This window comes from Pipra filicauda, unplaced genomic scaffold, assembly GCF_003945595.2.
Source record: "Pipra filicauda isolate LSUMZ 115617 unplaced genomic scaffold, ASM394559v2 scaffold24_size8852520_pilon, whole genome shotgun sequence".
Classification (NCBI taxonomy): domain Eukaryota; kingdom Metazoa; phylum Chordata; class Aves; order Passeriformes; family Pipridae; genus Pipra; species Pipra filicauda.
Window position 1 is genome coordinate 8,637,769 of NW_024104365.1, and position 56,203 is coordinate 8,693,971.

Consider the following 56,203-nt stretch of genomic DNA (forward strand, 5'->3'; position numbering starts at 1 on the left):
GTTTAAAATGGGTTTTGTATAATTATAGCACATGTAATTTGTCTCTTGGGCACCATGAAGGAACTGGACCAAGCCTGATTAAATTAGTTTTAGGACTCACTAGCACTTTGTTCATGGGGTGCAGGTTGTGAAGATGGAGATCTTTTCCACAGCCCAGTGTTTCCCATCCAGCTCTAGTTTAGTCCTAGAGGGATGCAGGTCTCTCACAGACCCCTAGGTACCAGCCCTATGGAAAAATCCTGGACACACTAGGGTTTCTCTGCTAGATCTAGGATTTCTGAGGCTGAATTATCATCTCACTTAGTTCCCTTCTTCTGAGTCTAGGAGTCTTCTTTTCTGTGGGTCTGCAAAGGGGAGAAATAAATAGCATTTAAAGCCAGGCAAAATGTTGTTCATGCCAACACAAGCACCTTATCCCATGGGAATACACTTGGGAAGTGATGTTGGCATCAGGGAGAGGAATTTTGTCTCATTACAGGTGACAGATGGGGACATTATGGTGCTGAAGATCAAGGCCTTGGACTGATATTTGCTGCCCAGCTGTCCTTACAATTTGTGGGTAATTTTCCTACTCCTTTTCCTCCCGGGTTCTTTTGCAGCAGTGGTATGAACAAGTAATTCTGTGTCCTGTGTTGGGGATGGTCTGGTATTTTTTGCTGGCAGATGGGTCATAGAATCATGGAATGGTTTGATTTGGAAGGGACCTTAAAGATCATCCAGTTCCAACCCCCTGCCATGGGCAGGGACACCTTCCACTATCCCAGGTTGCTCCAAGCCCCGCCCAATCTGGCCTTGAACACCTTCAGGAACGGGGCAGCTACAGCTTCTCTGGGCAACCTGTGCCAGTGTTTTACCAGACTCATTGTAAAAAATTTCATCCTTTTAACTGTCCTAAATCCACCCTCTTTTAGCTTAAAACCATCACACCTTGTCCTATTCTACAGGTCCTGCCAAAAAGTCTGTCCCTACCTTTCTTATAAGTGCCCTTTGATGTTTATAAGGTCTCCATGGAGATTTCTCATTTCATCTCTGCTGTTTCTTTTTCGTTGCATCCCTGTTACACTGTGAAACGCATCCTCTGCAGCTGGACTCAAAATCTGCTTCATGGGGTGGAAAACAGCAGATGAAACAACCTGGGGAGATATTTCTCAACATTGTAACCTGAAGGAGAGTCCACCTGTGTCCCAACTTGGTGCTCACTCCTGTGGTCTTCACACCCCTTCCATGTGCTATCTGTGCCTTATTTCTTCATTCTCCACTCCCTAGCCCGGTAAAACTGACTGGAGACCACCCTGCAGCCTGTTGTGGTAATTCCCTCTGGAGCTGTGGGTCAGAGGTGCACCAGAAAGCAGAGAAATGGCATTTGAACCCTCCTGGTGCTGGGTACAGAGAGGGACTGGGGGCTGACGTGATGCTGCACCAGGAGCTTGTGCAGTGAAGGCTCAGACAAGAAGGAGGGGGTTTATTTCTGAGGTTTTTTTATTATGTATATTTTTGATTCCCAGGAGCCGGTCGGATTTGCTGGGAAGGAGGGACATCTCGTGGCCACATTACGAACGTCTCTCCTGCCTCCGGTGGGCTGCACAGCGGGAATCCTTCCCTTCACACCCCGGCTACCACCCCAGCACCACCCCGTGCTTCCAGGGAAGCCCTGCAGCCTCTCCCTTCTCCATGGGATGGAGGCGGGCGCGGGAAGCACAGGTGCTCACTCTCACCTTGATGTCCGCATGAAGAAATGTGAAATGGTGGTATCCACGTTTTTATTAATGACTTGGGAAAGAGTGGGGGCATCACCTGGAGAGATTTCTCCAGAGCTCGGAAGCCTGGTGTGGCCCAAGGAGGTGCAGACAGGACACGCTCCCACCCCTGCCCGTGGCACGGAGGGGGTTGTAGTATTGCCAGCAGTGGAATCAGAAATGGGGGGGAGATTCTGCACCTCCCACCCCCACCCCCACCCCGGCCATGGTCCCTTCTTCCCAGGGCTGCAGCTGCAGGGCTGAGGGGCTTTTCTGTATCCAAGTGGGCCACGAAGAAATCAGCTGTCCTTCCTGGCAGAGGAGATATCTGCAAAGTGGGTACAGACCTCCAGGGCGGATGAGGAAGGAGTTGTGACATCTCTCAGCCTCCTCTTTAGTCTCTGTGACAACCACAGAGCCGGCACCATCGTGTCCCTCCTCATTCCCTGTCTCCCAGCGCATCGTGGGCGGCACACAGGAGAAAAGGAAAGTACCACAGGGTGATGTCTTCCCTCCAGCCCCGTTGCCAGGTGCTGGTGAGTGGTGGCTTCACTGCTGAGGCTCTGGCTCGTACTGCTTCTCCGTGGCCGTGTAGAAGTCCTCGAGCACCGACTGCAGGTACTCGAAGGTCGGGCGCTCCTCGGGTTTGCTGCGCCAGCACTTCAGGATGACGCTGTAGAGCTCCGCGGGGCACAGCTCCGGGCAGGGCATGCGGTAGCCACGCTCCAGGTTGCGGATCACCTCGGGGTTGGTCATCCCTGGAGGGAAACACAGCCCAGCAGGAGTTATTCAGCGTCCTGGGGGTGAAGGTCCGTGCTCCCAGCAGCTCCCAGCCAGGCAGAGCTGGAGGGGCACAAGAGGCTGCAGAACAATCCCTTCTTCAGGGTTGTGATCCTTCCTCCATCCCTCTGTCCCCTCCCTGACTCCCCTCTGTAAGTTTAGCTTAGCACAGGTATAACCGAGGCTTGTGGGACGCTCAGAAAAGGAAACCCAGCACGAAGAGCTTCTCATCATAAGGAAGACATTGAGGGGCTGGAGCATGTCCAGAGAAGGGCAATATTGCTGGGGAAGGGGCTGGAGTACCAGGAGTAGCTGAGGGAGCTGGGGGGGCTCGGCCTGGAGAAAAGGAGGCTCGAGGGGGACCTTCTTGTTCTCTACAACTCCCTGACAGGAAGGTGGAGGCAAGTGGAGTTCGGTCTTTTCTCTCATGTAATAAGCAACAGGACAAGATAAAAGAGTCTCAAGTTGCACCAGCTGAGGTTTAAATTGGATATTGGAAGAATTTCTTCCCTGAAAGTGTTGTCCAGCACTGGTACAGGCTGCCCAGGGAAGTGGCTGAATCACCATCCCTGGAGGGATTTAAAAGATGCGAGGATGTGGCATTTGGGGACATGGGTTAGTGTTGGGCTGGGCAGTACTGGGTTAATGGTTAGGCTCAGTTTAGAGTTCTTTTCCAATTTAAACAGTTCTGTGATTCTAAGAGACACTTGTGTGTGTCTGGGCACATTTCAATAAGTGCCTCCAAGCCTAAAGCATCACCAGATGCTTGGAAGTCCATGGACACATCCTGTATTCCCTGTGCACGGTACCTGGATAAGGGATCCTGCCATAGGTTATGATCTCTGTCAGGAGGATCCCAAAGGACCACACGTCAGATTTGATGGTGAAAACTCCATAGTTAATGGCCTCTGGTGCCGTCCATTTGATTGGGAATTTCGCACCTGTCCGGAGGAAACAAAGGAAAATAGCACCTGGAGTTTGAGCATCTCCCTCATGTGCCACAGGCACAGCAATCAGCTCCCCAGAACTGATCTCTGGTTTCTGTTGGTTATGATTCTGTGATTCTTCATAGGAGAGGGGCTCCAGCCCTTGGATCATCGGCATGGCCTCCTCTGGACCTGCTCCAACAGCTCCATGTTCTTCTGATGTTGGAGATCCCAGAGCTGGATGGGGTACTCACAGACAATGTCTCTGTCAGCCTTACTAGAGGACAACAGCTGTAGGATTTTATTCTGTACAGATTTTCTTTGGCTTTTGCCAAGAAAAGTTGGATCAGATGATCTGTGAGGTTCCTTTCCAACCTGGTATCCTACGATTTTATGAGATCACTCACTGCAAGGGAGCTGTTTTTATCAAAAGTGCATAAATGATACAGCAAATACAAACTCTCCAGTTCTTAAAGCAGCATAGCCCACTGTGGACAGCAATGACCATAAGATTGCTGTTTCAGTTTAGCTAAGATCAAAAAAAAAACCAAAAAAACCCAGCTCAAACCAGCTTGATAAGTGGGAACTGATGTTGTTAGACTGTAGAGGAAACCACATTTTTATTTATATACATCCTTTCAGGACTGAAAATCCAACTGCAGGGTGTGAAAGAAGTGCTTTGGCTGCTGTACGTCACGCTCTGACTGATGAGGTTCAGAAATGCAATCTATGAAGTGAAAATTGCTCAAAGCAGACAGAGGGGCAGCTCTTATTTCAGAGTAATATTAGCTGGGAAAATGCTAATAGAAGCTGTTTTCCACTGGAAAAGTACCTCCTTTGGTTATTAACATAATTATACTGATTTCATCAAAGCTTCTCTTAAGGATAAAAACTGCCTTAAAAAATTGCAGCAAAGTCACAGTTCCCTTTCATGACATTTTGCAAATTATATTTGGGAGCTTTTACTACTTTGAAATAGTTTTGCATGTTGAAATGGGCATAATTGTTATCATTAAGTGTTTTGGGACAGGAAATTGAAAGAAAAGTTTCCTATCTCACACAAAAAAAAATCTATTCAATTTTCTTTCCCCAGAATATTTTCTGGGGAATTTTCACTTCATCCCAACTCTAGAGGAGGAATCTTCCAGCAAGTCCCACTTATGCCAGACTTAATTGCTTTATTTCAATCCCTTCTGCTTGTTTCCCTGATCTCTTTGCAATATGAATAATTTAATCTCATATCTGACCTCAGAGCTCATTGATCTTAGAGGTCTTTTCCAGCCTTAACTGGAAAAGTTAATAATTCCATAATTCTGTCTTTTCTAAGCTGTCTCTCTCTTATAGAAGGGACCTGATCTGGTCTGGGCTTGCTTTGCCTGGGACACCTGGAAACTGCTGCTGGGTCCAGTTTCATGGCTCCAGCTCCCCTCTGCAGGCCAATGACAAAGTTCTCCTCCTATTTCCTTCCCTTTGGACTTGACTCCATCTGAGCATGTGGACACAGCTGATTTCATCATCAGAGGTCACGTTTCTCCAGGAAGCCAACCTGAGATTCTGCAGGATTCCTCCAAACAGTGCCAAAAGATTTCTTCCCATTTCCCTCTGCAAGCCTCATTTGTTCTTTATTCTCCCCAAGTGCCACTGCCTTGCCGAGGAGCCAATTTTTGACTCTTTCTTTCTCTGTGCCCTGCCTGGGTGCTGACAGCAGCAGCAATGTGGGCTCAGGTCTCACACCATCAGTGCCCAGTGCCTGATCCCAGCCCAGGATCTTGGAATGTCTGCATGGCACAGGGGTGGGAGATAAGGGCAATGTGCTGGTGGGGCAATTCTGGGAACAACACCCACCTTCCTGTGCCAGGTATTCGTTCTCAATGATCCTGGCCAGCCCGAAATCAGCGATTTTGCAGCAGAGGGTCTCTGAGACGAGGATGTTGGCGGCTCTCAGGTCGCGGTGGATGAAGTTCATGCGCTCGATGTAGGCCATCCCCTCTGCCACCTGGAGAGGAGGAAGAGTCCACCTTCATCATCACCTCCCCACGAAACTCTTGGCTGCCTTTTACCCACCTTTACAAAGCACAGGGTTGCTCATGTGCTTCCACGTGCATGGACATGAATAAGTGCTCCATGGATGGATGGACGGGCAGGTGGATCAACAGACAGACAGATACATTAATGAATAGATATTTCCCATGTACATGTGCTTTGTACGTTCCAGCTGTACATTCTCACGTACATTCAGCTTTGCCAGCACAGACAGGGCCTGAAAGCTTTGAGCAGACAAGTCAAGCAGAACAAAAGCACTGCTCTCTGTTTTGCTCCGGAGTTACAGCCGTGAGCTGTGTCTTGTCTGCAGCAAGAGGCAGAAAGCTGAAGTGAAGCTGAAACCACATCACTGGATTCCCAGTTTCTGCCACAAGTCTCTCCTCTCTGGTGGGGATTTTAATCATAAACACTCCAGAATAAATATGTGAATTAAGAAAAGAAAAAGCCTAATAATAGAATCAGAGATTAGTTTGGCTTGGAAGGGACTTTTAAAGATCATCTACTTACAAACCCCTGCCTTGGGCAGGGATACCTTCCACTACCCCAGGTTGCTCCAAGTCCTGTTCAACTTGGCCTTGAACACTTCCAGGGATGGGGCAGCCACAACTTCTCTGGGTAACCTGTGCCAGGGCCTCACCACCCTCACAGCCAACAATTCCTTCCCAATATCCCATCTAACCCTGTCCTCTCTCAGTGGGAAGCCATTACCTCTTGTCCTGTCTCTCCAGACCCTTGTCCAAAGTCCCTCTCCAGCTCTCCTGGAGCCCCTTTAGACACTGGAGGGGGCTTTGAAGTCTCCTTGGAGCCTTCTCCAGGTGAACACTCCCAGCTCCCTACAGCACAGTTTTCCCCTCTGATACCTACAGGATGTGTAAGATCAGAAGACACAGATATCCATAGAAATATGACCTGAATAGAGAGTATATGTCTAGAAAAATCCTTTTCCTGGGCATGTGCTACCCTCTTCAACCATCTCCAAATTATACTTTGGGAGGTTCTTGCTCCCAAGACCATCTTGCAATATTTATCTCCTTGTAGCAGGGTGGTCATCAAGGAATCATAGAATCACAAGGTGGTTTGGATTGGAAGGGACCTTAAAGGTCATCTAGTTCCAACCTCTCTGATGCAGGCAGAGGGACACCTTCTACTAACCCAGGTTGCTCCAGGTTGCCAGAAGTGCCCAGGTTGCTGGCCTTAGACGCTTCCAGGGATGAGGCAGCCACAGCTTCTCTGTGCCAGGGCCTCCCCACCCTCACGGGGAAGAATTTCTTCCTAATATCCAGTCGAGGTGCCTGGTGTGTGATGAGCCTCTATAAATGACAGCAGCAATCTTTGATTGATGAGTGCTGGGAGCTTGAAAAGAGAGATTGATAAAAAAAGAGATTGCAAGTTTGAGTTTTGGGTTGGGCATTTACTGGGGAGTTGGATTCATGCAGTCCCTGCTAGCAATGGTTAGCATATATTAGAGCTTTGATGTGCCTGTGGGTGAGGGCAGAGCAATTTTCCACTCCATTCAGATTCACATCATCATCTCAGCTTACATGTGGTTTCAAACAGGATACTCACATGTACTTTCCAATGCTGCATTTCTAACCTGTGTCAACACCCCTCCAGCGTGAGTGCTGTTTGCTGCAGTGGAAAATGGAAGAATTGATGTAATTTCCTGTCCTGATGTTAATGAGATAGTACCTGGTGATAGGCCTGCTCCAGCCCAGAATGTTTTCAAGCTTTTACCCTCAAGACTGACCACAGGATCAAGTTCCTCAGCTCCGAGATTTCTAATGTTAGCTCTGACGGACGTCACTGGGTCAAATATTGCGCCTGAGAGGGTTTGGTGCCTTTTGGGCTGTGATGCCAGTCCAGCACCACAGATAAACACATTGCACAATAGCTCAGAACACTGCCTTTTCCTCCTCCTCCTCCTGAAGATACCCTGTGAATGTTTGAATCCATGCCCTGGGGAGGTGGTGCTGGGGTGGGAGGGGGAAGGAGGAAAGCTGTCCTTCCAATTGATGCCCATTCCTCAGGGATGGGCAAAATCCTTCCTACCCCCATGCTGGGGGTTACTTCTGTGGGTTATTACATCTTTGGGGTGGGGGGGTTTGGTCTGTGTTCAATTCTCCTGGTCCTGGTGTGTGGTGCAGTTTGCCCAGAGAGAGAGTGGATGTCCCATCCCTGGAAGTGTCCAAGAACAGGTTGGATGGGGCTTGGAGCAACCTGGCATAGTGGGAGGTGGCCCTGTCCATGGCAGGGGATTGGAATGAGATGAGCTTTCAGCTCCCTTCCAACCCAAACCATTCTGTGATTCTGTGATTCTATAACACTGCTCTGGGTCACCTCTGTACAGACTGTTCTGGCCCCACTGCACTTTCTTCTGGCATAGAAAAGCATCAAACCAATTTCTAGGGAATACTCCCACTAATCCCAAGGGCTCTGTAATATGAATTTGGGTCATTTTCCTTATCATCAGGAACTTAAAACACACCTCAGGGTGCAAATTTCAAGAAAGGGAATGAAAGAATGAAAAAAGTAGGGAGGGACGTGAGGAGGTAAAGAGAGAAGGAGGGGAGAAATTAAGAGAAATTAAGAAATTAATTTCTTAATTAATTTAAGGGAGGGTGTAGTTGGCCCCATAACCTCCCCCAATCAACAATGATAAAGCTGCAGATATGGAAGATTTATTAGTAGTGAAGAAGGAAGGAACAGAAACGTGTTCCTCTCCACCACTTTGAATGGTGCAAAGCAAAAATGATAGAAAGTGGTACTGCTTAAGAGTATTTAAATTTTTGCTGTCATAAAACATTTGCTCAAATATTAAGATCCTCCAGTTTTTAATTAATTAAAAAAAATAACAACTCTGTATAATGGCTGGAAGCAATCAACCAGCCTTTACACATTGTTTCCTCAGGCTCACTCTGACCCACAGAGTTTCATGATTTTATGGGTAAATCCCAGTCCTTTATTCAGTTGTACTCACCCTGATGCTTCATGTTTTTTTCCCAATACTTCCTAATTAGCCTAACTTTGCTCTGGGCGAGCCAAACTCTGTCAGCTTCTGGCTAGGATCAAAGTGGAGTGATTTTACCATTCTCATCCTTCATATGGTTTCCCTACTTTGACCTATTTGTGTTTAGAGTCACTTCTGGACTAAAATGTTACTGTGCAGCTGCAAATATTAAGATTTACAGCCTGGGGATGTTTTACCCTACGAAGGTAAAGGTTTGTTCTTATAAGGAACAACATTCCCAGATTTGAGGGTCAGAACATCCTTTATGCTTCATCATCAGAAGGGAAAAACTGCTGAAAACCAGTGTGTGTCTACATTAAAAATCTGTTTGTTGTGCTTTCTCTCCTTTTTGTTAAAAGAAAAACAAACTTGTTCCCTGCTCAGCAAGCCAGAAAGCAAAACAAATAAAAACAGACCAAAACAAACCCAACTCTCCTAAAATCCCCCAAACTCTAGATCTCTAGCACTGCACAAAGCTCCCCGGGGCTGTCCTGAGGACAGCTGAGCTTTGCTGAGCTCACATGCACATCGATACGAGAGGGCTGGAGAGAAATCCTAAGAGGACACACCAGGAGGAGCTGTTTTCCTCCATGAAATCCACACTCTGACAGACTTCAGACTTGGAAGAATTTCACTGAGGCCATAACAAACCTTGAGCCCGTTTCCCAGTGGCTGCTCACTAACCTGAGCAGCTATGTCGATGAGTTTGGGGAGACTCAGCTGGCTTCCTTCTTCCGTCTTCAAGTAATCCAGCAAACACCCTGCAAAAGAGGAGACGCTGCTGAAACTCTTCTATAAATCTAATGAATCATGAATAATAAATCTAATTAATAAATCTTAACATTTGTTTTCCCTGGTCCTTCTCAGAATATAGGCAACACATCTGCCTGCATCCCAGAGAAAGTCTGAGGAACCAGAATGGGTGCCTGCTGGAGCATCTGCCCATTAGAAAAGTCCCCAAACTCAGCTCCATTTCTCCTCTATTTTGCACAGACCTGTTGCAAACTGCTGGGCATTCATCACTCAAATCCTTATAGACAAGAGGGGAAAAAGAAAAGACAATTTCACCACGAGGGGAGTAAAAATCTGACACAAACTTGCAGTAGGAACAGTGGAGATGAGAACTTCAAATGCTTTTCAAATAGAGCATCACCGTGACGTGAAGCAGCTTTTTTTCATCACCCAAAAAGTCCCTTTGTGTAGTAGAAACAAACTTTTGGGTTTCTTAGTCCTTCTGCTTACAGGTTTGGTACAAAACCCTCCTCCACAAACCTCAGTGAGGGTTTTTACCATTGGCCATGTACTCTGTCACGATGTAGATGGGCTGCTTGGTGACCACTGCATATAACCGGACCAGCTTGTTGTGCTGCAGCTTCTTCATCAAGTTTGCCTCTGCCAAGAAGGCATCAGGATCCATGCTGCCCTCCTTCATGGTCTTCACAGCCACCTTGATGTTGCTCTTGTAATAGCCTGCAGAAAGAGAACAATGCTTTGAGGAATTTTGGGTTCTCTGTGGGCTCTATCAGGCTAGGCAATAAGGAGAAAAGCTCATGGATCAAGGAGCAGAAAACCACAGCAACAGCTTGGATCTCTCATAAAGAAACACTTGGTAAATCCCAGTGCCAGCAGCTGTGAGAGGAGAAGGGAGACACAACTGTCAATCCATGCAGCTGCAGCAGGGATCATCCCTGCCCATGGAATGAGTCCATCCTCACACAGTCCTCCCAGCCCTGCAAGACTCTTTCTGGGTGAAACCCCTGGGGCCTCCCACCAGCTGGGTTCTCAAATGATCTAAATGCCATGAAAAAAGCCAGGACTCTACACTCAGGACATGAACTCACCCTGGTCCTGTCCGCAAATCTCAATTGCCAAGGCAACCAGTAACCACAGAGAGGACAGCAAAGGAAGCTGAGCTCACTCCACTTCCTCTCCCACTGATTAGCAGTGGGCAGGAAGGCATCAGGGATTCAGATCTGGGTTAAAAAGTGGAACAGGGAAGCAGAAAAAGTGGGAAAATATCACCCATCTACTCTGCTGTGTGTAACCTACAACCGTGCCCAGGGTTTATAGGAAGAATAAGAGCATTTCTCAGGAGATGAGTATGCAGTCACTTCAACACCCATCACGTCTCCAGCTTGTGAAATCCTTGCTCAGCCACTAATCTGTGCAAACACAAGCTGTCCAGTCCTTCCCAGGAATATGGCATCTCCTACTCTGTGTGTCCCCATAAATAAGTGTCCATACTTAAGAATTCCCACTCCCAGAATAGCCTTAGGGAAAGAGGATTTTCCATCTCCTCTCTTTATATATTTCTTCCCTGAAATTGGAGGAATTATACTCACCCATCCACACTTCTCCAAACTGCCCACTACCAAGCTTCTTCACAAGCTTCAGAGACTCCCGTGGGATCTCCCACTCATCCTGTGCCCAGGGTCTCTGGGGAACCAGGGATATGCAGGGAGCTGTGAGGCGCTGGCACAGGCCATCCCCTCTCTCTGTGTGAGGATGAAGCACAGAACAGTTCAATGGGATGGCAGACCTAAACTCCTCCTCCTCCTCCATTTACACATGCCAGGAATAATGAGCCCATAGGAAAATCTCCACAGCCACACAGGGCAGTGGTGGAATCACTGTTCCTGAAAGATTTAAAAGTTGTGGCACTTGGGAACATGGGTTAGACTAATGGTTGGACGTGATCTTAGAGGGTTTTTCCAACCTTAATAATTTGATGATTCCATGAAATGTTTCAGCCACAGGGATCAAGGCACCCAAAACGGATCCAATGAAAGGAAAAAGCTCAAAGGGAGCCACAGAGGAGCAAATTGTCCTGCCCAGTTAGGCCAAACCCTGCTTCCCAAGCATCCCTCCTGCATTTCCCAACAGCATTCATGTCTTTCCTTTCCTTATGGGAGACACTCCCTGATTTTAGGACTATGGGCAGAGCTCACCCTTGCAGTTTCTCAGAATGAAAACCAGGACATGGGTGTCCAAGCTCTGCTTGTAGGAGCACACCTGGTCCATGACAGTGGGTGGAGCAGAAGTGATGTCTCGACAGACTCTCCTCCACCCTCTGTCCCCAGTTTCTTCTGGGACACAAAGCCATCAGGGAAGGCAGACAACTTACGGCAGTAATGCTGGATGAGCTCTGGGAGGCTGGAAAATGTCATCCTGGGGGAGATGTAATATCCCCCCCCATCATCCAAGGAGCGGATCCGGTAGTGTTTGATGATGTCCCCCTGGGCAGAGTTGCTGTCTCTCACAGACAGGGAATAGGCACCTGGAGAATGAGCAAAAGGAATTGTGAGGGCAATCAGCACCTTCATCAGGGACCAGCTCCCTCCTCTTTCCTCAGCTGCAGACACCTCTCCCAGCCCTTGCTGATGCCTTGTCAGGGCTGCAAAGACTTCCCTGTCTCCAAGGCAAGTGGAGAGGATAAAGGTTCATCAGAGCTTGTCTGGTTCTGTCAAGGCTTTGTTTAGTAAGACCTGCCTATGCCATGGCCAGCAACCCCATGGAAGCACTGTTGGAATCAATAACACATCTCCAGACAGAGCAATCAGATGCTCCCTAGCTCATAATGGTCTTTCCACAGTTCTGTATCTCCCATCTGAGCTCTGTTAACCCCAGCACCTCACAGAATCATGAAATCGCAGAATGTGTTGGGTTGGAAGGGACCTTAAAGACCATCTCATTCCAAGCCCCTGCCAGGGGCAGGGATACCTTCCACTAACCCAGGTTGCTCCAAGCCCCATCCAACCTGGCCTTGAACACTTCCAGGGATGGGGCAGCCACAGCTTCTCTGGGCAACCTGTGCCAGGGTCTCACCACCCTCACAGCCAAAAATTCTTTCCCAGTATCCCATCTCACCCTGCCCTCTTTCAGTTTAAAGCCATATAAAGCCATTTTCATCTGCATGAAATAGGTAACTGCAGTCTCACCAGTCTGTAGAAACGCAGGACTGACAAGGGGCTGAACCACCCCACCAGCACAACCAGAATTTTGGTGGGAGAAATAAGGCCAAGAAATATGTGTCCCTTCTCAGCCTTATCCAAGGTCCCTGTGTCCCTGTTATCCCTTATAAACTGTGTGCCAAGCTCAGCTGGGAGGTACAGAAAGGAGGTTCAGTGGAATTATCTTGTTCAGCCAAGAACTTGTGACTGTGGCTAAACCACATCCAGAGATTCCCATCTGGAATCATGTGCCTTTTAACCTCAAGGGAGCTGCTCATCAGTCCACCCCTCCAACCCTCTCTACATGAGAATCTAAGCCATGGGGTCGGTTTTTAGTGCACAAACGCGTCACTAGATGTTGCTACTGAGCAGCACTTCCAGCTCGTGCCAGTGTGATTGGATACAGCCTGAGCAGTGGGTTTTTCCCTGAGTCTGGATCAGATTTCCGGAGTAAGTTGCTGCAAGTTGTTACAAGTCTAATACGTCACCCCGGGTTGACAGACTGCCTGTTTTAATGTCTGCAAAGGCAAGGCTATATATATTTAAAAGTAAGGATCTGTCATGCAGGATCCTAAGCAGAAGCAGGGCTGTCCACAGTGACTCTGAAACTCTAATCCTGCACGGGAGGGGAAAGTTTACTAACATAAAACCTTCACTGGCTGCTGTTTCCCCATCCCAGCACCAGCAGTTCCCTGCACTGCGCCTGGAAACCGTCTGCATTTATAAAAAGCAGCAAAAGAAAACCTGCTCTGTGGACATTTGCTCTGTTGCAGTGATTATAAAGGTTTATGAGCAGAGTTTGGGACAGCCTAAAATTTTTCCAATTGCCAGGAATCATTTTGAGGGGACTCCCTTCCTGCAGAGACCTGACTAAAAGATCTGGCGACATAAAGCTCCAGGAAAAACCTGCTGGTTTAAATGCAGAGCAAGAGAAGCACAAATTGGAAGGTAATTCTGAATATTTTCTTCACCATGTGGAAAGATTCAGAAGAGCAGAAGATTCTTCTTCATCAGGCAGAAGACAGACTGAGAAGCCCTTTAGGTTCTATCAGTGCTGCAGCTGAACAACTGAGGAACAGCCCTGAAATGTCTTCAATGGGGCAATAAAACCTCCAGGGAAGGGCAAAGGAATGGCTCATTTTTGCAGGACATGTCTTAGTCACCATACTTCACTGCACAGCTCAGGATATTTTCCCAAGGAGTGATTTTTGGTCCCTGGTGGGTGCAGGGAGGTGTTGCTGGGAATTGTGTCTGCAATGCAGACCAGCACAAGTCCTGCTGGAGTTTGAGAGCCACATTCACATTCCTTAGTACTTGGGCCCAGATCTCCTTTGGCTTCTCTGTGGTATCCATGTGACTCTAAGTTCCAAAATAATAAATAATAAACGTAATAGATAATAAACATTAAGGACAAAGGTTGGATTTGATGATTTTTGAGGTCCTTCCCAATCTAAATGATTCTATGATTCTATGAAGAATGAAACAATGACAACACATATATCATTACTATTACTACTACTATTATGATTATTATCATTGTTATTATTATTTCTACAACTATTATTACTATTATTAACTGTTATTTCTGCTGTTGAGGATGATGATGATGTTGTTTTAATTTCAAAGACTTTGGAATACTGTGCAGGCCAGGCTGCAGCTCTTCAGAGCTGGGCTAATATGGCACAAGTCCAAGACGGTGCTTTGCATGCCTTGGACATGGCTTAGGGTTTGTGTGGGATTTTTACAGCACAAGGACTGCTCAGGGAAGGAGCCAAACGTGGTGTGAGCGCAGCTGCACTGAGGACAGACAATCCTGCAGAAGGAAGTCCGGGAATTAATGACTAACATATCTGCCAGTGGGTGCCTGGGGGCCAGGAGTCAGCAGAGATGAGGAGACCTAATCTTTTTACTACTGTGGCTGCACCCAAAATACTTTCTGTTCTGCAGGACCTCCTTTCCAGACCTCATCGACCCTTTAAACTCTCCTGCATCTTTCAAACACTGACAGGGTCGATCTCTCAGCTTCCTGCTACCAGTGTTAATCCTTACCCTGTCATTAGAGTCAATGCTGTATTTCACCCCAAGTCACAATTCAGTTTGCTGGAGTGAGTGTGGCAGAGCTTCCCTGTCACTCTCCTTGACTGGTTACTGTTCCCTTGGAGCTGCTGAGCAAAGCGAAGCACTAAGGCTGGAAAGATTTAATTTGCTCTTCCCAGAATCACGGAATGGTTTGGGTTGGAAGGGACCTTAGAGCTCATCTCGTTCCAACCCCTGCCATGGGCAGGGACACCTTCCTCTAGACCAGGTTGCTCAGAGTCCCATGAGCACAACTGTACCTTGCCCTGGGAAGCTCTGGGTGTTAGACCCTCCTGTTCCAAGTCTGGGATCCCCAAACCATCCTGCAAGGGTGCTCAGGTCCTTTCTGTTCACAGCTTTGTATGGAAAGGAGCAGCAAAAAATGTAAAGGGTGAGTTTCAACTTCACATCACACATGGGCTGATTCACCCAAACATGGGTGTTTGGTACCACTTCAGATGCTCTGGTACATCAAGGGTGGTGAGACCCTGGAAAAGGCTGCCCAGAGAATCTGTGGCTGCCCCATCCCTAGAAGTGTTCCAGGCCACGTTGGACAGGGTTTGGAGCAACCTGGTCTAGTGGAAGATGACCCTGCTTGCTGCAGGAGGGTTGGACTAGATGATTTTTAAAGATCCCTTCCAACCCAACCCATTCCATGATTCTGTGATTCTGTGATCTGCATGGGTTTGGCAGACAAGGTGCAAAACCCCACCTCCTTCTGGAGCACCTGGAGATGGCTCTAAGATGCTCAGGATTTGACAGCCAAGTCAAGGCTACAGCGGGAGCTCAGGCTGTTGTATCTGCATTTTGATGCTGCCTCAGACTGAGTCCCACAACACGTGGCATCTCCTCCTCCTATGGCTCTCATCAGCCTCTTAACTCCTTCGCCAGGGGAATCCAGGAGCTCAGCTGGATGCAGTGGCTGAGCTCAGCGAGGTCCCTCCTGCCGGGAGCACAGACCCAACATTCCTGCTGGGAGCCAGGAGCTTGTGACTCGCCACAGCTGTGGGAATGTGCTCCTGCAGGCTTTGGAATGGTTATTACTTCAAGGGGACATTGGTTTATTTGCAGCAGCTTCAGCAAGGCTGGTGCCCCACCGATGATTTCACAGTTCCCAGATTTTGGAAGTCACTTGGTCTGTTCAGCTGGAGGAGACTGAGGGGAGACCTCACTGCAGTTACAACTTCCTCAGGAGGAGAAGAGGAGAGGCAGGCACTGATCTCTGGTCTGTGGGGACCAGTGACAGGACTCAGGGAATGGACTGGAGTTGTGTCAGGGCAGGTTTAGGTTGGATCTCAGGAAAAGGTTCTTCTCCCAGAGGGCAGTTGGGCACTGAACAGGCTCCCCAGGGCAGTGGTCATGGCACCAAGGCTGCCAGAGTCAAAGAAGTGTTTGAATGATACTCTCAGGCACAGGGTGTGACTCTTGGGGATGGTCCTGTGCAGAGCTAAGTGTTGGACTCAATGATCCTGTGGATCCCTTCCAACTCAGCATATTCTGTGATTCTGTGATGAGTGGTGTGTTTCCCACACTGTCTCCATCTTCCCCTCTTCCCAGGATGCTGAATGTGCCTTGCAGGGACTCTGCAAAATGTTGACAGAAAGCGAAGCCCCCGGGCTTGCAGAGTTTCTGTGTCTGAAACCACGAGCAAAATGAAACTCTGCTTAGGATGGGCTGGGAATAGGTGCTGATCCTAGGCAGGATGCAAAATCCATCCAGTGTGGCTGAGACAGCCCAGTATGAGACAATCACCTTCCAGTTTGAGCAGCTCAACCCAGTGCTCAGTGCTGAAGGTCAGATTTTGCTGGTGATGTGAAAAGTGAATGAAAATACAAGTCATGGGGAAGGAAAACAGAAGGACCCTGTGAGGCTCAAAGGGCCAAGTTAATTCCATGGCATTGCTCTGGACATCTCTTGGTGGGTCACAGGATATTTTACATTAGGAAACTCGGCTTCATGGCACATTTGGAGATGCAGGGCTTTTTTTTTTTCACTTCTCTTTAGAGAGGAGGAAGATGTGGTTAAGAAGGATCAAATGGTGTCATCGTGGCCATTCAGGCAGCCTAAAGCTCAGGGTGCTCAGGTAGAAGCTGAGAACACAGGATGATTCAGAGGATGAGGTGTTTGAAGGACTAACAGCCATATTTTACACTAAATATCAGGAAGGGCACAAGTGAGAGTCACATTTCAGGGCAGAAGGTGATCTCTGAGCATTTGGGACTAATATGGGGCTTCCATGGAGTGGAACCCACCACATCTGCTAATGCAGAATATCACACATTTTCTAGACAGCGGATACAGGGCTTTAAGGATCTGGTTATTTCTCCTTGAATCTCAGGACTGCAACTCCTCTATCTGAGCCCTGTGTGACCCAGACCTACCCACACCCCGGAGAATTGCAGGGTATTATTCCATCCTGTGTGTGCAGCTCATGGCAAGCAGAGATCTGGGCCAATTGTCCTGAGCAAGAGTAGGGAAAGGAATGATCCCATCCACGTATGGTGTCTAGAGATGCCACAAAGACCAGGATCATGTGTGAACAGAGCATCTCACTTCTTCCCAAACCTTCGGATACAACACACAAGTGTTTGTTGGGCTTGTGAAGAGCACGTGTTGCTCCCTACCCTTCCTGGGTGAAATGCCAACTTCCCAAATACCCCGGCAAACAAAGGGAGAGTGGGAAGGGGACAAACAGGAGACCAGCACATGGTGACTAATCCAAGCCTGACCTTTGCAAAGGCACCACAAAGGGAGCAGGGAAACCAAGATACAGCAGAACAAGTGACTTGCAAATGAAACGCTTAAAAACAAGTCTCTTCAATGTTTCCTGACCTGAGCCTTCCTTAAAAATTCTGAAAACCACAAATCCTCATGGAAAGCAGCCCTCCTGCTTGGCATCAGCTCAGCAGGGATGTGTGGAGGTGGGCCCAGGCACGGGGCAGAGGGGGACATTCCAAGTAGGATGCCACATTGCTGACACTGCCTGATGGCTTAGGGAGACAGATACAGGAAGATGAGATTGCAGCTGCCACATCCAGACTCTGGCACTATTTAATTCGCTGGTAATGATGTATCCATGGTGGAGGGAACAGATCCTGCCTTAGAGAAGTCCCATATGAATAGGGAAAAACAGAGACAAAAGGAGGAAGGAGAAGGTACAGTAGGCAAGAACCAGTTGTAAGATGGATGATTGTTCCCACTCTTACTGTTTGGTCTTGTAGAACTGTTTGGAAGCGAGTCAAAGAAAAGAAGGACACGTATTACTTTGGGTAGGTGCTCCAACTCTACTGATTGAGTCGTGGTTGGACTCGATGGTCTTAGAGGTTTTTCCAGCCTAAACAGTTTTATTTTTCTAAATAGTAAGGGAAGACAAAAACCCACCTTTTTCTACATGTCAAGGACAGACTCCTGTATCCATTTCACAGCAAAGAAACCAAATCACAGTTAGACTGAAATACTTTCCTGAACTACTGGATCTGGTTCAGAGTAGAACCATGAGATCATCATGAGCATCGTTTCCTCCGAGCTGTAAACACACAGGCTGGCCCAGGGGAAGCAAGGAGGAAAAAAAGTAGGAAAGAAATAACATGAAATTCCCATGGGACAACCCAAACTAACTCCCAGGCTCTACAAATTAACAGCACAGAATATGGAAATTGCAATTACATGATTAAGTATTATGGTTAGTAACTGTATCCACTGCCCAAGAGAGGTGACTACAATGCTCTGCCCTTTCCATCCTCATTGGATCGTGTCTTCAAAAGTCAAACATGTTCATATGGAAGGAAAGTGGATGAATCCACCTTCCCTGCTCCAGTCAATCTCCTCCAAAAAGTTCTGTTTTGTATGTATTTCCCCTGTTATACATTATCAGGAAAAACATGTTTTCCCTGGGAAAATGTTCCACCAAAAGATTTTTTCCAAAATTCTGCGAGTTGCTGTTGCAAACAGGAGAAACACTTTTTCAAGAGTGCACAGAAGTACCTCCTTTTACCAAAAAAAAATGTAACATTTCCCTGGGAAGAGAAGGAAAAGAAAACCCCTACACACTGTTTTGGAAAATCTTTCTTGCTTATTTGTGTTTCTGCGCCTCTGCCATGAACTGTGGTGGCAAAAGCCACTCTTCCCACAGCCAAAACTACACACATAAATAACATCCTGAGCAAATCTTTGCCAGATCCAAGAAACTCTGGCACACCTGGAGTTTGCAGCTCAGGTGTGGAAGGTTTTCCAAGCCCTGGCAATAACAGGAGTTACCTTTGCTCTGTGGGTCTCACCTTGGCTTGTTTCGCTCTCTCGGACAAGGAAAGAGCCAGCTTTGTTACCAGAGGACAGGAGCAGCCTTTCAGCATCTTTTCTGCTCAGAGTTCTAAAATACCACCTGGGAGAGACAAAAGGTAAAATCATCATTGAAAAGGAAAAGCTCGGGGGGGGGGGGGGGGGGGGGGGAGATAAAAAAAAGGAATTATTTCCAGTTAGTTCTTTTTTGGTTTTGGTTTTGGTGGGTTTTTGTTTGTATATTTGGTTGGGTTTGGGGCGGAGTTTGTTTATTTGGGTTTATTTGGTTTGGTTTAGTTTGGGGTTTTTTTGCCATTACATTGTGAAACTGAGGGTTATTTTTATCAGCAACTGGTCTGTTATCTGCTGGAAAGTGCCAGCAATGGACTGGTTTTGGTAGATTACCACCAGATTTTGGTCTCCCTGGGCTTGTTTCACAGCCTGGCAATTCAGACAGAGCAGGAAGTAGATGGGATGTGCAGGATCCCCTATACAGGAGAAGTGGAAGTTTAGATACAAAGAACTTTTATGTCTCAATGACATTTCTGTGTGTTGCTAAATATTTGCTGAATTCAATGACGGTTGGGTCCCTCCAAGAGGAGATTGCAGGTAGGACTGATCACTTATAGCTGAATGCCATAAAAGAGGATAAGTCACAGAAGAAAAATTCTTCTGCTGCATGTATTAGAGACATTATAAACTTTTTTGACTCAAGTCTTCCTTTCCATCTTCCTTGCAGGGAGGCTGCATCTGAGCTAATGAAACCAACAGCACCAGGCTGTGGGTCTGGGTACTGGTACTGGCACAACTTGGTGTTGTCCCTGACACATCCAAGACCTGGATCAATGTACCCTATCCAGAGAGATTCTCAGTTTACATATGGATACCCTCTTGAAGGCTGAGGAGGTTTAACACTGTGTGTGGGTGGATTGGCCCAGTGGGAGCAGAACGTGATCCCTGGCACTGCTGATTTACCAGTGCAAACACATCCTTTATGTTCTCTCCCCCAGATCCTTGTTTTTCACCATGGGTGTAATTAATGGGACAGGAGTCTTTGCCCACTTTCCCTATAACGACATCACCCCTTCTCCTCATCCTTTCTTCACACCCATACAGTGCTTAAAACTTCTCCTGGACTTTTGGGCAGCGTTGTTTGGGATGATGAAAGAACTCTTGCCACCCAGCCATGACATCTTCCTGCCAGCAAGTGAAGCCCTTTCCATAGCTTGTTGAGAGACAGGGCACTGCATCAGGGTTCATAAGCTTTCACACTTACTTTTCCTCTTCCAAACTGTCCACTTGTGCAACGAAGTTGCTGGGGATGTAGCCTTTCCTGCCACTGCTGAGGGACTTTGCCAGCCACCAGTCCCCATCACTGCAAAGTGAGTAGAGGAAAGAGTGTGAGTGCCTGGAGGAAGCTTAAGGACAAGGCTTGAGGCTGTGAGGACATGGATGGTAGGGTTTAGGGCACTGCAAATAGACTAGGGCTCCTTAATCCACTCTACAGTTTCCTCTAGATTCTCTAGGATCACCACAAGGCTGAAGGCTGGTGGTCTCTCAGGGACTTCTAGAGGTGACAGACTCTTCCTACAGAATGACCACAGGCCCAAACCTTTGCTATGGGCCTCAAGTGAGAGGAGGGAAGTCTGGGTCACTGTGGGTTTATTTTTCTTCTTGCACAGAGGCACTGGGGCCCTTTTTGCTCCTTCCTTCACCTGCCAGACACTTCACTTTGTTCTCCCACTGCTGGCTCAGCCACAGTGACCAAAGGCCGTCCCACATCATGGGCTCTCCATCTCCCTGGCCTTGGATGCCAGCCCACGGTGTCTGGGTGAGAAATGTCACCTCTGGAGGCCACCAGGGATGGAGCAGCCCTACAAGGTCTGGGGGACCCAAGCCCACCTCTGCCTTGTTATGGGGTGGGCTCCCTCTGTATGAGTTTGAGAAGAAATTGAAATGAAACCACACATCTGTCTGGCTCGATTCTGTCCTTTCCTCTGACTACACCCAACCCACATCCTTTGCAAAAAGCACCATCAGCACAAAATATGAAACAGGACAGGAGCTATTTTTTTTGTTGTTGTTATTTATGCTGCTTCTGCACCTCCAGCGTTTTAGGTCCCAGTACTATCCAGACAGGGACATTATGCAATACCAGAGTGTCTGTGACCCATGGAAGTGTCAACTTGCAGAGACACACCACCTTGAACGTTCACACTCTGGAGCAAAGCTCAGCTCTGATGAGCTGCAAATTGGTGTCTGACCCCAAAGTTCCCCCTCTCCCAGTCTCACCATGCTCATCTTTGAGCTTCCTTCTGGCAGAAGGTCACTTACTTGGAGAGGACTTGCAGTTTCTCCCCTTTGACCAGCTCCAGGTCACGGTCACTCGAGGCAGGAAAGTCGTACAGTGCAACCACAACCAAGTTATCTGAAAGAAGGATTAACACCATTGGATCCAGTCTGTTCCCGGCTGGGGGGGTGATATCTTGTTGGATATATGGTGGGGCATTTCACCCCCCCAAACATGGGGGTCTGTCACCCCCACTGTACCCCCAATCCAACCTCTGCACCAACCCAGCTTTCCTGCTCACCACAGCCTCTGCTCAGGCATTAACACCGATCCACCAAAGAGTTCCCTGTGGATGTGTTTTTAAAGCACTCCAGACTCCCCCATTCACAAAACACAGTGTGTCAACAAGAAAAAAGGGTTTGTGTGGAATAAGAAGGGTCATAAATAACCTGTCAGTGTTTGGCCTGAGTTTCACACGACAGTAAATGAAAACTGCTGGAGCAACATTTCCCAGCGTGGCTCTGGAATTTGACTCAAAACAATGAGGCTTTCTTGATTGAAAAAGGTATAAAAGCGTTTCTGTTTCTGTCATTTGAGCCCATTTCTAGGATTTAATTCTCCCTCCAGATGCTCTGGGCTCTACCACTGTCTTACCATCCCTCCTGCACATTATTCCTTGCAGATCATAGAATGAATTAGAGAATCACAGATTGGTTTGGGTTAGAAGGGACTTTAAAGATCATCTCGTTTCAATCCCCCTGCCATGGGCAGGGACACCTTCCACTATCCCAGGTTGTTCCAAGCCCCGTCCAACCTGGCCTTGGACACTTCCAGGGATGTGGCAACCACAGCTTCTCTGGGCAACCTGTGCCAGGGCCTCACCACCCTCACAGGGAAGAATTTCTCCATAATATCTAGTATCTAACCCAAATATACCTTCTTTCAGTTTAAAACTGTTGTTCCTTCTCCTGTTACATCTGCCTCTATAAAAAGTCTCTCTCCCTCCTTTTTATAAGCCCCTTTGGGCACTGGAAGGTGCTCTAAGGTCTCCCTGGAGCCTTCTCTTCTCCAGGATGAACCACCCACCTCTCTCAGCCTGTCTCCAGAGCAGAGGTGCTCTAGATGTGCCACCACAGTCAGGTCACTCTGCTGCTTTCAGCCCAGCACCTCTGTAGCACCTGCCTGCTCCACCCAGCTGCAATTCCCACAGGGGTGGTGGATGCTCCAGGACCCCCTTCCCTCTGCCTGGCCCCGATGCACTTGAGGTGCTCCAGAGCACAAAACCCGTGCTCTGCGTCCCTCATTTTGCTTAAAACCCATCTGGATTGAGGCCTAAATTTTGGCACCTTGTGCATGTGCCAGGATGTTCTGAGCCACCCTGGGGCAGAGCTCTGTGGGGTAGGGCTGAGGGGCTCGGTTTGCATGCCCAGGTTGTGCAACTGTTCACGTTGCTGCACTCGCAGCTACTGAAGCAGAAATGAGCAGCTATTTTGGGGAAGAGCAAAGTTTATAAAGATGAGCAGCACATACAGAGGAACAAAAAAGTCAAACCTAAACACCTTGGTGAGAAAGGAAGGGGAAGAAGAAGGAGAAGGGGAAGAGGAAGGAGAAGGGGAAGAGGAAGGAGAAGGGGAAGGAGAAGGAGAAGGAGAAGGAGGAAAATGAGGAGAAGGGGAAGGAGAAGGAGAAGGAGAAGGAGGAAAATGAGAAGAAAAAGAACAAAATGGAGAAGAAGGAGAAAAGGAAAAAATAGAATAAAAATATAGGGGAAAAGAAAAGATAAAAGAAAATAGAGAAAAACGATAAAAGAAAAAAGGTAAAGAAGAAGAGAAGAAAAGATAAAGGAGAAGAGAAGAAAAGATAAAGGAGAAGAGAAGAAAAGATAAAGGAGAAGAGAAGAGAAGAGAAGAGAAGAGAAGAGAAGAGAAGAGAAGAGAAGAGAAGAGAAGAGAAGAGAAGAGAAGAGAAGAGAAGAGAAAAGAAAAAGAAAAAGAAAAAGAAAAAGAAAAAGAAAAAGAAAAAGAAAAAGAAAAAGAAAAAGAAAAAGAAAAAGAAAAAGAAAAAGAAGAAAAATAAAAAGAACAGAGATTGTTTGCTGCAGGAAGGCTTTAGCTTGTACTCAGCCTAATTAATGCACCCAGAGCCATGGCCAGCCTATTATTAGCATTTTTCAAAACAGCCTGTCAAGCCACAGTCTCTGTGTGACCTTTTCAAATAATACCACCAGCAAGAGAGCCAGACTGGCCCTTTGTCATCACAAGATAACGTGTCTCTGGGGCAACTTGGGGTTTGTGCCTGTGCAAGGTTGGCTGCTGCTCTGCGGGACATTTGTTAGGGAGGAGAGAGGGTCAGTGTGGGGGGAAATGCAGCTTTGTAAACCAAAGCCCTGAACTCTTCCCTTCAGGCTTTCCAGAAGGAACTTGGAGATCCATGAGGGTTTTCAGCAGAGCCTCATTCACTCCTAGTACAGGAAAAGGATGATCAGTCATGAGGGAGAATGCTTTGAAGTCTTAAAATAACTCACACAGTTGGGGGCTTCCCCTTGAGGGATCTTGAATTAGCAATGCACCCAAATTCCTGCTGCCTCCTTGAGAAAATTGTTATCACACAGCTTCTCTGACATGAAAGTTTTTGGGACATGTGCCTACTGAGAGGTGTCCACAGCAGGCCTGGTGATCCACACACACCATCCTGGTCCTCTTGAAAGGAAAACAACACAGTGGGTCACACTTGTGCTTTGAAAAATAGAAGCAAATGTGTAAATATCTTCAAGCACAGAGTGGCTGTGTGTTCCAGAAGGTGAAAACGTGGCTGTGAAGCAACTGACATAAGTGCAAATAAGTGAAATTTAAAAAATTAAAAAAAAAAATAAGAAAAAAAGAAAGAGAGGAAAGAAAAAAGCAAATTCAGCAAGGACAAAAAGGTTTAATATGCTGAAAAAATACTGTAATCACCTCTTATCTCCTTCTCAAAATAGGATTTGAGAAACACTGAAAGTGAGCCAGAAGAAAAGGTCTCTCTGCCTGAGCCGGCAAGACTTGACATCTCATGATGAAAGCGACCCTTCCTGTCTCTGAGTCGTCACCCCACCGAAAAATAGGGTTGATAGCACTTTCTTGGCCTATTTGATCAAGTCAGGTCCTGAGTGACTCCACGGCAGAGAAGCTGTCAGGGCTGCGAGGAGAGACTGCTTTGCAGACAGTGCTCTCAGCCCCCAGACTTTGATTGGGAGCCAAATCCATCCTGGCTCAGAGCTGCTGCCAGGAGAGTTTGATACCAGCTCTGTTTGCACAGCCTGAGGGCCTATTTGGTGGTTTAATAGGAATAATTCAACCAGTCTTCCTGCTGCTTCCCTGTCACGAATGGAAGGTCTTTGCAACCGTATCACGGCCACGGAGCGGGGCTGAGATCCAGGGTCTTCCAGAGGATCATCCATTGGTTTAGAGCCATTCTAGGATGGTCATGGCATAAGTGACAACTCACAGCACGTGTGTTAGCCAGCTGGGTGCACTGAGTTGTGAGTTACTGCTGCTAAAAATGGGTTCAGCTTTCTGCTTCAGCACAACATGGGCTGGTTGGAATTGTGGTATCATTAAAGTTGGAAAAGACCTCTAAGATCATCAAGTCCAACTATTCCTTCAGCACTGCCAAGCCCACCACTAAACCGTGTCTCCAAGTGCCACATCTACATGGCTTTTAAATACCCCCCCGGGATGGGGACTCCAGTGATTAATAACACATTTTTGTGAAGAAATTTTTCCTGATATGCAATTTAAACCTCTCCTGGTGCAAATTGAGGCCATTTCCTCTTGTCCTGTCCCTTGTTCCCTGGGAGCAGAGCCTGACCTCCACCTGGCTCCCCTGTCCTGTCAGGGAGTTGCAGAGAGTGAGAAGGTCCCTCCTGAGCCTCCTTTTCTCCAGGCTGAGCCCCCTCAGCTCCCTCAGCTGCTCCTTATCAGACTTGTGCTCCAGACCACGGTAAAGCTGTGCTAGAAAAGGATGCCTTCAAAACACACACCTGCTGCTGTCACTGAGAGAAACACCATCAGATCCCACCGGAGAAGATGCAGAAAACTATGGGCTGGGACTGTTGCATCTTCCAAATGATCAGCAAGCCCATCTGTGACAGCATGGGAGGTGTTTCCTGGGATATCCAGACCTGCACTGCCAGAGTGCTCTCTGTCAAATGCCTTCCTGCCTTGTGTTTTGTCACAGTGAATGTTTCTGCAGATAATTCCTGCTTTCCTCATAAAATCATATCAGACCTAAACTCGTGGGTTTTTTTCATCAGGAAATCTGAACATTTGGGGCAGTTCCCTCTCATGTTCATTTCTCCTCTTGCTTATGATTGGCAATGCTCATTTTTGATGAGAAGTTTTAACTTCTCATTGAAAAATCAGCCTTTTCCCAATTACACTCAAACCTGTGGTTCTGACAACATTCCTTTCAAACTCAGAACCATATTCAAGGAACAACAGTAGAAACAACTAAAGTTTCTCTATTAACCTTGAGATGCCTCAAAAGACCTTAATTTCCAGAGCATACCAAGCTCCCACCCCCTGCAAATCAGTCCTGTTAGTATTATGGTTTGCAAAAAGCAAGTGAAGAGGTGGAAGAAGTTGCAGTTCCTCATCAGAAGAAATGACCTCGCAGAGACCAAGTCCTTGTGCAGTCACAGGTTATTGTAATGCCTGAGGACAAGCACCCCAAAATGACCATCTCTCTCCATCAGTAGGGCTTAAATCCAGCTGTGAGCAGGTGGAAGGGCAAGGGCAGGGATTATTCTACCTATTTTTTATGTCTTATCCAAGCAGCAGCTGTAGCCATGGCACTGTGGTGTTTGAGGTCCATCATCATAGGCCAGGACTTTGCTGGACTGGGGGCTTTAGAGGTGCAGAATTGAAGTTTTGACTCCATGGGGACCTAGAACCAGCCTTAAAAACATTGGGATTGCTTAGGGAACCATCTTAAAATGAATGAGAGACTCGCATGATGGAAGAACTTCCTCAGGTGAAAAGTGGATTGGTGATGCCACACCCTCCCATTGAATCCAGAGTTATGCACCCCTTGCCTGCCTTTGTGTTGCTTCCATTAAGATAGATAAAGTCAGGAAGAATTAGGCTTTTGTGAAGAATAAATAAATAAATTATCTCCGAGATAGTGGTGTGAAAGCTGGAAAGTGTGAAAGAAATTCAACATCAAGATCAGAAAAAAAAAAAACCATAAAAAAACCCACCAAAAAACCCACCCCCAAAACAATCAAAATGCAAGGAAAGCGCAAAAAAAAAAAAAAAAAAAAAAAAGAAATTAAAAAACCCAAGGAAAAAAGTGGGTTTGATTTTACATTTCATGCCATGCTTCCATAGTCAATAATTTTGCCACAGGATATAATTCAGCTCTTTGATTTTTTTTTTAAAATATATATATATTTATATGGTGTGATTGCCTGCATTTTGTGCTTTCTCTATCGATTCACTTGAATTGCTTTCTTTCAGGAGGCTATCTCTGATATCTCAAATATCTGGTATGGTTCCTACCAGCCCATTTTGCCCCATAGGACAGAGTCAGATGTCGCATCATTTCGGGAAACTCAGACACCAGTAGAGAAAAATAGGAAGTTTCCCAGACTATCAGTGTGAATATTCCTCCAGAACCAGAACTGAATCTAACAAACCAAAATATTTTTGAGAGCTGAAAATGGCTAACACGGTACTTAATCCATTTTTTTAGCATCTTTCCACTTCTGCCTTCTGGCATGAAGCAGAAGTAAAAGCTGCCTCCCTGAAAATAACTTGTGTTGTGCTTCTGACCAGCTTGAGGAGGTTGATAAAAACTGTGAAAGACTGTCAAAGTCTGCTCAGTTTGAGAGGTAGGAGACCATGGACACTTGGAAATGTGACACAAAAATGATTTTGCAAAAGAAAGTGTGGTTTATTCACATGGTGTAGGAGCTTCACCTTCCACAACTTTTATTTCCATAACAAATGCCAAATCTGAAGGGTTTGATGTTGCAGGAGTCCCCATGTTTGGCCTATGGCAGGGACTCTCCATCATCATCCACAAGACCTAAGAAGACCTACCTCTGTCATTCCACCAATCCCATTTATTCATGACACCCCTTTTTCCTATCCTCATGCCCTGTCTCCCCTAATCCTACACTTCCGTCCATGTGAAGAACTTTTAGGTGTTGCTAACAGCTTTCTTCCAAGCTTCCTCTTTTTTTTTTTCCTCTTCTAATTATCTCTCTCTCTGTGTCCTTAATCTGCAAAACTTCTTTGACAGAAATACACACAAGCTGCTTTTGGGGGGCTGGGCAGAGGTAGCAAAGGGCTCCCTGCTGAAAGACAATAATCTCCAAACACCATCTGTGACCTGCAGGTGGATGAAGCCAACAGACAGTCCCCAAGCAGGGGCTCTGTGTATCCTTATTTTAAACTCTTTCCTTTCTTCTCCTTCTCTTTGTAGTCTCCCTGGGCTCTCTGATGCCTGCTATTTCCTCTGGAATTTTCAGCTGGTTGGATACAGCATCCATGAGTTGTCAGGCTGCAGACAGGACAGCAGACAGGGAAATCTCACACAGCTGAAGTCTCAGATCTCCCTTTTCCCCACCAATCACAGAATCAGAGAATGGTTTGGGTTGGAAGGGGCCTCAGGGATCATCTTGCTCCAACGAAGAATTGGTGCTTTGCCCTCTTAATTTCTTTGATAAGCAGGAAAAAATTGGCAGCTACAGACACTCAGTGATGTAAAGTGAATTTTCAGAAGCACACTGATAAACTCCCTGCTTGGCAGTGCTGAAGATACAGAAACCACACGCCTGTGACGTGACAGCTTGTTCTCAAGACCTGCCATTTGGGGACCACCACCTTGCAAAACCCCACGGGAAGGCACAGAAAACAGAATCTTACCTTGTGCAGAGGCTTGGTTTAGATGAGGGGTTTTGATAAATTGTCTGCCCTTGGGTAGAAATAGGAAAAAAAAAGAAAAAAAAAGATATTTATTACTTTGCTTTGTGTTCAGGAAGACCTGCTCTCAGCTTCACAGACAAGTGGGAGTCAGTCAACAGCCCCTGTGTCTGGCTCTGGGCATGTCCTGATGGTTTTAGCATGTTTTGCCATGATTTGTTCATGGTTGTCTTAACAGTCAGCTTGAATAACCCTTGGCTTCCCTCTGAATTTAAGCACAAATCTGCCACCCACTCATTTGGACCCTGGTCTATCTAACCCTTGTTCACTGGTGCCAGATTTGGGATCCATGGGGGTTGAGACGTGAATGGCCCCGTCGAGAAATGGCGATTGGAATATTATTTGAAGCAGAAAACTGGAGATACTTTTTGCCAAAATTGTCCCAAGGCTTATGGGATATGCTGTGTTCAGGGATATGTTCAAAAAGCAAAGGCAGTGACTGTATTAGCAAATTAATTGTAGAATCATAGAAATCATAGAAATCACAGAATATTTGATGATCCTTGTGAGTCCCTTCCAACTCAGGATATTCTATCGTTCTATGATTCTACGATTCCTGAGTTGGAAAGGACTCACAAGGATCACAGAGTCCAACTCCTGGTGCTGCACAGGACACCCCAATAATCCCACTCTGTCCCTGAGAATGTTGTCCAAATACTTCTTGAGCTCTGGCAGCCTTGGTGCTGTGACTGCTTCCCTGGGGAGCCTGTTCAGTGACCGATCATTGTCCCTCGGGAAACCTTTTCCCAATATCCAACCTAAACCTGCCCTGACAGAGCTTCATGCCATTCCTTTGAGTCTATCACTGGTCACCAGAGAGAAGAGATCAGTGCCTGCCCCTCCACTTTCCCTCGTGGGGCAATTGCAGACTGTGCCATTAAAGAGCAACAAGGTCCTGCAAGTCCTCTGGACACACTTTTAAAATGTTGACATGGTCTCTCGTTTGGACCAGCTGCTGAAAGTGGCAAACTGGCCATAGATAATTCCAGATCAGCTGGGATGGAACCACCTTGTTTTCAGGGCTAAGAGTTTGAAAGTGGCCTCCACCCAACTTCAAACACCAGTCCTGTGATCAGCCCAAGGTACTAGACCCAGTGACTGTAGTGGGTGTTCCACCACCACCAGGTATTTTTATGCACGTGAAAAAGGAATGAAATGCAGACACTGAATTAAAAACATCCAGTGTTTTCTGTCCATGCCACCCTTTGACCCATACCTAGGAGCAGTGAGGGGTGGGAGAGCTGCTCATCCACTGCCATTTCCAATGTAACTGAAAGAAAGATGGACTTCCCCTGACACGTGAGAGCTGAGTGCCTGTGGCAAAAAATAATGAGTGACAGAAGGTGATCGATGATTCTATATTTATACTGATAGCAGCTCCTCTCCAGTGAGCTGGCGAGAAGGAAATTTAGGAAAATAGCACCTTCTTGGTCAATCTGATGTCTGCTGTCATGAAAACTGGGCTGTATAACCATGGGAGAACTCAGAAATGAAGCTAAAGGAGTGAAAAACATCTCCACCTGTCATAAAAAGCAACAACAGGCAATTCCTCCCCTCTCACAGGCCCTCAAGACCCGAGGTGGTTTTCAGAGGACAGTTGCACCAGAGTTTCTCTTGTGCTGGCTGATTGATGCAGAGCTTTCAGGGGCAAGGAAGGAGAAAACAAGCTCACGCCCTCTGTACAGCACCAGACAGACAAAGCGATTGGCAAAGTTCAAACAAGGATTTTGCCGTTTGAGGTCTCCTAAATCCTGACCCAGTGCCTTGTGTCCATGCAAGCAGAGGCTGTGTGAATTCAAAGGGAGCAGCAGCTGCCCAGCATTTCTGATTCTCAGCTCACCCCAACCCACATCGGTCATGGACCCTCCCTGGTGAACCCGCTGCCCTCAGGATGGTGAAGTTTCCATTGCGGTTTTGCAGCTCTGAATCTTCAGCCTGAATCTGACCCATCTTTGTGCCTTTTGCAAGTCAGCAACATCAGCTTGGGTTGCAAAGTACTGATCAGGAGATATTTCAAAGTCCCCATACACTGGATTTTAATTTATTTTCTTTTTTAATATGCAGAGGCTCCTCAGAACCCTTCCCACCCCTGTCTAAAAGATACAGGAATCATCTGGGAGGACCAGCTCAGAGGACTTGTGTCCAGGCAGTGCCAGGCACATGTTCTGAGAGGCTGTGGCTGCCCCATCCCTGGAATTGTTCAAGGCCAGGTTGGATGGGGCTTGGAGAAACATGGTCTAGAGGAAGATCTCCCTGCCCATGGCAGGGGGTTGGACTAAATGCCCTTCCAATCCAAACCCTTCTATGATTCTATGATTCCAAGTATTGCCTACATCACTTCAAACACTAACTGAGCCGTGGAGGATCCCAAAAGGACACAAAACTGCAGGCTTACCTTGGGGGGAGCAGGAGGAGGTTTACTCCTGGGTTTTGGGTTGCCTCCAGAAGTGTGTTTCTCATTGGGCATCAGCTGATTTTTGCTCCCGAGCAACCCCATCCTGGAAGGAAGAGCAGAAGTTCCTTTTTAATGAGACTGTTCCTGGGGAAAGGTGCAGGCACTGAGGGGCAAAACAATCTTAAATAACAAGCTGGAGAAGATGAGAATGCAGGATGATGGGACAGTGGAGAGAGGAGTCTAAAACCATTCTGTCTACAACCTCTTGCTACCTCGGACCTTGTGAACCCATGGTTTCTCTTCCCACGTGACTGGTGTTTCACACTTTGCAAATGAGGCTCAGACAGACACTAGAAGTCATCAGAAAAAAACAAACAAAACAAACAAAAACCCCAGACTTTGGATATATCCCCTCTCCAGTGCAGAGATCCCAGCTGACAAGATACTGGTCCTCACAAGGTGTGGGTCTCCCATAAATCATGGATTATGTTTGCCAAGACCACATGTATACCTCAGACCTCCTGGATACCGCAAGGATCACCAGACACAAATGAATCAAACTCTTTCCATGGATCATCTGCTGGTCCACATTAGGGTTCCAAACTTGGGCTTGAGGGCTGTTTAACTGTGATCCTATAAATGTAATTCCAGCTCTGGTCAATAACTTAACGATAATAGTGGTTCTGGGTAGCCAAGATGGTCAAACTATGGCAAACTCAGTCTGCTCAGAGCCCTCAAAAATTAAGGGACAGATGAAGTGTTGCTTCCACAAATACACAAGGTATCTACAACATCCAGTGCCAAAATCTGCCCCAGCCCCTACTTTGAGCCAAAGGCATAGGAAGGTGTGGACTAAATGCTCAAAAAAACCCCAAAACCCCAAACCCAAATACTCATAGCTGAGCAAAGACATATTGACTCCTCTTCTTGACAAATTACCTCAGAGTCTGCCATGAGAGGATCAGGGACTGCAGGTCCAGAGACCTCTCCAAATGTCAGCCTGACACTGTGTCATGACAGTCAGACTCCAAAAGAGATGTCCAAAAAACTCCCAGCAAACCAGACTTGCAGAAAAAAATATTCCAGCAAAAGAATGGGTTTTTTTGCTTTTTTGTATCCAGTATTTAAAAAACTGGGGCTCTGAAATGAGGCTTCTAACAGAGATATCCCAACATTTTAAGATGTTATTTTTTAAAACGTCTTCTCCTTTCTGCCTCATTTTTATTATCACTGATAAAGTGAGCAAAATGGAAGGAATTGGTGGAATATTTCAGGATTGTCTAACACACATTTTTCACCCCCCCATCAAAACTTTTTCAGCATCTCAACTTCTCTGAGCTTTTCTCTGACCTGAGTTTACAGATGGCCCATCCATCTGTCCCCAGGTCTCAGCACTGCTCCAGGCATTGCCAACACAGTCAGAGGGGAAGTTTCACCTACTAAATCAACCACAGCATTTCCTGCAGCAATTTCATTTTAATTTGGCAGCCTCCCTTCCAGGTTGCAACCAGGGTTTGCTTTGCTTAGAAGATCTGGTTGTCATGCAACGACACATGATTTATTAGGTGAAGTTTTCCCTCTCTTCCACTTGTGGAAGGATTTGTGACAGGATTTCTGATTCAGAATGGTGTTATTTGTCATGAGAGTAGCTGAAATTCCCTTTTTTTACAGAGGGAACAGCAAGGTATCATTTTAAGTCCAGGCTGGATGATAGATAAGTTTTAGGTATCAGTTGTTAGCAACCATGAAAGACAGAAAAATCCACCTACATGTGGGACATAGATCTACAGTCCTTGTTACTGGCTCACTGGAGCATCTTGGGGTCTTTGATATCTGCTCCCAAATGGGAGATACAGATGTGGCAGTTGCCATTTTTTCAGCAGATTTAGGGGACGTGAGATAGAGCAAAAGTCAGCAATATGCTTTGACTGCCAGTCATGTCACCAAGATGATCTTATGAGAGGATTGATGGACCGTATGAAGGATTATGGAGGCATCTTTTGGGGGTTTTGAGTTGCTCTCAGTGCATGATGGCAACGAAAGATCTTCAAGTGTGTCCTCCTCCCACACACATCCTCCCTCTCCCTTTCCGCTGTCTCTGGTGGGAAATAAAGTTTGTCCTCACATGAGGACAGCAGGTGCTCACATAATTAACGGAATACATAATTAATAACAATAATGAGATGTTTGCAATTGATTTTGGTGCCTGCAAAAGGAAATAAAATGCTGTTGGATATTGGGCCAACTGGACCAACTGGTCTCCCAAGGTGGGAGGCAGCTTCTGGACGGATCTTCACCCTGGCAGGGAAGCCTGCAGGGTACATCCAACTCAAAAATGGGGAACACTAGCTTTTGGATGGGTGAGTAAAAGCACTAAGATCCCATCAAATACAGAGCTAAAATCCTAAAGTAGCTCCACAGGTGCTCTGTAACTTGAATTCTGCAAGGCCAAAGGCTGTAAACCTGTACATTTCTAGCTAATTGTGCATACATCATGATCCTTTAGTCACAAACTGTTGGCCAAATTTAAGACTAAGTGGACTAAGCCACATTTGGACTTCTGTGAGCAGTTTAGAAAGCCAGAGGGTCTCACTGAAGCTTGTGGCTCAACGGGAGGGACCACGACCTGATGGCTGTTCTTTGGATACTGAATTGTCGATATTTAGAAACTGTATTAGCAATAAATCTGGTCATAATCACCCACATCATCTCTGTCTCCTACTTCTTCACACCAGGCCAAGAATCTTCTTTCAGCTGCTTTACTACACAGTGATGGCCCTGGTGGAGCAGAGTGGGAACATCAACCTCAGCAAGTCCCATCATGGCCTTGGGGCAATCCCAACTCCTCTGACAGGGTTTGAGAGGAGTGGGGAGCAGGACCTGACCTGTGCAACTCTCCACAGTGGTCCTGTGTCTGAGGGGACACTGCAACCCTTCCTGCACCATGCAGAGCCTGGAAACACCTCTCTGCACTCTGGCACAAACTCAGCTTTCTCCCCACGCACACGTGTCAAGGACGCACTGAGAGGGGAACAGCACGACCCACCTCCGATGAGAAATGGAACCAGAAAGGCCTCCCACAAAGGTCACTCAGTCCCACCCACACAGAGAAGGCATTAGCACAGCTCTGGGTGCTCACAGTCCCCCCCAAAATCCACCAGTCACACTCTTCAAGTCACCTCCGCAACCTTCGGCAGCCAAAGCAACCCATCCTTCAAAATCTCAAAGCAGAACTGCAGACAAATGTTGTTGGGCACAAAAAGCTGCTGGTGAGCTCCCAGTCCACTGCAGCTGGGGGACTCTTCATTTTTTTAAACACTAATTTTTTTTCCAAAAAAACAGCAGCTGAGTTGAATGTACGTTGTTCCGCGGTGTTTTCAGCTTCTAATGTTTTTTAAAATTAGCTTCGCAAGAAAAAGTTATGAGAAAAGTAACTGATAGTAGTTCTCCCAGCCTTTTTTTTATTCTTTTTTTCCAGTGGCAAAGAGAGCTGGGGAGAAATCAGTGACACAGAAAAGCGTGAAAATTTCCTTTTGTGAATTTATAGTTTTTCGCACCTAAAAATATTGGTTTATATCTAATACAGACAGTGGGGAAATTTGTTTCCTCAACTTTACTCAAGTTCAAAAAACTCAATATTTATAAAATTGGTTCTTTGTAAAGTAACCAGAAAACAAAGCAGAACAAAAAATTTGAAGGTAACAAAATTTTTTCATATTTCTCTTCATCAGGAACTGTAGTGATAGGACAAGGAATAATGGATTTGAACTGAAAGAGGGGAAATTTAGGTTAGATATTACAGAGAAATTCTTCCCTGTGAGGATGGTGAGGTCCTGGCACAGGTTACCCAGAGAAGCTGTGGCTGCCCCATCCCTGGAAGTGTCCAAGGTCAGGTTGGACAGGGCTTGGAGCAACCTGGGCTAGTGGGAGGTGTCCCTGCCCATGGCAGGGGGTTGGAACAAGATGAGCTTTAAGGTCCTTTCCAACCCAAACATTCTGTGATTCCATATGCATGAAACAATTAAGCAAAAAACAATTTTAGAAGAAAAAGTATAGGATTCTTAGGGTTGTCCTGTGCAGAGCCAGGAGTTGGACCCGATGATCCTTATGGATCCCTTCCAACTCAGAACATCCTATGATTGTATGAGTCCAACTTAGCTGCTGACGAGTTTTGAGTAAAAATATTTGATGCAGACCTGTTCCTGGAACAGGTCTGAGGAAATCAATGGAGACGAGGCCAATGAGCTCTGTGGAGCACCCAGCTCTGAATGCCTGTGGGACAGACATGCAGGTCACGGGAACACTGGATGCTCGGGCAGGATCTCTAAAATCTCCTGTGTGACCATGTTGTGGGATTAAAGAAGGTGATTTCAGTAACCTTCAGAAGGGCAGTTGAGGTGACATTTTTGCTACAAGGAGATGGATGCAGGTACAAGTGTTCCTGCAGGAATGGGCCAAGGGAGGACTTCTGAAGATAGAACCACAGAATCATAGAATATCCTGAGTTGGAAAAGACCCACAAGGATCATGAGGTCAGCTCCTGGCCCTGCACAGGACAACTCCAACAATCCCACCATGTCCCTGAGAGGATTGTCCAAACACTCCTTGAGCTCTGGCAGCCTTGGGGCCATGACCACTGCCCTGGGGAGCCTGTTCAGTGTTTTGAGTGCCCAGGGTGGGCTAAAACAAACAGGACAGTGTTGAGTTGGATCTGCTGGGTGCACAGAGGGTAAGATGGGGGTATCTGGGCTAAGCCAAGCCCTGGAAACATCTGCCCACCTCATCTTTACGGGGAGCAGCCCTGCACCATCTCTGCGGTCGGATGGTTTCCGCTACCAGAGCAAGAGAGCTCAAAAGTTTCTGCTGTGAATGCAGCGCTTTCTGCCCCAGAGATGTGGATGACACCAAAAAACAATCTTGGGATTGCATGGGCGGGTGTGGGGAAAAAACAAGACCGAATCTGGCAGAAAAGCAGAAGTCTTGGCTCCCCATTTGCCTCAACCCCATGAAACTGCCCTGGAAAAATAAGTTAAGACCCAAGCAAGGCAATAGAGTTTCACTGTGAAGGCGGCTCCAAAAAAATCCCCAAGCCCACTGAAATCACCAAATGAGCCCCCTTTCCATCCAGATTCTAGGGTGGGTGCAGCAAAGTGTTTTCATATTTCACCCAGATTACATATTTTACTTAATTTTAAAACTTAAATTTTTTTTTTTTTTTTTTAAGAAAGTATGTTTTAAAAGGGTACAGCATTAAAAATCCTAAAAAATTTACTTTGAACATACAGATCTGGACAATTATGAAAGGCTTAAAATGCTGAATTTCTCTTTGCAAGTCCTCCCCCATCCAGAAAGAATTGCTGAAATCAACTCACTTTGGATGCAACAATTTAAGCGTTCCAGATTTGCATTTTTGCATCAGTGAGGAGTGAAAGAGTTCAGTTAAAAAAAAAGATTTCCTCCAGTTCTCGGCACATCATAGATGTATAAAATTCTTTAACAATTTTCCTTAATAAAATAGCTCTTCAATACGTTTCCTGATCTGGCATCCTTGGATTGCTTTGCAAGACACAAAATTGGAGAATTACTGAAGATCTTGGTGGATCAGCTGCTTAAATAAGAATGAAGATTTGCTGCTGAAGTTGTTTTTCGCTGTGACTGTTTTCTACTTTTGCTGGGTTTCAGTCAAGCTCTTTTTAGCTTACATTTCAAAAGATTTGCAGCTTTGTTGCTCGGAAGGGGTTTGAAGACAACAGCAAACCAAAGCATTGGGCGATAAACAGCACCGACCACGCACAAAGTCTCGTACAGAGGCAGAAGGTGGAGGCTCTGGCCACCATCCTCTGTGGCACAGTGGCCAAAGTCTTGCTGACGTCCTTTCCCCGCGAGGGGGAGGGCAGCAAGAGCTCCTGTGATGATACAGTTCTGGGTCTCCAGCTAAAATCAGCGGGAATTTCGTATCCAAAGGCCGCTGACCAGTAGGACCCAGCTGTAAGGAATAGATTTAGTTATCAGGAAAAATTCTCCCCGGTGGGGGTGATGAGGCCCTGGCACAGGTTGCCCAGAGAAGCTGTGGCTGCCCCATCCCTGGAAGACAGGGCTTGGAGCAATCTGGGATAGTGGAAGGTGTCCCTGTCCATGGCAGGAATGAAGTGATCTTTAAGGTCCCTTCCAACCCAAACATCCTGTGATCCTGTGATTACAGCAATGCAGAAAGTCCCTATGAAGAACTGCAGAGCCCAGACCAAGAAGCATCGTGGTTCTTTCTGAGAAATGAAACAGATGTCAAATTTCCCTGTTTCATCCCTGCTGGGAAACTGGGAACATCCTACTGGCAATGTTCAGATCCCTTCCAGTCCTGGTCTCTGACGGATAAACATACCAAGTTTTATTTGTGCACTGAGGACTCTCTCAAACACTCTGGTCCATGTAAAAGAAGGTCCTTGAGGGAATATGAAGGACAACCCCCAGGCTCTCCACCTAACACCGGTGAGGTGTTGATGTTGGTGCTGTTTTGTCATAAAACCCCTCACACCTGAAGAATCTCAGTGTAGCAGCAGGTGCCTCCTTCTCCTGGCCACATCCTCCTCCTTCCCCACTCCAATGCGTCCCACCTCCTTGTCTTGGACCCTGTCCCAGTCCCAGTCTTGAGCAGTGTGGCCAAACTGGTGTTGGAAATACCTGTTCCCTGCCATCCCAGGGCAGAGGGATGACAAATCCAGGAGCTTTGTGGACGTGATCCACCCCTCAGTGGGGGGGACACATTTCAGGAATAAGATTGAAGCCCGTTTGCTTATTTTAGGATCTTTTCCTGCAATCCAAGCCAGTTCTCCATTTCAGTTAAAACTTACATCTGCCCTAAATCTACCATTTTTCCTAGGCCATTATCTTTGGGCAGGTGAGCCTGGTCCAAGCAAATGAACCAAGCAGTAAATCCATCTGCTTCAGGCCTTCCTGAAAAGCTGGGACTCTTCATGGGAGCAGGCTGTGTGTGAGGCTGGGGTTTGGGAGCACACAGGCTTCCAGGCCCTTGAGTTTGAGCAGACACAAAAAATTTCTTTGACAGGACAGGAAAAAAAAAAGAAAATGAGAAGAAGAAGATAATAAAAGCTTCTTTCTCACTCCAAAAGTAGAAAATAGCTGCCTGCTGCCAGAGTGGTCGTTTGCTAATCAAAACATCTGTCTGGAGGAGAAATGGCTGCTTACATTGAACACTGCACCCCACTGGAACCTGGCAGATGCTCAGAGGCTGCGGGCCAGGAAGCAGAGCCAGGGATCAGGGTCTTGGAGCAGGGAAAACCAGGAGGGCAGACTGTTAATCCCACCTCCCTTAAACGTGCTTCCCTCATGAGCTCACCCCTGGCATTGCATCAGCCAGGTGGAATTTCTGCTGGGAGTGTCTTTGCAGGATTTCAGGGTGCTGGGATGCACTGGAGCAAGCAAGGAGGAGGAGACAAAGTACATCTTTTGGGTACTTGCAGCTACTCTGGTGTTCTTCAGGTGTGACGGGTTTTATGACAAAACTGCACTGCTCGACAGCAATTTCTGATGTGGCCAGAATTGCCACCCAAATTTCAACTCAAATTTGTCTTCTGCCCAACACAGGTGTGGGCCAGACTTGTGAGTGGGCTGTGGGGGAGTTGGACACACTAGGGAGAAATTCTCTCTGTAGGCCACACCTATCTGACATCCAAATCCTATGGAAGTAGGCACAGGTCATGCTCCTTTGCCCAGAATCCCTGATGCTCTGTTTCCCAGCACTTGGAGGGCACATCCCGGTGATCTGTAGGCATATGGGGAGGTCCTGGCCCTCCCAGCCTTGGGAGCACGAGGAGATGGATGGAGTGTTCCTCCACACCTCTACGTGCGGCCACCCAAATTTCTGCCCTGGGAAGGGCCCTTCCTGAAGGCCCTGCATCCCAGAAATTTCCTAGCAAGAGGAGGACAGCATTTTGTAGGACCTGTTAGCCATGTCCCACAAGGAGCAATGAAGCTGGTGCTCAGGAGTTCAATTCCTCAATGTCTCAGAGGGAACGTCGCTCCCTCCCACCACCCTCAGATGAGGTGAAGGGCTGTAGGGAAATATGTACATCTCCAATTCCCCACTTGAACGCCTCCTACTGCATTTCAGGAATAGCTATGAAATGGCAGAGCACTCCCCTACTCATCACAGTTGCATCCAGCTCCGGCCAGCCTTCCCTACATATATCCTCTCTTCCCCTCCAAGTCCTGGGGGCAGGGGAGGATGGCAGTGCCAGGGTGTGCACATTTGGCACTTATTTGTCCTCCTCTCCTTTTGCAGTAATCCAAGGGAACAGAATCCCTGCAGACCACCACTAATACCGGATCTGGGTAGTGCCCCCATCATCTCTTTAACCCACAGATTTCATGGAAGGGAAACAGGGCAGGGGCGGAATCACGTGAAGGAGGGATGGGAGAGAGGATGAGGATAGAGAAAAATCTGCTAGACTTCTTCCCACCCTCAGGGAAATGTGGATGGGGGTGGAATGTTCCCTACTTGCCTGCTTCCCACGCTGCTGCTCCTGGGGACACGATCCGAGGACGTACGAGCCACGGGTCGGACCCATGTCAGATGCTCCATGGGGCTGAGGGCCCCGGCCAAATCTCTGTTAGAGGCCTCAGGCTCCCACCACGTCCACACCATCCATGGGACCAACCCCTTGGAATGTTACACCCCCTGGATTGCAGGAGCAGCCTGATTTTGGAAATGCTTTTAATGGGCTTTCTTTTTTTAATCAGGTCTTTGTGTCAGAACTGACTCTTTTCTCCCCCCCCAAGGATTCCTTGCTCTATTTTGAATATAAAAATGATCATCTGGGAGGGGGGTGGGAGTTGCACTTCCCAGACAACCTGGCCAATGAAAACAGCAATGAGGAAGGCGAGAAACCCAAAGAGAATTCAGACACAAATCCCAGACAAAACCCACAGGCCGTTAACAGCTGTCATTAAAAACAGTGACAACGACTGTGAATGGATTGTGCCTCCACTATGCAAACCACCAAATTTTAGGCAACAACCCAAAAAACCCGGCTTTGCAATGATCTTTCCTTTCTGTGATTAAAAAAAGAACTTTTTTCTGATAAAACACATCTTGTTCCAGTGAGCCCTGACCCTCTATGAACCTACTCAACCGTAGCAGCATGGTCTAACGAATGGAGACCTGACCAGGGACTTGTGGGTGACTCTGAGGAAGTGACTTTCTCATTCTACCTCAGCATGTTCAAGAAGGAGACTGAAACCCCTCTATCTTGGGAGACAAATGTTATATAAGAAGCAGGATTTGTTTCTACAGACTCACGAGGCTTCCCATGGGGGGCTGTACAATGACCTGGCTTCTCTGGGGTGTTTTCAGTGTATTTTCTTAAGCTGTTGCAGAGATGAGGCCCCCAAAAACCACTGTGTGAACCTCTGTGGGTAATTTCATGACATCATTTTTGTGTTCTGTGTGGCAGCAGGAGGGAAGGGACTCTTGGTCTCGTCCAGCTCAGGGCTGGAGTGACCTCACATAGTTTACACTTCAGCTGCCCCCGCTGAGCAGGACAAACACGAGACGACATCTGCCCAGTGTGATGCACAACCTAAAGGTCACCCGCATGCTGGTGATGTTGTTTACAGGAGGAAAAGCTTCACGGAGTAGATCTAAGCCGAGGTCATGGCAGAGGACCTTTACCAGCCGTGAGACACAAGGACAAGACGAGGCTGGCTGAGGACACAATGCTGAGTGAGATGGGAGCAGCTGCTCCAGGATGCACACACCTGATGCTCACGTGGGATGAGAATCAGCCTTGGCTCTGGAACTCTGCTCCTGATAAGGGAAGACAACCCCATGGAAAGCTGCAAGGCTGTCTGAGCCATACAGAGAGGTCTCCAAGTCTTCAGGGGTCACACTGATCCCCTTACTCAAAAGGGTCAGCACAGAATCAGAGAATCAGAGAATCACAAAATGGTTGAGTTTGTAAGGGACATCTGGAGATCATCTAGTCCAGCCTCCCTGCCAAGGCAGGGCCACCCGGGAGCAGGTGGCACAGGAACATATCCAGGTGGGTTTGGAATGTCTCCAGAGAGGGAGGCTTTGCAATTTCCCTGTGCAGCCTGTTCCAGTGCTCTGCAACCTCAACATAAACAAGTTCTTCCTCATATTGAGGTGGAATTTCTTGTGTTTTAGTTTATGGCCGTCGCTATTTATGCTGTCCCTGGGCACCACTGACAAGATTCTGGCACCATCCTCTTGGCACCTGCCAAGTCAGGGTGACTCCAAAGGTAACCAGGACAGACACACAGCTCATCACCCCTCAGCCAGGTGTGCCTGCTGTTTGCATACCAAGGAGAGGCAGAAATGAGGAAGCCCTTGCCGCTCTGGCAAATTTCTCCCTTGCCAGCTTGCTCTTTTCCTCTCCAGTTCTCCTCCAGCTAAGGGCAGGGGAGGGAGATGGAGGTGGTCAAAAGGAGAGGACAGTTTCAGGTTAGATGGAGTGCTTTGAGCTTTAGGGCAGGGGCTCATCATTTGGTGGAGAGTGCTCTGAGGCACCTGACCTCTCTTTGCTACATGAACTTCACTTCCTATCCCTATGAAAAGGGAAGTTGCTCTTTTAGAAAGCTGCTCTCATCCACCACTGAGGTGGGAAGGAGGAGCTACCATGAGGTGCAGCAAAGGCTTAGCAGTGAGCTGGTGGCTGCCAAGTCATCTTGGGAGACAGAGCCATAGCGTGGCAACTCCAGACAGAAACCTGCTTCTGATTTGAGGCACGTTCCCAATGCTGACAGAGGGGAAACCCAGCAGCTGCAGCTGCTGCAAAGATTCTTCCAGCGATGGAGGTGGTTCAAGCAGCTCAAAAGCAATTAATAAAAATATAAAGGATTACATATGGTGTGTTCTGCCTATTGCATCCCATATTACAACTAAGATATCCTTCATGTCACCTGGGGCACATCCCTTTGTCTTTGGGCCTCCTTTGTTTCATCCAGGCTGGGCATCTCATGGCCACGAGATGAGACACGGAATCAAGAAGCCCAGGCAATTTACTTGCTCAGACCAGGAATGTCCTTTGAAAGCAGCTGGAGGGAGAACACTGAGAGAGCACATGAAAAAGGGCAAAAAAAGGGAGAAAGTCTCACATATGCAGCTCTCGGTCACTGCAGATGGGCTCCATCTGCCCCAGCTTGCCCTGAAAGCACAGGCTGTGGTCTCACCCAGCCAAGTAGGGTCTGTCTGGAGGTGGTTTCCACCCTGTTTTCACATGTCAGTCCCCAGATGTTCTCCAGTAACTTTGCAGGCCTCTACATGAGTGTGCAATCATGGAATCAATGGTTTGGGTTGGAAGGGACACTACATATCATCTCATTCCAACTCCTTGCGTGGGCAGGGACACCTTCCACTATCCCAGGTTGCTCTAAGCCCCATCCAACCTGGCCTTGAACACTTCCAGGGATGGGGCAGCTGCAGCTTCTCTGGGCAACCTGTGCCAGGGCCTCACCACCCTCACAACCAACAATTTCTTTCCAATATCTAATCTAAACCTATCCTCTTTCATTGTGAAGCCATTCCCTCTTGTCCTGTCCCTCCAGCCCCTTGTCCAAAGCCCCTCTCCATCTTTCTTGTGAGTTCCTTTCAGGTGCTGGAAGGCTACAATTAGGTCACCCCAAAGCCTTCTCTTTTCCAGGCTGAAGAGATTCTCCCAGCCTGCCTCCAGAGCAGAGGGGCTCCAGCCCTCAGAGCATCTCCGGGGCCTCCTCTGGACTTGTTCCAGCAGCTCCACGTCCTTGTGCTGTTGTTCCCCAGGGCTGGAGGCAACTCTGCAGGTGGGGTCTCACCTGAGGGGGCAGAGGGGCAGAATCCCCCCCTCCCCTGCTGCCCAGGCTGTGGGATGAGCCCAGGACATGGGGGGTTTCTGGGCCAGGAGTGCCCATGGATAGGGTATGTCCAGCCTCTCACCCACCAGAACCCAAAGGCCTTCTCCCCAGGGCTGCTCCATCTGTTCATCCCCAGCCTGGATTGATCCCAGGGGATGCCCCAACCCACATGCAGCACCAGCACTTGTTCTTGTTAAACCTGATGACATTCCCACAGGCTCAAACTTGTCCATGTCAATCCCAAGGCTGGTTTGTCTCCACTACCTCTTACAGCTCCCTATAGGACACTCATGGAGACCAGAGTTCCAGACGATGTGGTAAATGCCTATGGACTCTTACGCTTACCTGGAAGATCTCTAGGATCCACTGCTCTACAGGGGGACCAGGAAATGTGGCAGCCTCCCTCTGGATGACCCACAGCCCATTGGGATAAATCCATAGCCACTCTACGCTCGTGGCCCACTTGATTTGAAACACCAACAGGAATGAAGGCACCGCTCCTCTTTCAACTGGTCCCTGGAGCTGCTTCCCTGTCCTGCTGCTGTGAAAGCTGGGCAGCTCATTTCCTCCAGACATTGTTTTCATGGTCTGGCCATGCTTTTCTCTTCCCCTTTAGGAATGAGTAGTCTCATTTACCATCACAACCTCCCTGTTCCAATTCCTTTAGCCCATTAGAAGCTTATTTAATGCAATGTCCTGTTGCTCCTGGAAGATGCTGGACAACCAACCCACAGCCCTCATTTTGAGACTCTCCGAGGAGTTTCTGAACTCTGAGGAAGCATCTCAACTACTAAAATAGGCAATATTGGGGCTTGTTCTCCCACCCTTAAAAATTTGGTTTCTCCAAACCCCTTGTAGGCCCCATCCTACAGGAGCTGGAAAGTGTAGCCTGATTTCACTGCCTGCCTGTTCGGTCTCTGCTTTCCAAGAGACAGGCTGTCCCTTTTCCCCTTTTCCCATCCCCGTGTTTAAGATGACACTCAGACACAGGCATCATGTGTAGCCCGAAGCACCAGACTACTCCAAGTGCAGGGTGGTGGTGAGCTCCTTGTTGTTTCAAATTGTTATTTATTGTTAAATCCTGTGGATATTGCAGGGATATCTCAAGGGACTGGGATGAAAATGCAGCAGAGGTTTTGGTTGATGGCAACTGGGAGATTTTCTACTTGTAGAGACCACAAAGAGGTTTTGTGTGGACGCAGTTAGGAAAAGCCTTTTGGGAAGGAGAAAGCGATTTTATTTTTCTTCTGTCTGAATAGGAGAACTACTGAGGAGAAATGCTAACATTTTAAAGCAGGCTCCTTCCTGGTGACCTCATGGAAGGGTGAATTTCCACTGCTCAGTATCAGTACAACCGCTTGCAGAAAATAATCCGTGCAGAAGCTCCTCACACATCCCTCTGCCCCAAGGCGTGATTAGCCCTCACAAAACCCTGTTGGAGGAGCACGTGGTCCTTGCCCCCAGAACTCTGCCCATGCTGGACATGATGGTGCTGATTCTTGTCTCCTACCCACACCAGCCCTCCCTGCCAGGTTTCTTCTGCAGCGCTCACAACATGCCTATTCTCGGCTACTTGCAGCAGCCAAGACCTTATCTCAGTATTATTTCCTTTTTGATGTTAGTAAAGAAGGGAAATACCCATTTTTTTAACCCCTTACCCAAAATTGGAAGATGAACTCAGTTTTCAGAATTAAAATAATATTCAAACATCCCTACAGTGCTCAAAGGAGACGGAAACGTGGCAGAACAAGGTCAAACTCTGCAGCCAGGTCTGTTGCAGAAGTTGTTATAATGGGGCTGACCCACCTCACATTTCATCTGATCTAAATTTATTGCAGTAGAGCCAGAAGAAATCTTATTTTCTAAAGTTTCTCCCTTTTCCAGTGTCCCCTGCACTTAAAGAACCAGGATTTCTTCCCACCTGGCTGAGACCTCTCCTGTACAGAGTCTCACATTCACAATTCTCTTCCATACACAGCTATTATTCCTTGGCAGCCCACCCAGTGACTTTTACACAGAGCGTTTTTTTCCCACTTTTCCACCAAAATTTCCAGGTGAAAAAAGCATTCCATGGGAAATCATCACCTTTGAAAGGTTTCTGTCACAAAAACACCCCAAATATTGGCATCTTTCACTGGAAAAATAGAATAATAATTGTGCAAGTTTGCTGCATTAATGTCTCAAGCAGCTGTGGTCTTCTCCCTCTGCTTCTAAAATGGTCAAGGCCAAATATATGAGAGACAGCCAGGAAAAAATCTTGAGATAAAAGTCAATTTAAAACTTTTATATGCATGTCTCTACGTGCTTAGTACGACCTTAGTTCCCTCTCTTTCCATCACATGTTGCGGGCAACGTCTTGATTTTTCCATGGGTCAAATTTAACCTCTACTCAAAGTCCACTTCTCAAGCATCGTCCTCCCATAGACACATTTTGAGATGTTCTGCCTCAATTTTCCAAGTCATTCAGATGACTCTGGATGCCATCATGGCTCACGTGATGGCCAAACAACTCTCTGGGCTGAAAGAAGTCCTGCAGCTCCTCTGCCCACAATATTTTGTCGAAGTTTTTCTTTCCCACCACAGGTTTCACAATAAAGAGAGACCTTTTATGTACAAGGAAATACCATCATGTAGTAAATTTGGACTCTGGAGACCTGGGCATGGGGGCCAATCATCTCTTTTGCCTCTTGGCCGTAAAGTCTCTTTACCAAGGGACAAAGAGTTTCTCAACCAACCTTCATCGACCAAACTCATTGCCTATTCCACCATCACTAAGACACACTAGCCATCCTGGATACCTGAGCAATTCTTCACTTTTCTCCCCCCATTAGGTAGCAAAAGATTCATTTGCAAACCGTGTGTTTATTATTTCTGCTCTGTTTCCTGACACCACAGGGGTCCTGCTTGCTGCTTTTTGATCAGTAACACGTATCACAGTTTCCAGAGGAGCAGAAATGACCAGGGAGATTCGGTTAAATCTGGAAAATGATTTCATAAATACGTCAACAAATAAATATATAAAGAGGGGGGAAATGCAGGAGAATCATTTTGAAAAGAACATTTCACCTCAGAAGCCGCGCGTATTTCAGAGGGCGGCAGAAATGTCGGACTGGCCCCGAGACAGTCACTAACCTGGTGGATCTACATTGCTTCTGAGATATCTCCTAACTTGTACATCAAGGCTTTCAGTGATAGAAATTTCCACTGCTCCCCACCAGTCTATCCCAGCCCTACAATTCCCATAGCCTTAAAATGACTTCCTAATGATCAGCACTAATTTCCTTCTCTGAAAGACCTATGACTGTTGCCCCTGTGGCTGCCTCATCCCTGAAAGTGTCCAAGGCCAGGTAGGACATGGCTTGGAACAACCTGGAATAGTGGAAGGTGTCCCTGCCCATGGCAGGGGGGTTGGAATGAGATGATCTTTAAGGTCCCTTCCAAGCCAAACCATTCCATGATTCCACAGTGGACAACAAGCTCATTCCCTCCCTCTTTGCTGTGGCTGCAGCAAATGAAAAAACATTACTTCTTGTAATAATTCCTCTTAGCTCACAATTTCCACACCTTTACTCAACCTTGTCCCTCTCCTTCGGGCACATATAGATGGGTTTGGAAGTTTGAATAGGCAAGCCCACAATGTTTTTTGGATTAAAACTGACCAACATTAACAAAGGCAAAATTGCTCCATAAAACCACAGAAACATTGTTCTCCCACTCAACTGCAATTCTTTCTTGGAAAAAAATCAGAATTGAAAACTTGGTTTTTATTTCAACACAAGGAGCTGCTGTGGTTTGAGTTTGGTTTTTGGGGGTGGGAGAGGATTTTTTTGGCTGTCCAGTGAGATGGATTTAGCCTTGATCTGGAAAACAGGCTGACCTGTGAGAAGTAAATGGCTTGTCCAGCATGAAATCCTGGAATCCTGTACGTTGGTCCTTGGCATTTCTTTTTAAGCAATAGCCATGACCCTGTGTAGCCTGTTTCGTAGAGTGATGTCCTTTCTTTAGAGCTCCACAGTGATGTCCAGTGGTGCAACAACTTCCACAGGGAGCCTCAGGGCCTCGAGGCTATAATTCTTTGCCAAGACCTCTGCCAAGGGGGAATTGCATCCTTTTTTTACATCCCCCCAGCTACTTCGAATCTTGCAATGTGGTGCCGACCTAACGAGAAATCTGACTTGCACCACATGAAATGAGGATGTGGATGGAAACTTTCGGGGCTGCAAAAGGTTCCAGCAGGATTTAGCCCCAGGGGTCTTGCAAGATTCTTGCCTGTGATGGAACCCCTGCAGTCAATGAGTGACTACAAGGGAACTCACCCACATGGAGTCAACGCTTGGTTGCCTCAGGAGCCTCATCGACCGTGGAAGGCAGGGAGGAAACTCCCTTTTTAAGATAGAGAGAATGGAAAGAATGAGCAGAGGGAAGGAAGGAAGCCAAATAATGATGAAGTAATAGTGTGCCCAAGAGCCCCTACTCTGCTCAACACAGCTCTGTGACCCCCCTGAAATCCATGGTGGCTGTTTCCACACCGGTCCGAGATGACAAAAAACCTTGGCTGCTCCTGAAAATGGCTTCAAGAATTTTTTTGCTTCTGATGTGCCCATAAAGGTGCCACGGAGAACTAAAGATTGAAAGATCCATCAGGAAGAAAGTCCTAAAGCAGAACTAAAGGAGCTGATAGCCTTGTTTATAAATGGACCCATAGCCATTTATAAACATGTCCAAATTATGTGGACAAGGGATGCTTATCCTGGGATACTGTGGGCTTATTTAAGAGGGGATGGGGAGCACACCATCTCAGGGTATAACAGCATCATAGGACACCCTGCACTGATTAAGTTACACATGGAAGGGCATTAGAAATAAAGACGAATAAAAATCGGCAGCACTTTTGCAAAATTTTCACTTAAATATGCCTTGGGTCTTTCACCCTTCATCAGAAAATTCAGCCTTTGACTTTGCAAACCTCTAGCTGCAACAATAGCCCTGTTTTGGCAGAACAAAGCAAGGAAGGGCCAGAAGGGTTTTTTTCACTGATTTTTGGGTACCACTATAATGATAATGCTGCAGGAGGGCTGGGAGAAAAAACAAAATGTGGACAAGAAATCACAAGCTCTGCAGCCCTCAAATCTTCTGCTAAAAATTACTTAAACCTTGACAGAATGAGTGACTGAGCATATTAATGAGGGTGCCTTGGCTGCCCTGCAGCTGTCCTTTTTTTATTCCTCATTTCCATCTGGCCTCTCCGTCTCCAGCACGTACCAGAGCAGAGACCATGTGTGTGTGTGCTCTGCATGCAGCAGGAACCCTCACTGCTAACAGTGCACGCACCATGGCCTGATTTTTTCACTGCTTAAAAATCCATAATCAATTAAACATCAGAGTAGCCCTGCAAGAAAGGCAAGAAAAGCCCTTAAATCATGAGTGGGATGACTAAAGCAGCTTGAAGAGCGTTGCCTTGCCAGGCATCACTGGCCACAAAGCCTGGAGTAAACACCTGAGGAGGTCTGAGATGCAAATATCCCACAACACGGCAACTGCTCTTCCCTCCCACAGCAAGCAAGGAAATTTCTGAGATATCCAGGATACAATGTAGAGCTCTGTGGAGTTTTGAGTCTGGTCTAAATTTTTATAAGTAACTGAAGTTATGGACTTAGTGTAGACCATGCATGTGTGGAGATGGGAAGTGACCAGAGGGAGATACAGTAATTCCACCCTTCCTATAACTCCATTGGAGATCTCTAGCTTGCCAGAAGCTTTCTTTACAACCAGTGTTAATTTTGCACTAGTTTTATCATCTTCAGTATCTGACAAAGGAGCTGGAGAAAACAAAATATTACTTCCAATGAGACCATTCAAAGCATCTCTGAGGCAAAAGAAAGCAAAGATTCCTCAAAGATCCCAAATGTGCCAGGAATTAAAACCTCAACCCTTCTCTGCACCGTCTGCAGCACCTACAGCTTCAATTCAAAAAAGGTTGGTGAGTTGAAGCCTGAGCACCCAAACTCCACTTCCCCTAAATTCAGAATTCGGACCCTGATTTCACTTCCTCCCCTCTCTCTCCAAGGAATTTAGCTGGAAGAATCTTGCTGTTTAAAGGGCTTTCATCTACTCCTGTGGTTTTTATAAGAGAAGGAGTTTGATCTACACCCAAGAGAGAACCTGCTGGGTCAGTGTCTGACTTGGAGCATCCGTCCTACCTCAGATGGGGGGATTTCAACACTGCCAGAAGGAAAGACAGACAAACACCCTATCCCAGTCTGCAGCAGCAGTTTGGCCCATTGGACATCCCACCCCAGTCCTTAAAGCCTGAATAAGCACCAGTCCATAGATGGACCAAATCACTAAATGCTCCAAAGGGATGCACCCTATGGAGTGCCAGGCAATAAACGGGCAGCAGAAAGGAAGCAAAACTGCTGGAAAATCATTTGCACTTACCTGGCGAGTCCTATGTTGGGATTAAATCATATCCTGCTCGATCTTAACTGTCCATCAGAGTTAAAAAATCCCTTCCAGGGCGCGTGCTTAAGAACATCAGCTCTTCTTGGCGAGTTTTAATCCTCAGAGCACGTAGAAAGAGAAACCCTAATTCTTCTTGGCGTCATCCGTTGACTGCTGTTGGTGGTTTCCTGTCAACAGCAGCTGAATGACAAATTGAACTGGTGTGTTACACTTATAGCAATGAAGGGCTGGTGGTACAACCCCACTGCTCACACAGTGCTAATGTTAGAACGGTGTCTACCTTAGACGAGCTGTTACCCACAAAGGCTCCTCAGGCTATAAAAAATACCATCCTGCTGCAAATCATGCCCCGAATCGCCCTCATTCAGGGCTGCCCTGAGCTGGAAGTCATCCCCTGGAGCCACAGAGTACAAAGCTGGTCTAAAAATGGGAGGAGAAATGCGGGTCTAGAGTTGTCTAAACTGTCCCATTCACAGGTCAGAGCAGCCTGGGCCAATAGAAGGGGTGGGGATATTTATTGCGTGCACGTAACCTTTCAGAGAGCTTATCTCCAGTCAGATTCTAGTCTGACGAGCTTCCCCTTTTGTAATCATCAGGGTTACGGTGCTGTAACCTCACTCACTTTCCATTTGAGGTTCCATTTCTGCATAAAACCTCACCTAAAGAGATTGGTCATGTTCTTCCTCCTTTCTGCAACAAGTACAAGACAGCCGATGCCATTTAGGGCATGGGGGGAAGAGGGTACAGGAGACAGCTGCCAGCACATCGTGAGAGCTCTTTATCACTTATGTGTAAGATTTTGTGAGATCTGCCTTCCCTCTGTTTTGTTCAATTAACCACTTGCTGCACTGCACGAAGTTTGCCTGTGCTGAGCACCAAGTGCTCACCTAGAGCTGTTGTGGGCAGGGACCAGCCCAGATCTCACTGCACGGGGGTGTTTCAGTGTCTTCTATCCCCAAGGGCCTTTGGTCACCATACAATGGCTTGGCTTGAAAGGGAAAGTAAAGCTTATCTTGTTCCAACTCCCTATCATGGACAGGGACAACTTCCACTATCCCAGGTTGCTCCGAGCTCCATCCAACATGGCCTTGGACACTTCCAGGGATGGGGAAGCCACAGCTTCTCTGGGCAACCTCTGCCAGGGCCTCACCACCCTCACAGCCAACAATTCCTTCCCAATATCCCATCTAACCCTGTCCTCTGGCAATTTCAAGCCATTCCTCCTTGTCCTGTCCCTCCAGAACCTGATCCGAAGTCCCTCTCCAGCTCTCCTGGAGCCCCTTTAGGCACTGGAAGGGGTTCTGAGGTCTCCCCTGGAGCCTCCTCTTCTCCAGGTGAACGCCCCCAGCTCTCCCAGCCTGTCTCCAGAGCAGAGGGGTTCCAGCCCTTGAAGCATCTCCGTAGCCTCCTCTGGAATTGCTCCAGCAGCTCCACAGCCTTCTTATTTTTACCATGCCATACTGTGAAGCTCCCTTGTTCTTATTTCCACCCTCATCAGCAGGGTTTCAGACCCATCAGCTCATCTGAAGGCCAGGAAGCTGATGTGTGTCACCTGCTGATCCTGCTGGATTCTGGATAGAGCCTCTGCCACGCTGAGACAAGGAGAAAGACCAGCCAAAGCTCCACCAAGCAGGACAACAGGGATCCTGCCTGGGACTGGCTGAGCAGTGGACTGTTTATCAACTCTTTTTTGAGCTGAGGGATGAAAATCTTGTGTAAGGGAAGGTTGACTCTGCAGTCTTGGTCCTGTAGTTTCATGTAGCATCATTGGCTGACATAACAACCTCCTGCTGACAGATCTCTGCAAGGAAGGGAGTTGTCTGGAGACAATTTCCAGAGTCTGGATCCCTCTGGAATAGTGGACATCAGGAGTGTTGCAAACATTTCATGGTTCATTCACAAGGCTGAACAAACAGCAAGGCAGAGGATCCTAACAAGAAACATTTCAATTGTTGTGATCATTTTAATGCCCCAAAAGGATCAGTTTGATTCAGAAACACAAAAAAAATCCAATAACTGGGATGAAAACAAAAGTAAAAAACAAAAGTAAAAAACAAAAGTAAAAAACAAAAGTAAAATACATTTATTCATCCTTTTTTTTGTCCTGGGTTGAGATTTTTTGCCATATTCAGTTTGTCAAGCCACCAATTGTTGAAGTGAAACTGTTTTTTCTGACAAGTTACGGTTTTTGACAGTTACAAATCCAGAAAATTTTACCCAGATCTTGTCATGGGAGTGAGCAGAAAGTGCCCCTGGCACTGAGCAGGGTGACAAGGAGAGAGAAGCTGCAGCTGACTCTTCATCATTTATTCACCCCAACTTAAAGCAGGTATCTGGGATAAGATTTCCTTACTTTTCCCTTCCTCATGAAGCCAAGGAAGTAAGTTGACAATGATCACAGAATTTTCAAACTAAATTTTAAGGAGATGATGTTCACCCAAGTCCATTCCAATCTTGTAGTTTTTGGTGTGAAGCCTTACTGGGTATCCAGTAAGACTGGATGGGGAATTTTTGGTTCCCTAGCATTTCTGGAAAATAATTTACATCAAATATTTTGGGTGAAAGGGGAACTGAAGTCCTTTTTACTTTTTTTCCAAGCAAAGTAGAGAGGTGGAAAAAAAATATATTGGTCCTGAAATTTTAAATGCTTTTTACTTCAGTGGGTTGCTGGAAAGAATTGGATTAGCAGGTTTATCAAAGGAAAGTCATCACAAATAAACTACTAAAAACCTTTGGAAAAGGTCTTGATTTTTTTTTTTGTGAATGATTTATAGTTCTTCAGGGTCTGGGGATTTTTTTTTAGTTGAGGGAGGAATAACTCACTAACTCAATAAACACATTAAGTTAGGTCTGGAGTCACCAAATTGATTTATTTTACAAAAAAACAAATGGGCTGAAAATTCCCACCGTGACTTCAGCAGGATTTCAGGCTCAGTTGTCCTTTGCTTTTGTCTTTGATGTTGACTCACCTGGGAGAAACAGATACAGAAAATATCACAGACACCCCCAGGCAGCACTCAATGCAACAAACATCATGATGTTCCATGATGGTGAAACTTATGAAATCTGATTTCCTGTTGATATTTTGGTGTCTAAGAGGCTTTTCCTGTAGTGGACTCAGCCACGTCGCTGCTCAGCCACCTCTTTGCATCTTTGAGACATCTCCTCCTTTACCAAACTCAGCTAAAATTCCAGACAGTTCAGGAGTTACTTGGTGGGAGGGGTTGATGGATAAACCAACAAAAAAATTGGTTTGGAAATTCACAGGAAAAAAAAATGGCAGCCTTTGAAAAAAACTGGGACAGACACCTAATGGCTCACAGGGATGGTCAAGGTTAAGAACTATTTCAAGTAGCAGTGAAATATTTATTCTTGAAGCATTTTACATATCACTGTCTTTCCCTTGAATCCTTATATCCCTGCTCTACTTCCATCTACCTGCAGGATATATGGTCCGAAATTCAGCTTCCCTGTTTTATGCTGAAACAACTCCAGAACTCTCTGCCATGTTACTCCTCATTCCCAGGTGCCCAATTCCTCCTTGTATCATATCCCAATAATTGGCAATTAATCTGCATCACACTCCAAGCAGAGTCTGAAGGCAGGGGTGGACAACCCTTTCCGTGGGAAAGGCAATTCCTCAGTGCCAGCAGGAGCATCATTTCAGCAGGGTGAGGGGTGGATGCTCAGCATCACAGAAGCAGAGGAGGACCAAATGCATGAGTGCAGGGGCTTGTCCTTGCACTGGGATATTTCCTGTGTGTTGCTCAGAAATCTTGCACCATTCCAGCTGGGAAAAGACATCTTTTAAAGCAGCTGACCCAAGCTAAATGACTGAGCAAGACTAGTGGAAGGTAGTGGAAGGAGCAAGACTAGTGGAAGGTGTCCCTGCCCATGGTAGGGGTTTGGAATGAGCTGATCCTTAAGATCCCTTCCAACCCAAACCATTGCATGATTCCATGAACACTGAAAAGGCCCCTCATTCCCAGGTCCCTCAGTGATCCATGGAGATGAGCAGCCAGGTGGAGACCACAACCCTCTGCAGCTCTTCTGTGCACACACAGGGTGTTCCCTTGGGGACACCAGGGCACAGCATTACCTGTAGACCTGCTGCCCTCTGTAGGTGCCTCTGCCACACTTCCAGGTTGTCTGGTTCCCAGGTGATCCTCCAACCGTGCCAGAGGACTTTCCTGGTACAAGACCCAGCAGAGGGAGTGGAAGCTGCACCTGGTTAGGATAGGATGGTGATAGCTGGGAACACCACAGCCTCCTCTTCCCATCCCAACCTTGGCAGGCTGAACCCCAGGGAACCATAGAATGGTTTGGGTTGGAAGAAGACCTTGAAGATCATCCTGTTCCAACCCCCTGCCATGGGCAGGAACACTTTCCACTATCCCAGGTTGCTCCAAGCCCTGTCCAACCTGCCCTTGAACATCTCCAGGGATGGGGCAGCCACAATTTCTATGGGTAACCTGTGCCAGGGCCTCACCACCCTCACAGAGAGGAATTTTTTCCTAATAGCTAATCTAAGCCTACTCTCTTTCAATTTGAACCCACTTCCCCTTCTCCTGTAACTCCAGGCCTTTTTAAACACTTTTACCCCATCTTTCCTGTGAGCTCCCTTCAGGTACTGGAAGGCTTTACTTTGAGGACTTTTCTTCAGGGAACTTTGCTTTAGGGAAAATGCATTTATTTGGGGACCAACTGAGAAGAAACCATCAATGCTCCTGCAAGATTCTACCAGCACATGGGATTTAGGGAGCTATAGGGCACCTTACAGTATTTGTGGTGGTCAGATTGGCACAGGGATTCCCAAGAAAGTCTGGATGTCCCATCCCTGGAAGTGTTCAAGGTCAGGTTGGACAGGGATTAAGCAACCTGGTCTAGTGGAAGGTGTCCCTGCTCATGTCAGGGGGGTTGGAACTGGATGAGATTTACAGTCCCTCCCAACCCAAGCCATTCTAGAATTCTATGAATTACCACTAAAAAAAGTAATTCCCAGTTTGGGCTTTGCAAAAACACATCTCAGCTTGGATCCCTGGGTTCCCAAAGATTCAGCAGTCCGCTGGAAAAGGTGCTATGACCAGGGAGGTAGCTCTGGGAAGTGGCAGCTTCTGGAGCTCTGAGTACAACTGAAAGGCCTCTCTATATCTGAGGAAAAGAAAACAATTCTGAGCCATAGATCTGCACAGTGCTGGTGTTGCACAGGTTCATTTCAACTCATCACACCTAATCTCAGGTACCCACTGCAGGTGGCTGGGGTTAGAGCCTCGTCAGTGGGAGCATCACTGCTCTTCAGCAGCTCCCCACCAGAGGTTTTTTGGATGAATACAACTTAACCAAGATAAATTCAGGTCAGAAAACATTCAAAACCCACAGAGAGACTTCAGAGGGACCTGGCTGCAGCCTTTCACTGATGTCTTATAGCAGCTCGTTTGAAATCCATTACACAGCTAAATTAAAAATAAACATTTACAGAAGAGGGAGGGGGTCACAGTGTGTGTTCTGTTCCTGCGAGGAGACAGACGTCAAGCCTCAGGAGTGACACCTCTGCTGGTAAACTAACCCATGCTAGGTCTGGCCACTGGCCCCGAGGCCAACTGACCCTGTCTGGCCACGTCTGTGTGATTAAACACTCTTGGCTATCAAATCTGGGTGGCCGAATCCCACTTGTTTGTCAGGAAGGGGCCCCAGTCTTGCTCATTCCTGAGCCATGTCCTGGAACTGCTCATCCTACTTCAGAACCAGACCAGGTGCTGTGTTTCACCAGGTTCCCCTGCCCCTGTCTGTTCCCTGGTGCTTTTTGGTTCCTTGTCACAGATCCAGTTTTGTTTTGGGTGAGATATTGTAGGAAATGTTCAACCAGCACCTGTTTGATGGACCAGGCTCTGCTCAGGGGTGCGCAGCAGTGGCACAAGAGGCCACAGGGAGAAACTGGTTCCCAGGAAGTTCCACCTGAACACGAGGAAGAACTTCTTTCCTGTGCAGTGACTGAGTATTGGAACAGGTTTTCCGGGGAAGGTGTGGAGTCTCCCTCACTGAAGATATTCCAGAACCATCTGGACACAATCCTATGCAATGTGCTCTGGGATGGCCCTGCTTGAACAGGGAGATGGGACCAGGTGAGTCACTGTGGTGCCTTCCAACCTGACCCATGCTGTGATCCTGTGATTCTCTTTGCTGCTCAGAGCTTCAGTGCAGCTGCAGGGCTGTGTCAGGTGGTTCCAGCATGAAGGGAACAGCTCTTCCATCTCCCTGGTCCCTCTCCATCAGCAGCAGCAGTCAGGTGCCTGTCTGCAGCACAGCCAGAGCTATCACCAGGCTGAGTTTGCATATGCAGATCTGAAATCTGACAAAAAAAGGGTGCTTGCAAAGCAAAAAAAATAAGGAGAAGTGTTTTAAAATTGCATTTTCATCAGAAATGTGAAAGTGCTCTGTTCACGCTTTGAATTTGCATTGCTGCACCCAAGGCACCCGCTCTCATGTGCTTGGTGCTGTAAAAGCGCAGCCTCTAAATTACTGGGGGGGTTTGGGGTATCCTCAGCACGGCTGGCATTTGAAGGGAGGTGGGAAACCCCAGCCCTTCCATTCAGAGCTCAGGAAAGAGCTGTAAATCTCTCCCAGTTGCCCGTGGGGGGAGGAGGGATGGTTAAAGCACGGGAAGGGAAGGGTGGAAAAACAACAACAAAAAAAAAGGCTGTGAAAGGGTTTTCTCTCACAAAAGCTGAGTGTGGAAATATGGAAAGGGGCCTGGATGGATGAGGGTTGATGACCAACACTTAGTGCTTTGCACCATCGGGTTTGTAAACACCACCAGTGGCTCTGAACCACCAGATGTGCAGTAGCTGAATGTGGGGATGGATGTGTGGGCTGATTTTGAGAGCTGTCCCCAGGCTTTGAGGGATTAAACTTCAGCTTCTGGTGAAGGAAGGAAAACCCCTCTGTCGCCTGCCTTTGTTTCTGGCCCCAGTTCAGCCAGTAGCCAGGGTACTGCCTCTATCAGTCCCTCCTTGAAAGCACCTAAAATGGTTTCCAGTCCCATTGGGGCAGCCGCGGAAGCAACAGGCACTTTCCCAGTACAAAATTCAGGAAAAAGCTGTTTTCCAAGCTGGCTTCTGCCCAGGGATGGATGGTGCCAGCGAGCTGGTACTAACCACGGTGCCCCGAGGTACCACCCCAGGGCTTCCCAGAGATGCTGATGTGTCCTTGCAAAACTCCCCTCCACACACGCACTGACCCCAGGCAAGCTGTGGCATCTGGAAAACGTTATCCTGAGTGCCAGAGGACCCCAAACTCCTTGAAAGGCTGATATCCATGGTGTGAAACAGGAACAGCGTGGGGACACCAACCTGGTTGGTGTCGGGAAGAACCACAGACTCCTTTGGGAGCGCATCAGCTCTCCGGGCATCTCCTGCAAGCCTTGAGGA

General features: G+C 47.1%; 1 protein-coding gene across 1 annotated transcript; it reads right to left on the reverse strand.

Moving 5' to 3' along the window:
• Nucleotides 1–2,285: 2,285 nt before the first annotated feature.
• On the reverse strand, nucleotides 2,286–39,045 carry BLK (BLK proto-oncogene, Src family tyrosine kinase). The gene is made up of 13 exons (XM_027742091.2): nucleotides 38,966–39,045; nucleotides 30,447–30,549; nucleotides 27,995–28,043; nucleotides 21,131–21,224; nucleotides 20,073–20,171; nucleotides 18,796–18,899; nucleotides 11,617–11,769; nucleotides 10,835–10,987; nucleotides 9,783–9,962; nucleotides 9,177–9,253; nucleotides 5,288–5,438; nucleotides 3,326–3,457; nucleotides 2,286–2,494 (listed from the first exon to the last, which is right to left on the reverse strand). Exons 1-13 carry the CDS (start codon nucleotides 39,043–39,045, stop codon nucleotides 2,286–2,288), a joined length of 1,584 nt encoding a protein of 527 aa, XP_027597892.2.
• Nucleotides 39,046–56,203: the final 17,158 nt, after the last annotated feature.

Bases quoted from the DNA above. Each gene is read 5' to 3' on its own strand.
- BLK (XM_027742091.2), bottom strand. From the start codon at position 39,045: ATGGAGCATCTGACATGGGTCCGACCCGTGGCTCGTACGTCCTCGGAT. The intron at 28,044-30,446 runs GTAAGCCTGCAG...TTTCTACCCAAG, and splicing joins CTCCTCCTGCTCCCCCCAAG to GGCAGACAATTTATCAAAAC. The intron at 18,900-20,072 runs GTAAGTGTGAAA...TGTCTCTCCCAG, and splicing joins GACAGTTTGGAAGAGGAAAA to GTGGTATTTTAGAACTCTGA.